General features: G+C 46.1%; 2 protein-coding genes across 2 annotated transcripts; one reads left to right on the top strand and one right to left on the bottom strand.

Annotated features, from left to right (window-relative positions):
• Window positions 1-25567: 25567 nt before the first annotated feature.
• LOC128303133 (Ig-like and fibronectin type-III domain-containing protein 1) lies at window positions 25568-56423 on the bottom strand. The gene is made up of 11 exons (XM_053039994.1): window positions 56303-56423; window positions 42015-42188; window positions 33561-33695; window positions 32030-32860; window positions 29480-30570; window positions 28951-29409; window positions 28637-28883; window positions 28398-28576; window positions 27828-28324; window positions 27303-27750; window positions 25568-27231 (listed from the first exon to the last, which is right to left on the bottom strand). Exons 1-11 carry the CDS (start codon window positions 56388-56390, stop codon window positions 27031-27033), a joined length of 4350 nt encoding a protein of 1449 aa, XP_052895954.1. The 5' UTR covers window positions 56391-56423; the 3' UTR covers window positions 25568-27030.
• A 6537-nt stretch (window positions 56424-62960) lies between these two features.
• Window positions 62961-64866, top strand: LOC128310772 (amyloid protein-binding protein 2-like). Its single transcript, XM_053047488.1, has one exon. The coding sequence runs from the start codon at window positions 63199-63201 to the stop codon at window positions 64615-64617; it is 1419 nt and encodes a 472-aa protein (XP_052903448.1). The 5' UTR covers window positions 62961-63198; the 3' UTR covers window positions 64618-64866.
• Window positions 64867-72089: the final 7223 nt, after the last annotated feature.

Below are 72089 nucleotides of genomic sequence, written 5' to 3'. Positions count from 1 at the left end.
CATCTTCGCCGCCATCTTGTCCGCCATCTTGGCCGCCATTTTGTCCGCCATCTTGTCCACCATCTTATCCGCCATGTTGTCCACCATCTTGTCCGCCATCTTGTCCGCCATCTTGTGTCCGCTATCTTGTCCGCCATCTTCGCCGCCATCTTGTCCGCCATCTTGTCCGCCATCTTGTCCGCCATCTTGTCCGCCATCTTGTGTCCGCCATCTTGTCCGCCATCTTGTCCGTCATCTTGTCCGCTATCTTGGCCGCCATCTTGTCCGCCATCTTGGCCGCCATGTTGTCCGCCATCTTGTCCGCCATCTTGTCCGCCATCTTGTCCGCCATCTTGTCCGCCATCTTGTGTCCGCCATCTTGTCCGCCATCTTCGCCGCCATCTTGTCTGCCATCTTGTCCGCCATCTTGTCCGCCATCTTGGTCCGCCATCTTGTCCGCCATCTTGTCCGCCATCTTGTCCGCCATCTTGTCCGCCATCTTGTCCGCCATCTTGGCCGCCATTTTGTCCGCCATCTTGTCCGCCATCTTGTCCACCATCTTATCCGCCATGTTGTCCACCATCTTGTCCGCCATCTTGTCCGCCATCTTGTGTCCGCTATCTTGTCCGCCATCTTCGCCGCCATCTTGTCCGCCATCTTGTCCGCCATCTTGTGTCCGCCATCTTGTCCGCCATCTTGGCAGCCATCTTGTCCGCCATCTTGTCCGCCATCTTGTCCGCCATCTTCGCCGCCATCTTGTCCGCCATCTTCGCCGCCATCTTGTCCGCCATCTTGTCCGCCATCTTGTCCGCCATCTTGTCCGCCATCTTGTCCGCCATCTTGTCCGCCATCTTGTCCGCCATCTTGTCCGCCATCTTGTGTCCACCATCTTGTCCGCCATCTTCGCCGCCATCTTGTCTGCCATCTTGTCCGCCATCTTGTGTCCGCCATCTTGTCCGCCATCTTGGCCGCCATCTTGTTCGCCATCTTGGCCGCCATCTTGTCCGCCATTTTGTCCGCCATCTTGGCCGCCATGTTGTCCGCCATCTTGTCCGCCATCTTGTGTCCGCCATCTTGTCCGCCATCTTGTCCGCCATCTTGTGTCCGCCATCATGTCCACCATCTTGTCCGCCATCTTGTCCGCCATCTTGTCCGCCATCTTGTGTCCGCCATCTTGTCCGCCATCTTGTCCGCCATCTTGTCCGCCATCTTATCCGCCATCTTGGCAGCCATCTTATCCGCCATCTTGTCCGCCATCTTGTCCGCCATCTTCGCCGCCATCTTGTCCGCCATCTTCGCCGCCATCTTGTCCGCCATCTTGTCCGCCATCTTGTCCGCCATCTTGTCCGCCATCTTGTCCGCCATCTTGTCCGCCATCTTGGCCGCCATCTTGGCCGCCATCTTGGCCACCATCTTGTCCGCCATCTTGTCCGCCATCTTGTCCGCCATCTTGGCCGCCATGTTGTCCGCCATGTTGTCCGCCATCTTGGCCGCCATCTTGTCCGCCATCTTGGTCCGCCATCATGTCCGCCATCTTGTCCGCCATCTTGCCCGCCATCTTGTCCGCCATCTTGTCCGCCATCTTGTCCACCATCTTGTGTCCGCCATCTTGTCCGCCATCTTGTGTCCGCCATCTTGTCCGCCATCTTGTCCGCCATCTTGTCCGCCATCTTGTCCACCATCTTGTCCGCCATGTTGTCCGCCATCTTGTCCGCCATGTTGTCCGCCATCTTGGCCGCCATCTTGTCCGCCATCTTGTCCGCCATCTTGTCCGCCATTTTGTCCACCATCTTGTCCGCCATCTTGTTCGCCTTCTTGTCCGCCATCTTGTCCGCCATCTTGTGTCCGCCATCTTGTCCACCATCTTGTGTTCGCCATCTTGTCCGCCATCTTGTCCGCCATCATGTCCGCCATCTTGTCCGCCTTCTTGTCCGCCATTTTGTCCGCCATCTAGTCCGCCATCTTGTGTCCGCCATCTTGTGTCCACCATCTTGTCCGCCATCTTGTCCGCCATCTTGTCCGCCATCTTGTCCGCCATCTTGTCCGCCATCTTGTCCGCCATCTTGTCCGCCATCTTGTCCGCCATCTTGTCCGCCATCTTGGTCCGCCATCTTGTCCGCCATCTTGTCCGCCATCTTGGCCGCCATCTTATCCGCCATCTTGTGTCCGCCATCTTGTCCGCCATCTTGTTCGCCATCTTGTTCGCCATCTTGGCCGCCATCTTGTCCGCCATCTTGTCCGTCATCATGGCTGCCATCTTGTCCGCCATCTTGTGTCCGCCATCATGTCCGCCATCTTGTCCGCCATTTTGTGTCCGCCATCTTGTCCGCCATCTTGTTCGCCATCTTGTCCGCCATCTTGTGTCCGCCATCATGTCCGCCATCTTGTCCGCCATTTTGTGTCCGCCATCTTGTCCGCCATCTTGTCCGCCATCTTGTCCGCCATCTTGTCCGCCATCTTGTTCGCCATCTTGTCCGCCATCTTGTCCGCCATCTTGTGTCCGCCATCTTGTCCGCCATCTTGTTCGCCATCTTGTCCGCCATCTTGTCCGCCATCTTGTCCGCCATCTTGTCCGCCATCTTGTCCGCCATCTTGTCCGCCATCTAGTCCACCATCTTGTCCGCCATCTAGTCCGCCATGTTGTCCGCCATCTTGTCCGCCATCTTGTCCGCCATCTTGTCCGCCATCTTGTCCGCCATCTTGGCCGCCATCTTGTCCGCCATCTTGTCCGCCATCTTCGCCGCCATCTTGTCTGCCATCTTGTCCACCATCTTGTCCGCCATCTTGTCCGCCATCTTGTCCGCCATCTTGTCCGCCCTCTTGTGTCCGCCATCTTGTGTCCGCCATCTTGTGTCCACCATCTTGTGCGCCATCTTGTCCGCCATCTTGTCCGCCATCTTGTCCGCCATCTTGTCCGCCATCTTGTCCGCCATCTTGGTCCGCCATCTTGTCCGCCATCTTGTCCGCCATCTTGGCCGCCATCTTATCCGCCATCTTGTGTCCGCCATCTTGTCCGCCATCTTGTCCTTCATCTTGTGTCCGCTATCTTGTCCACCATCTTCGCCGCCATCTTGTCCGCCATCTTGTCCGCCATCTTGTCCGCCATCTTGTGTCCGCCATCTTGTCCGCCATGTTGTCCGCCATCTTGTGTCCGCCATCTTCGCCGCCATCTTGTCTGCCATCTTGTCCGCCATCTTGTCCGCCATCTTGTCCGCCATCTTGTCCGCCATCTTGTCCGCCACCTTGTCCGCCATCTTGTCCGCCATCTTATCCGCCATCTTGGCAGCCATCTTGTCCGCCATCTTGTCCGCCATCTTGTCCGCCATCTTGTCCGCCATCTTGTCCGCCATCTTGTCCGCCATGTTGTCCGCCATCTTGGTCCGCCATCTTGTCCGCCATCTTGTCCGCCATCTTGGCCGCCATCTTATCCGCCATCTTGTGTCCGCCATCTTGTCCGCCATCTTGTTCGCCATCTTGTTCGCCATCTTGGCCGCCATCTTGTCCGCCATTTTGTCCGCCATCTTGTCCGCCATGTTGTCCGCCATCTTGGCCGCCATCTTGTCCGCCATCTTGTGTCCGCCATCTTGTCCGCCATCTTCGCCGCCATCTTGTCTGCCATCTTGTCCGCCATCTTGTCCGCCATCTTGTCCGCCATCTTGTCCGCCATCTTGTCCGCCATCTTGTCCGCCATCTTATCCGCCATCTTGGCAGCCATCTTGTCCGCCATCTTGTCCGCCATCTTGTCCGCCATCTTGTGTCCGCCATCTTGTCCGCCATCTTGTCCGCCATCTTGTCCGCCATCTTGTCCGCCATCTTCGCCGCCATCTTGTCCGCCATCTTGTCCGCCATCTTGTCCGCCATCTTGGCCGCCATGTTGTCCGCCATCTTGTCCGCCATCTTGTCCGCCATCTTGTCCGCCATTTTGTCCGCCATCTAGTCCGCCATCTTGTGTCCGCCATCTTGTGTCCACCATCTTGTCCGCCATCTTGTCCGCCATCTTGTCCGCCATCTTGTCCACCATCTTGTCCGCCATCTTATCCGCCATCTTGGCAGCCATCTTGTCCGCCATCTTCGCCGCCATCTTGTCCGCCATCTTGTCCGCCATCTTGGCCGCCATGTTGTCCGCCATCTTGTCCGCCATCTTGTCCGCCATCTTGTCCGCCATTTTGTCCGCCATCTAGTCCGCCATCTTGTGTCCGCCATCTTTTGTCCACCATCTTGTCCGCCATCTTGTCCGCCATCTTGTCCGCCATCTTATCCGCCATCTTGGCCGCTATCTTGGCCGCCATCTTGTCCGCCATCTTGTCCGCCATCTTGTCCGCCATCTTGGCCGCCATGTTGTCCGCCATCTTGTCCGCCATCTTGTCCGCCATCTTGTCCGCCATTTTGTCCGCCATCTAGTCCGCCATCTTGTGTCCGCCATCTTGTGTCCACCATCTTGTCCGCCATCTTGTCCGCCATCTTGTCCGCCATCTTATCCGCCATCTTGGCAGCCATCTTGTCCGCCATCTTCGCCGCCATCTTGTCCGCCATCTTGTCCGCCATCTTGGCCGCCATGTTGTCCGCCATCTTGTCCGCCATCTTGTCCGCCATCTTGTCCGCCATTTTGTCCGCCATCTAGTCCGCCATCTTGTGTCCGCCATCTTGTGTCCACCATCTTGTCCGCCATCTTGTCCACCATCTTGTCCGCCATCTTATCCGCCATCTTGGCCGCTATCTTGGCCGCCATCTTGTCCGCCATCTTGTCCGCCATCTTGTCCGCCATCTTGTGTCCGCCATCTTGTCCGCCATCTTGTGTCCGCCATCTTGTGTCCACCATCTTGTCCGCCATCTTGTCCGCCATCTTGTCCGCCTTCTTGTCCGCCATTTTGTCCGCCATCTAGTCCGCCATCTTGTGTCCGCCATCTTGTGTCCACCATCTTGTCCGCCATCTTGTCCACCATCTTGTCCGCCATCTTATCCGCCATCTTGGCCGCTATCTTGGCCGCCATCTTGTCCGCCATCTTGTCCGCCATCTTGTCCGCCATCTTGTCCGCCATCTTGTGTCCGCCATCTTGTCCGCCATCTTGTGTCCGCCATCTTGTGTCCACCATCTTGTCCGCCATCTTGTCCGCCATCTTGTCCGCCATTTTGTCCGCCATCTAGTCCGCCATCTTGTGTCCGCCATCTTGTGTCCACCATCTTGTCCGCCATCTTGTCCACCATCTTGTCCGCCATCTTATCCGCCATCTTGGCCGCTATCTTGGCCGCCATCTTGTCCGCCATCTTGTCCGCCATCTTGTCCGCCATCTTGTGTCCGCCATCTTGTCCGCCATCTTATCCGCCATCTTGGCCGCTATCTTGGCCGCCATCTTGTCCGCCATCTTGTCCGCCTTCTTGTCCGCCATTTTGTCCGCCATCTAGTCCGCCATCTTGTGTCCGCCATCTTGTGTCCACCATCTTGTCCGCCATCTTGTCCGCCATCTTGTCCGCCATCTTGTCCGCCATCTTGTCCGCCATCTTGTCCGCCATCTTGTCCGCCATCTTGTCCGCCATCTTGTCCGCCATCTTGGTCCGCCATCTTGTCCGCCATCTTGTCCGCCATCTTGGCCGCCATCTTATCCGCCATCTTGTGTCCGCCATCTTGTCCGCCATCTTGTTCGCCATCTTGTTCGCCATCTTGGCCGCCATCTTGTCCGCCATCTTGTCCGTCATCATGGCTGCCATCTTGTCCGCCATCTTGTGTCCGCCATCATGTCCGCCATCTTGTCCGCCATTTTGTGTCCGCCATCTTGTCCGCCATCTTGTTCGCCATCTTGTCCGCCATCTTGTGTCCGCCATCATGTCCGCCATCTTGTCCGCCATTTTGTGTCCGCCATCTTGTCCGCCATCTTGTCCGCCATCTTGTCCGCCATTTTGTCCGCCATCTTGTTCGCCATCTTGTCCGCCATCTTGTCCGCCATCTTGTGTCCGCCATCTTGTCCGCCATCTTGTTCGCCATCTTGTCCGCCATCTTGTCCGCCATCTTGTCCGCCATCTTGTCCGCCATCTTGTCCGCCATCTTGTCCGCCATCTAGTCCACCATCTTGTCCGCCATCTAGTCCGCCATGTTGTCCGCCATCTTGTCCGCCATCTTGTCCGCCATCTTGTCCGCCATCTTGTCCGCCATCTTGGCCGCCATCTTGTCCGCCATCTTGTCCGCCATCTTCGCCGCCATCTTGTCTGCCATCTTGTCCACCATCTTGTCCGCCATCTTGTCCGCCATCTTGTCCGCCATCTTGTCCGCCCTCTTGTGTCCGCCATCTTGGCAGCCATCTTGTCCGCCATGTTGTCCGCCATCTTGGTCCGCCATCTTGTCCGCCATCTTGTCCACCATCTTCGCCGCCATCTTGTCCGCCATCTTGGCCGCCATTTTGTCCGCCATCTTGTCCGCCATCTTGTCCACCATCTTATCTGCCATGTTGTCCACCATCTTGTCCGCCATCTTGTCCTTCATCTTGTGTCCGCTATCTTGTCCACCATCTTCGCCGCCATCTTGTCCGCCATCTTGTCCGCCATCTTGTCCGCCATCTTGTGTCCGCCATCTTGTCCGCCATGTTGTCCGCCATCTTGTGTCCGCCATCTTCGCCGCCATCTTGTCCGCCATCTTCGCCGCCATCTTGTCCGCCATCTTGTCCGCCATCTTGTCCGCCATCTTGTCCGCCACCTTGTCCGCCATCTTGTCCGCCATCTTATCCGCCATCTTGGCAGCCATCTTGTCCGCCATCTTGTCCGCCATCTTGTCCGCCATCTTGTCCGCCATCTTGTCCGCCATCTTGTCCGCCATGTTGTCCGCCATCTTGGTCCGCCATCTTGTCCGCCATCTTGTCCGCCATCTTGGCCGCCATCTTATCCGCCATCTTGTGTCCGCCATCTTGTCCGCCATCTTGTTCGCCATCTTGTTCGCCATCTTGGCCGCCATCTTGTCCGCCATTTTGTCCGCCATCTTGGCCGCCATGTTGTCCGCCATCTTGGCCGCCATCTTGTCCGCCATCTTGTGTCCGCCATCTTGTCCGCCATCTTCGCCGCCATCTTGTCTGCCATCTTGTCCGCCATCTTGTCCGCCATCTTGTCCGCCATCTTGTCCGCCATCTTGTCCGCCATCTTGTCCGCCATCTTATCCGCCATCTTGGCAGCCATCTTGTCCGCCATCTTGTCCGCCATCTTGTCCGCCATCTTGTGTCCGCCATCTTGTCCGCCATCTTGTCCGCCATCTTGTCCGCCATCTTGTCCGCCATCTTCGCCGCCATCTTGTCCGCCATCTTGGCCGCCATTTTGTCCGCCATCTTGTCCACCATCTTATCCGCCATGTTGTCCACCATCTTGTCCGCCATCTTGTCCGCCATCTTGTGTCCGCTATCTTGTCCGCCATCTTCGCCGCCATCTTGTCCGCCATCTTGTCCGCCATCTTGTCCGCCATCTTGTCCGCCATCTTGTCCGCCATCTTGTCCGCCATCTTGTCCGTCAACTTGTCCGCCATCTTGTCCGCCATCTTGTCCGCCATCTTGGCCGCCATGTTGTCCGCCATCTTGTCCGCCATCTTGTCCGCCATCTTGTCCGCCATCTTGTCCGCCATCTTGTGTCCGCCATCTTGTCCGCCAGCTTCGCCGCCATCTTGTCTGCCATCTTGTCCGCCATCTTGTCCGCCATCTTGTGTCCGCCATCTTGTCCGCCATCTTGTCCGCCATCTTGTGTCCGCCATCTTGGCAGCCATCTTGTCCGCCATCTTGTCCGCCATCTTGTGTCCGCCATCTTGTCCGCCATCTTGTCCGCCATCTTGTCCGCCATCTTGTCCGCCATCTTGTCCGCCATCTTGGCCGCCATTTTGTCCGCCATCTTGTCCGCCATCTTGTCCACCATCTTATCCGCCATGTTGTCCACCATCTTGTCCGCCATCTTGTCCGCCATCTTGTGTCCGCTATCTTGTCCGCCATCTTCGCCGCCATCTTGTCCGCCATCTTGTCCGCCATCTTGTGTCCGCCATCTTGTCCGCCATCTTGGCAGCCATCTTGTCCGCCATCTTGTCCGCCATCTTGTCCGCCATCTTGTCCGCCATCTTCGCCGCCATCTTGTCCGCCATCTTCGCCGCCATCTTGTCCGCCATCTTGTCCGCCATCTTGTCCGCCATCTTGTCCGCCATCTTGTCCGCCATCTTGTCCGCCATCTTGTCCGCCATCTTGTCCGCCATCTTGTCCGCCATCTTGTCCGCCATCTTGTCCGCCATCTTGTGTCCGCCATCTTGTCCGCCATCTTCGCCGCCATCTTGTCTGCCATCTTGTCCGCCATCTTGTGTCCGCCATCTTGTCCGCCATCTTGGCCGCCATCTTATCCGCCATCTTGTCCGCCATCTTGTGTCCGCCATCTTGTCCGCCATCTTGTTCGCCATCTTGTTCGCCATCTTGGCCGCCATCTTGTCCGCCATCTTGTCCGCCATCTTGTCCGCCATCTTGTGTCCGCCATCATGTCCACCATCTTGTCCGCCATCTTGTCCGCCATCTTGTCCGCCATCTTGTGTCCGCCATCTTGTCCGCCATCTTGTCCGCCATCTTGTCCGCCATCTTATCCGCCATCTTGGCAGCCATCTTGTCCGCCATCTTGTCCGCCATCTTCGCCGCCATCTTGTCCGCCATCTTCGCCGCCATCTTGTCCGCCATCTTGTCCGCCATCTTGTCCGCCATCTTGTCCGCCATCTTGTCCGCCATCTTGTCCGCCATCTTGTCCGCCATCTTGTCCGCCATCTTGGCCGCCATCTTGGCCGCTATCTTGGCCGCCATCTTGTCCGCCATCTTGTCCGCCATCTTGTCCGCCATCTTGGCCGCCATGTTGTCCGCCATCTTGTCCGCCATCTTGTCCGCCATCTTGTCCGCCATTTTGTCCGCCATCTAGTCCGCCATCTTGTGTCCGCCATCTTGTGTCCACCATCTTGTCCGCCATCTTGTCCGCCATCTTGTCCGCCATCTTGTCCACCATCTTGTCCGCCATCTTATCCGCCATCTTGGCAGCCATCTTGTCCGCCATCTTCGCCGCCATCTTGTCCGCCATCTTGTCCGCCATCTTGGCCGCCATGTTGTCCGCCATCTTGTCCGCCATCTTGTCCGCCATCTTGTCCGCCATTTTGTCCGCCATCTAGTCCGCCATCTTGTGTCCGCCATCTTGTGTCCACCATCTTGTCCGCCATCTTGTCCGCCATCTTATCCGCCATCTTGGCCGCTATCTTGGCCGCCATCTTGTCCGCCATCTTGTCCGCCATCTTGTCCGCCATCTTGGCCGCCATGTTGTCCGCCATCTTGTCCGCCATCTTGTCCGCCATCTTGTCCGCCATTTTGTCCGCCATCTAGTCCGCCATCTTGTGTCCGCCATCTTGTGTCCACCATCTTGTCCGCCATCTTGTCCGCCATCTTGTCCGCCATCTTATCCGCCATCTTGGCAGCCATCTTGTCCGCCATCTTCGCCGCCATCTTGTCCGCCATCTTGTCCGCCATCTTGGCCGCCATGTTGTCCGCCATCTTGTCCGCCATCTTGTCCGCCATCTTGTCCGCCATTTTGTCCGCCATCTAGTCCGCCATCTTGTGTCCGCCATCTTGTGTCCACCATCTTGTCCGCCATCTTGTCCACCATCTTGTCCGCCATCTTATCCGCCATCTTGGCCGCTATCTTGGCCGCCATCTTGTCCGCCATCTTGTCCGCCATCTTGTCCGCCATCTTGGCCGCCATGTTGTCCGCCATCTTGTCCGCCATCTTGTCCGCCATCTTGTCCGCCATTTTGTCCGCCATCTAGTCCGCCATCTTGTGTCCGCCATCTTGTGTCCACCATCTTGTCCGCCATCTTGTCCGCCATCTTGTCCGCCATCTTATCCGCAATCTTGGCAGCCATCTTGTCCGCCATCTTCGCCGCCATCTTGTCCGCCATCTTGTCCGCCATCTTGTGTCCGCCATCTTGTCCGCCATCTTGTCCGCCATCTTGGCCGCCATCTTGGCCACCATCTTGGCCACCATCTTGTCCGCCATCTTGTCCGCCATCTTGTCCGCCATCTTGTCCGCCATCTTGGCCGCCATCTTTTCCGCCATCTTGGCCGCCATCTTGTCCGCCATCTTGGTCGCCATCTTGTCCGCCATCTTGTCCGCCATCTTGTCCGCCATCTTGTCCGCCATCTTGTCCGCCATCTTGTCCGCCATCTTGTCCGCCATCTTGTCCGCCATCTTGTCCGCCATCTTGTCCGCCATCTTGTGTTCGCCATCTTGGCCGCCATCTTGTCCGCCATCTTGGCCGCTATCTTGGCCGCCATCTTGATCACCATTTTTTAATGGGAAGGGGGGGAGGGGGATGGAAGATGTTACCTCTTGAACAACATGCTCTCCTGGTATCGGAAATCTGAAAACAGCTGGTTTGTATGAAAAGTTAGTGTATAAACATTGCATACCTTTCGGCGCATTGCTTTGCAAGTCGATTGCATACCTTCCGGCGCAGTACCAGGAGCTACCTCTTCCGTGCATGCTCTCCTGGTACTTTAAATTCGGAAACTGGTAGTTTTCGTAGAAATTTTTCACAACCAATGGGAAAGTTAGTGTTTAAACATTGCATACCTTTCGGCGGTTTTCGACCAAAATTGCTGTACAAGGTGCTACCTCTTCCGTGGATGCTTTCCTGGTATCGGAAATCGGAAAACAGCTGGTTTTGTATGGAATTTCGTACCAACCGACGGAAAGTTTGAGCGAGATGAAGGATGCTTTTCGTTTTATTGATATTACTTATTAGCGATCGTTCTCACGTGTTTGATATTATGCAATAGCAATTGTGATAGGCAAATTTGTCCCAAGCTGCAGATGTCACCTCTGGGAAACCATGCTCTCCTGGTATCGGAAATCTGAAAACAATTGTGTGCATTGATTTCTTCAAGTATCTTTTTTCGTGTTCTTTTTTTAATTTAGATCAACGATTTCGCAGTGATGATCTTCAATCGTATGGATTTAGAATTGGAAATTTTAAAACAATTTCAGTCTAACAACGATGCAAATGTTACCGAGATTACAACAATGTAGTTTGAACAGTATTCTACACGGGGATATGATGAAGTGTTTGGACAGTTTGGGATGGGTGGACATAAGCTGGACCTACAATCCAGCTTCGAATAAGTAATAATCAAGAATGACAGAAATGGTATTCCAAGAACCATGAAGTATCAAATATCGAACGGAAAAGAAAAGTCTAATGATTGCAATATGATTTTATTCATTATCCATGACAATGCTAGCTATATCGTATTACATTGACAGATTGTGTCGGTTATAACATCATTACCGGCTTGCAAACTTGCAGAAATTGTGACAATCGAAATACTAAACACAATACTCCACCACAATACTGTTTCGAAACACGTAGGCTGGACATTTTCACGGTTCAATCGGTGAGAGAAAACAATACCACACCACGAGTATCACAATGGCTTGCACATATTTCGGAAGTGAAAATAAGCATGGTTTCTATTCTAACATCTAACGGTAGGATCATTTACGAACAGATGAAAAAATCCCGTTCAAGAAATAGAATACATGAAAAGGTTAAAGTAATAGGGCATATAAGGGTTTACGGGGCGGCTAGATGGTGTATTGGTAGCGCAGTCGGTCTGTACGAGACAGGACCACGGAAAAATTTTATTTGGACCACCAAACCTCCGTACGCAGTACTGACTATCCTACGGGTAAATAAAGTAAAAAAAAATGGAAATGGTAGGCGTCAACATCCTAAAGATGTCGTGCCGATAAATAAGAAGGAGTTTGAATACACTGCATATTTCTCTTGCGTAGCCGTGTAACCGGGCCGATATAGCTAATCCAATAAAAAAAATTATCTAATCAAGGATAACCAATTTTCTACCTTTTTAATTAGATTTTGTGCTAAAAAATTAACTCTGCTGCTAAATTTCCAAAAATCGCAAAATCGGCACAAGTTGTTTGGGGCCCCCAACACGGCGAGGCGCTAGGCGACCGCCTACTCCGCCTACCGTTTGATCCGCCGCTGGCTCTCCTGGTATCAGAGCATGACAAACTGGTCATTTTTGGCGAGTTTTCTGCCTCGAAAAACACGGAAAAAGCAGCAAAAAGCGTTGGATTGCATACTTTTCGGCGGTTTTTGAGCAAAATAGCTGTACTAGGTGCTATCTCTTCTGTGGATGCTCTCCTGGTACTATACATTCGGAAATCCTGGTGCAATTTCGTTTATTCTTTCAAGTCACAGAGTCACAGAGATATTCTTCTCTGCATTTAATTTATGCAGAGTATGCATGGTTTATGCATGGTAGCTCGATATGAACTATGATTGCTAGATCATATGTAAAATTGCGCAATGGATTTACCCTTCACAACACCTTCCCACTCCCCTTCTCACTCTCCCAATGGAACATTTCTCTTAAGTGAGCATGGGTGTGCGATTTTTCTTTTCGTACCATTAAACGAAGGAGGGTTAATGACCGAAGTATGCCGAACCAATCGCGAACGATGCACGAACGTTACGCGTTATGGTGTTTCTTACGAAAATTTGTATATAGAGATACAAATTTAATGTGATTGTCTCCCATACTAGACATTACATTCCCTATTCATTTTAAAATAGTGGAATAAAATTTCATAACACAAAATATGATAATTATTCACTGAAAATGTGTGCATTTCGTCAGGAATTGAAGAAAAGCATAGCAAAACATTTGAACTTTGAGGATCAGCCACGAAAATCAATGTGCTAAGAACAGCAATAACCCCGTTTCTCTTTGTTGACCTGATAAATACCAACCGTACCAGCTACCAGCCGTGTGTTTCGGTGCCATTTGTACGTTCCAATACTCCCCGAGGAGAAATGTCGTACGTACGTACGTACGGGAGACCAACTTTACAGCAGCAGTGCTGCAGCATTTGTGTATTTCTTTTTTTTGTGTTGTGTTGGTGCAATTTCAAGCTGCGTGGTCCTGCACCAACATCCATGAATTCCTTGCACCGGCGACACTTTCCACCAGCCAGTTAAGTGTAAAAAAGCATCATTCTCCTCTTTTTTCCCCCATCCGTGTCGGGCTTTGCTTTGTTGCCGCTGTTCCAAGAAGCGAGCGGAGCTCAGAGGGAAAATGAGTGTCGGGGAGCACGGGAAAGCGTTATCGAAAACAATATTCCCTTGAGGAACGCCATTGAAGCAAAGGAAGAAAACAAATAGTGCTCTAGTCTGAAGTGACACGTGTTTTGTTTCTTTTTTGTTGCAACGAAAGCTAGAAGACGAATTACACGTTGAGTGTGTCGTGTACGTGGCACGTTCTACACCAGCCAAGGTGAATTGTGGTGTAAGCGCCGGCGACTATTTCCATCCATACAATGAGCAGCAGCTCAATACAGCCCGGAAATGGTATTCGAGTGGACGAACTGCATCTGTCTTCCGATAGCTTTTTCACTTTCACCAAACGATGCGCCACCACGCGTTCATCCGGGAGCTCGGGGTATTATTACCATTCGCATTACTAATCGCTAATTTATGAATGCGAGCGAGCTCTGATCTTTATCCAACCAGATGCAGAAAAGAGGGCTTCCGATGTGCGGATAATGGCGCTGCAAGCGAATGGAACACACAGCGTCTATTAATCAACCGCACAAAGTACCGGGCGTCTCCATGAGGCGAGGAGCTTAATTGGTGGGCTAGCAGGCCATGATTTTGCAGGCTGGCTCAGTGTACGCGATTCCCTGGTTCGAGAATGGAAATTTTCAATTGTGAGATTGCAAGTTGCACGTGTAAGGTGTAGAGCCATTGATCACTTAACAGAGCACCTTAATTTCATTTTCAGAAGCTTAATTACTGGGTAGAAGGTTTTGGATTTAATCAAGTTAAAGCTCGATACGAGTATGTCTGTAGAAGTTACTAGAGTACCTCTTTCAACGAGCGTAATCACGCCTTTTGGTGTGTAGAACTCTTTTGTTTTGCTGCTTGTTGTCGGAAAATTGGAAATTTTCTGGTCTAAAAGGGAATGTTGCTCATCTCATAGCTATCTGAGACATGTGACGTTGGTCACTAGGCCAGTACGAGGGCTTAAAACCAATAATATCAAAGAACTTCTAGCTGAGCACTTTTGAATTCCACGTGGCTCCACGAACAAATGGCTATTTATCATTTTTTGTCAAAAATAATTAATGGACCATCGACAATTTCTAATTAATTACAATGACCTATAATAAATTTCGACAGCATATTTCCTCGCCGTTATGTTATTAAAATTGAATTATACAAACTCGCTATAAGAGGGTTGACTGTAACTATTTGAAAACATTTTTATTTGACAGCTTTTTTCCATCCCGGCCTTTTTTCGACTGTATCCCATACAGTTTTGAATTCGTTCCGAGATACTTGCACAGGAACACCACCACGAACGCCATCAACATGGTCAGTACAAATGTGGGGTCGATCCGTAAGATCCATACTAAGGATAAAACTTTAACTATTAGTCCTTGAATCCTTGATCCACCTTCGAGATCATGGTCTACGTATTGCTTTTTTTCGCTTTTCAAACTAACGGCTACTTCGATTGTAATTCATTTTGAAATGATAATTATTTTTAGACAATTTTAAAATAATATTTATACATTCAACACCTATAATTTTGGTTTTTCTACATAATATTTATATACCTAGCTAGAAGCACTCTGTGGGTTGGAGTTTTCTCAGTAGGAAGTTCGTTCCATAAAGTATCACTAAAAATGTATGGGAAATGGTCAAAAACCGCAGGACGGTTTCAAAAATAGCTGGAAAGCTGTCAAAAAATTGTGGAATACCCTGCAAGCAATCAGGATAAATCTGAAGCAAGGCCCAATCGGTCAACCAATATGGTAACTTAGCTAACGTTACTTTAGATAAAGTTTTTAGCTTTTGCTTCGCAGATTTCGCAAGATTTGCTATCTAACTTCACTCCGTGTTTTGGCATCAACATTATTGAATCAGCTTCTATTAGTTTAGTCCAGCTTATATTTAGTTTAGTTTAGGTAGTTCAACCTCTTTTTAACTAAAATTATTTTGAAAGCCATTTTTTGTTTTGTTTTTAAGATTACATTTAATTTATTTTAACCATTTTTCAAGCAGAAAGATTTTTCATTGAGAGAGCAGTATGAGCGGAGCACAACCCTCAAGTAACCGAGTTAACCAACGGATAGAAAGATCCCAAGGTCTTTCAAGGAGAATTTTTGGTTGTAGAAAAATCCATAATTCTCTAGATTTGAATGTAAAATTTAATAAAAAGGCTGGATTTTTTTCGAATACTCTCATGAACCACCAGTAAAGTTTAATCACTTCAAGTGGCTCGCTAGCTGTACTTTGCCGACCGCTGGTCCTAGTGGGTTGGTCACGTCATTACAAAAACACCGAACGACCCAATTCAGATATTGGTTTTTATACTATTTACGTGAACAGAGAAGACGTGGAGATGGTCTAAATTGAGATGGAGTGATGGCGTGGATTAAAGTGCATTATACTAATGCCATTCCATCTAGGTATGATCTCATGTGCAGTGTAAAAATCGTCTCTTTAATCCACGACAAAAACGGTAATTGCAATTAATGGTGGCTCCGTTACACCATATGATAGATGGCAAAACCCGAACCGATTACCGGGCGGGGCAAGTGCATTCGATTGCACCAGCAGATTAGCGGTTTGAAAACGGAGAAATGATTTACAGTTCGTCCACGATAAGCCCAAACACAACAGTCTCAGCTCAAGCGAAGGATTAGCCAGTGAATAATGTTTGTTTTACAGCAGCCGTGTAAAGCGAAAAAAAAGGAAATAGCGAATGCCCTACTCGATACGCATGATTGAAAGCTAACAAATTAAATTGCAACACGTGAGTGGAATGGAAAAGTGAAAGATACGCGAATGAAAACAAAGAAGGTAAACAATGGTTCACCCGGTTACCAGGCTGGTCGTCTGTTTGCTTGCGGGAACGATTCGAACTCGCCCCGGAGCTGTGTGCGTGCTGTGGTCTCTTCTCTACTCGCTTTTTTTTCCACTGCAACTTGTTTCATTTCATTATCGGCGTACGTGATGGAAGGTGGATTAATTGAATTTATTATTTACTGCAGTGATTGTGTCTTCCCGGGAAACCCGGTCTCGATCAATCGTGCTAAGTGTGAGTAAGCTTTTATTTCGATCGAAACAGATGGAAATAAGGCTCGTTGGCGATAAAGCAGCTCTGAACGTTCTAAGGACTCTATCCATTTTTAGTCATAAAAGTTAATAATTTATATTTAACACATCTTTGTCGGGACATTGTTTCGACCTGGAGGAAGATTTTGTTTGTTGTTCTTTGGACCTCATGTTACATTGGAACCCTTGCCACAGGCTCGACTGCAATGACCAGACTAGGACTTTGGAGACCCCTGATTTAGATGTTCTCTCTCTTCATGGCGTAACGACCTACTGATCAGGCCTGCAATTCCTGGCTTATTATACTTATTTTATCAAGTAACCGGATAGTCAGTCCATGCTACAGGGGATTGGTCCGAATGGGATGTCAAACGAATCCTTTATTAGAGCGCTATCGGACTTCAATCACCTGTTCCACTGCAATGTCCTGGCGGACCTGAGGCAACTCGCCGGGATGTGTAAGTAAGGTCTGAAGAGTAGCGACAGCGAGTTGTTTCGATAGTCAAGAATTCGAGTGGCAAATAATCTCTGAGCATTGCAGTTCCATTGTTTGAACATCTCCCTTGGACACTCCATGAACGTAGAGCAAACAGGATAAAAAAGCGCTGGATAGACTCTAGACGCGCCAGGTGACGTGTAGCCTCCAGCTGATCATGGAAGCGCCAATTTTTCATCGAGGAACACTCCAAGGTCTCTGACACAGCATTTACGCTCAAGCACAGTACCGTTAATGGTGTGTGCTTACAGGATGGAGAACGTTATGTCAACGTACTTGTAGACCTCAAAGCCTCTAAGCCATTTCAGGCGCACCCGGACTGGAACGTACTCAAAGCTGCCGAAAGAAACAATTGATCTGCTTGGAAGTTAGTGACTTCCAGGTGGAAGCAGTCGCATTACGTCGTTGAGGTAGATCAGGTATAGTAGTGGACCTTATGCCACTCCGAAAGGGCGCGAAGTCATCGGTCACTATTGGGTTCAAGAAAATCCGAGGATTTGAACATCATGACATCGATGGATCCGTGGCAGAGGCAAACAAATTCCACCAGGTTGGTGCAGCGGCGGATCAAACGGTAGGCGGAGTAGGCGGTCGCCTAGGGCCTCGCCGTGTTGGGGGACCCAATAAATTTGTGCCTACTGTTTGATTTTTGAAAATTTTAAAACAAAGTTAAATTATAGCAAAAAAAAAATTAATTTACAAGGTAGAAAATTGATCAAAAATATCTTCCTTGGTTATATAAAACATTTTTTTCTATGTGATAAATTAAATGCAGAGAAGAATATCGACATTGTGACTTTAAAGTATAAACGAAATTACACCAGGACCGGTGCACTAATTTTCCCGTTGGTAGAGAAAAGTTTCTTTGAAAACTACCTGTTTCCGAATGTATAATACCAGGAGAGCATCCACGGAAGAGGTAGCACATAGTACAGAAATTTTGATCGAAAACCGACGAAAGGTATGCAATGTTTAAACACTAACTTTCCCGTTGGTCGTGAAAAATTTCTTCGAAAACTACCAGTTTCCGAATTTAAAGTACCAGGAGAGCATGCACGGAAGAGGTAGCTCCTGGTATTGCGCCGAAAGGTATGCAATGTTTATACACATACTTTGCAACCAACTTGCAACGCAATGCGCCGTAAGGTATGCAATGTTTATACACTAACCTTGCAACCAACTTGCAATGCAAGTTTGGTGCATGCAAGAAACTTACAGCAAGATGGCGCCCAACTTCGTACTTGCATGCAAGCTTGCATGCAAACTTGCATGCAAGTTCTTGCAAGCGAATTCTTGCATGCAAGTTTGCATGCAAGTTTGTATACAAGTTTGCATGCGAGTTTGTATGCAAGTTCTTGTATGCAAGTTTGCATGCAAGTTCTTGTATGCAAGTTTGCATGCAAGTTCTTGCATGCAAGTTTGTATGCAAGTTCTTGCATGCAAGTTTGTATGCAAGTTTGCATGCGAGTTTGTATGCAAGTTCTTGTATGCAAGTTTGCATGCAAGTTCTTGTATGCAAGTTTGCATGCAAGTTCTTGCATGCAAGTTTGTATGCAAGTTCTTGCATGCAAGTTTGTATGCAAGTTTGCATGCGAGTTTGTATGCAAGTTTGCATGCAAGAACTTGCATGCAAACTTGCATACAAGAACTTGCATGCAAACTAGCATACAAGAACTTGCATGCAAACTTGCATACAAACTTGCATACAAACTTGCATGCAAGTTTGCATGCAAGAATTTGCTTGCAAGAACTTGCATGCAAGTTTGCATGCAAGCTTGCATGCAAGTACGAAGTTGGGCGCCATCTTGCTGCAAGTTTCTTGCATGCACCAAACTTGCATTGCAAGTTGGTTGCAAGGTTAGTGTATAAACATTGCATACCTTACGGCGCATTGCGTTGCAAGTTGGTTGCAAAGTTAGTGTATAAACATTGCATACCTTACGGCGCAGTACCAGGAGCTACCTCTTCCGTGCATGCTCTCCTGGTACTTTAAATTCGGAAACTGGTAGTTTTCGAAGAAATTTTTCACGACCAACGGGAAAGTTGGAGTTTAAACATTGCATACCTTTCGGCGGTTTTCGACCAAAATTGCTGTACAAGGTGCTACCTCTTCCGTGGATGCTCTCCTGGTATCGGAAATCTGAAAACAGCTGGTTTTGTATGGAATTTCGTACCAGCTAATGGCGATCCAAGTTGTGGCGTTATCGTTCTCCTTAGCGCATACAAACGTTTATATATAGAGACTAGCTTACTAGGCCCGTTTACAGGGCTACGCAACAGAACTCTGAGATGTACGCAAGGAAGCTTTCTTTCCGAGACTTTGCTGGTGTTGTTACATCATGTTTGAAGTACATCTCCCTAACACCGATAATGCCGTAGCAAAATTATGGGCCCCCCTTGAAAAATTCCGCCCTGGGCCTCCAAGGGGATTGATCCTCCACTGCACATGACCTATCTCACCTGCAGTCGGTGCAGAAGTATAACTGCGTGTTGGCGAAGAAGTATAACTGAGTGTTGCATGGCGAATATCCCGGAAGAACAGCGAGCGAACCAATTGGATGGCAAAGTGCTCCTTGGATGCTGTAGTTGTAAATTCCACCACGTGCAGCTTATCGAAGTTGGCGCACGTATGGTTGTAGCTCCATTTAGAAGAGTACAGGTACAGTGGTAACTGTTGTTGGTGGTGATATAGCCGGTTCCGTTATTGTATTCGAAGATGGTGATTTGGGGTGGCCCAGCGGCGGATCAAACGGTAGGCGGAGTAGGCCCCTTCTTACTGCGCTTTTCGACTTGTCTCATTTCAAGTCCCCTCAATGTTCCCCTTCTCTCCCTCCATCGTTTTTGAAATTAGAGGCCCCAACTATAATTCCGCCCTGGGCCTCCAAGGGGATTGATCCTCCACTGGGTTGGTGGTAGTTGAACGCTTGGGGACAAATCCGTGTTGAGTAGGACCGACGAAGTTTGATTGTCTTTTCTTTTTTATTGCCAGAGGAGAGAGTCTTCATAAAGAACCCACATCCTTGCCAAGGGAAGGTTGCTCAAGCAGGAAGGAACTGCCCTCAGCCCTCAGCGAAACTTAAGCCGAAAGGCTCGTTAGAACATTTACGTCAGCAAAGTCACTCATTAACTTGAGATATCTCCTCTAACAATGTGGACGACCACAAAGGACTTTACGGGGTTGGGTTGTACGGTGTTCTTCTAATGACATGATCGGAAAGCTCCCAGATCCTTCGTCGGATCATTCCGGATCCTCAATCCAGGATCCTCTGGGTTGGAATCCCAAACAATCCTTCTGGATCCGTACCTGTCATGACCAGAACTCGGGACCAAAATTCTAAACAAGAGTCCGGATTCGGATCGTTCAGGATATATGGAAAGTCTCTGCTGTATGAAATGAAAAGGTTGGCAGGATCTCAACAATCATTCCTCTAAAGATGTATCTCCATATCAATCCTAATGGATAGGTGCTGACCATTGAAAGACTGCCAGTTCAAACTGTGCCAGTAGTTTTAAATTTAAATTTGAATAAAACAGCGACTCAAGTGGTATATCTATTAAGTGTCTTAAGCAGCCCTCAAATTAACTCTATTCATCCGTCCATATTCCAGGGGCGTTACTTTACTTTCACCGTTCGACTTCCAACAATCATATTGAGGGACTCTACAAGATTCCACTTACGATTTGTTGGGTTTTAAGAAATGCTCTACTTTATGATCAACGTTACCAGTTCCATTCGACATGTTACAGACCGAAAACCGAACCAGTGTAATAATATTTTCACATTCTTTTTCCCCTTTTGGTAGTTTTGGCTGTGGCTCACCACCCAAAACCATTCAAATAACAAGCAATTGCATAGCGTAGCTCACGTACGTTCGACCGATTTGATGGTTCCGGCCACACAAATTGGCGTATCGATTCGACGGTGAGTTTTCCGCTCGTGGTGCGCTGAAAAAAAAAAGGTGTACCACCACAAAAGTGTACGTGAAACGTGCCGAAATGTTTGTTCGAAAAGCAATGCAAAACGCGCACCACGCGTCTTATTCATATTCCGTAAGTAGTTCCGGAGCATTTCTCACGTTCTCACCTGTTGTGTGGCGGGATAGCGTACACAGATGTTCATCCGTTTGTTTCGTTTCCGGTGGAAAGTTTTCGCTGCTTGGTAACGGCCAACTTCGTTGAAGATTGTTGCGCGTTGGTTATGTTTCCTGTTCGACAACTGTTCTGGGGCGCACAGGGTTAGCACACAGCTGTGCACAAACCATTCGCATACGGTGGATGAAATATTCGTGGATTCATGTGGACACGTGTTACATTAGAATAGTTCAACAAAATATTTCTACTTCTTATTGTGGTTTTTAAATTGTTTTTTTCAGTTTCTGATGAGTTTTTCTCTAAATTGCAACAGATGCTAGGTGCTTTCAATGTTTTTTCCTGCCATTTTTTCACGTGACAGTTCGTTTTTCGGTGTATTTTGACAGGTTTACCAACAGTAGGCCTAGGCTACAACTTTTCTCCAGGTTAATATTTTTTTACTCTAAAAATTCCCCTTAGAGACAGTTGAAACAGTTTTCTTTGCGGTTTGTAACTGTTTTTCCTAAAGATTTTCACGTTTTGTTGGTGAGTTCGTGAATACGTGTTGCTGGATTCATGTGGTTTGTATGGAGTTTTTCACAAATCTCGGACAATTGTCAGTAATTTCATAAAAATTGTTTTAACGATTTCCAAAAGATTTCGATATAATTTACGACGGCAAAGTAATCAAACAGTTTTCCACGGGATTTCCAATAGTTTTTTCCCAACGGCATTTTCCTATATTAAATCAGTAATTTATTCTAGGGTTTTAAAACATTGTCCACGTTTTTTTTCTGTTCGTTAGAAGGACCTTGACGTATCGACTTATTTTACCACGTAGCTGGATAGTCAGTACTTGCTACGGGGGATTGGTCCGGATGGGATTTTGGTTCGGTCCGTTCGTGTGCAGACCGGCGCTGCTACCATTTTTCCTCAAACAGATTTCTCAGATTTTACGGTGAGACATTTCAGGGAAAAATATTACAACAATTTTCCACGGGGCTTTTAGGGACCTTTCGAAAATTAAGTATATTGGATCTGGAATTTTAAGCTTAAGTTTTCCAATGATTTTTCAAGAATTAAACGTTGAGATTTTTACAAAATACTAGAAAGATATGCTTAGGGTTTTCACTACATTTCTATCACCGAAGTTTAATAAAAGGTTTTCAGGAAATTTTAACGTCCTTTTCTGCATTATGCCAGGTGTTTTCTAGAAATTTCCTTTGTTGTTCATAGCCAAAAGTTTTCTCACTAGTAATAAAGTAGTTTTCCTAGGATTTTATAACAAACATGTGAGGAAATACCTCTTTATTTTTATCAACCAATGTTCCAATGTCACAAAGCGTAACGCTCAACGCTGTAACCGGGTCGATATGTTAGTAGGAAAAAAGAAAATAGTATTGAATCGAGCGTAACTGTGCTCTTCGCTCTGATTGTTCGCAGCAAGTGGAAGTAAGATATTTCCAACCCAGCACAACAGCCGTACAAGAGTGTGAATGGAAACCGCAGAACTACCAACGGCGAATCATCCCATTCAACACGTTCTACCTGTCGGTGAAGGGAGTGATTTTCCACCCTCGTGGCCAGAAGGTGCGGTTTTGCAACATTTCTTTCAAGGAAAAATGGAAATAGTTCGGTGGAAATTCGGTGGCTAAAAGAAGTATCCCAGAAGGGGAAGAGTTGGGTCACGTTGGGCGATGCAATGCACAGGAAAGTTTTCTTCCGAGATGAAAATCGCTTAACAATCCACCGAATAGTTGGCTTTTGTTTGAGCAAGATTAAAATTACAGGGTAGTTCCTGTGGGTAGTTTTATGTATTGGAAGTTATGATTTTAGATTAAAAAAATGCAAAACCTCAATCTAATTGCAAATTAGGATCAATGATCAGCTGCTTGAAATGTAAAACAAAGTGTTCACCCTTAACACAGCATAGTCAAACAACTTTTTTCCCATTCTTGAAAACAGTGATCCCCAAAGCTCCATCATTCTTCCAACGGACATCGGGTGAAATGCATCATCTCGCTGCATATTAATATTGTTGTTTGCCCAAACCGCCGGAAACCGTTCACTAGCCAAGTTACGCATAAATATGTATACGGTTGGCTAAGGAAAGGGAGTTTTATCACAGGAGAAGGAGTGGTACAGAGGAGCCTAACTGCAGGATGCACTCAAATCTAGCAGAATATCCGGCTAAATCTCTTGGCAGAAAAGTTTTTGTTTCTTTCCCTTCCCTCCCCGGGTTGACATACGTTACGGCACTGCGGGCTACTGGAAGCGGTATAAACAACACAACAAGGAGTTGGAAGACAAAAACAACCAAAAAAAAACAAGCATGTCCTCAACTTTCACATTTTACTAAAACGAAAAGTTTTGCCACCGAAAGCATTCTTATTGCGTACGAGTGTGCACCAGGTTGTTTTATTTCTATTTCTCCACACATTCCCATCCCCCCATGGCTGGAATATGCCACGAATGAGAACGGGGACAAAAGGACCAGGAAGATGCAATCCTTCGGTGTCCCAGAAAGCTCTTTCCTTTCCGGAACTCGATCGAATAGAAATACCAAACAAACAGACACACTGGGCTGTGCTTCATTGCGAGTTGCATCTTAGCATCAAGAGTACGGCGGAGTACGGCGAAAGGGGCGAAAATGGGGAACCGGATCAGGCATTTTGTTTCCTTCCACGGCAAAAGGAAAATGTGCACCAGGGGGGGGGGGTTTGTCTTTTTTCCAAGTAGGAAAAGTTTGTGTTCCCCTTGTCGTGTGCTGCTTGCACTCTCATCAACGAAGCTTTTTATCGGTTGGATTGTTTCGTACACGATGCGATTTGTATTTCCAATCCACAAAACCATCCTGCACCCTACAGTGCCATCACCATTGTGGTGCCAGATTGATAACCAACCCTTGTGAGCGGGGAAAAGTTTGTAAGGAATAACCATAAACTTACAGGTGTGCTTGTGTTTGTGTGTTACATCATGTAGTAAGGTGTAGGGGATCGATGTACGATTTAAAACATTTGACGATAGAGTACGGGAAGGCACTCGAGGTGTTCCTCATACAGTTTGATATTGGGAATATTACAATTGGATGCTCCAGTGCGCTTGGAAGATAGTTTGCTACGGCAAGGATAATCTAGCATCAAGAGGTAGATAAGAGCTTGCAAGACTTTCTTGAAGAGGTTAACAAGATATGGAAGAAGTAACTGACCTTTTCTCCCTTTCCATTTACGGTCACGGGGAGCAACCTTTCCAGCTCTTGGAGGATGAGTGCTCTGTAATGGGGTAGAATCCGATACCGATACCAATCGAAGGTTCCCCAGGTTCTCCTACTCAACACATATCTCATTACGTCCTCGTCGTGCAGAGTTTTAATATGTGTCACCGCATATCCAAGGGTAGACGAACTAGTTCCAATCCCTTGGGCTTGGGATGGTGGCTCATGGCAAAACAGAAGAGTGGATGGTTAGTCCAGGTTTCTGGACTATCTGAACGACGGGGGGACAACAAGGTGCTAAACAAATATGTTACGAGGCCCTCCAGAGGTACTTGGGGGCTTGAGCACAGGACTAGTCACCCTGCCTCAAATATCTAGACAGACTACGAAAAGCTCCAGGATTATGAATCGAAATGGACATAACGGTATTCGACCCAGGCCTTGAAGCACCTTGATGACGCGTCAAGCCACACTGAACAGGGACCTCGTAGTTCTACAAGAAATCCGGTGGCTAGGGAATGGTGTGCAGAACAGGCATGGCAGCAACTGCTACGACATCTACTATAGCTGCCACGACCGCCACCACTTGCTCGGAATGGGTTTCGACGTAGGACCTCAGCTGAAATGCACCCTGCGCATGCGTGGCAGATTCTTCATCATCGGTTCTTTTAGTCCCAATCCCATGTAGACAAGTGACTAAACGTAGGGACTGCGTTGAAGCGCCTGCTAAGTAATGTGAAAATCGCGTGGTAGTTGAAGCGTTTAGTTGCCTTGGCAACTTTTGTGGAGAACTATATGATCAAGTAGCACTTGGAATTGTTGGAGATTGTATGCAGCTTTCGACTGCATTCGGACTCGAGTGCTTCCTTGATCTAAGGTTGTTCCTTGAAGCGGATTGATGTGCTCGCCAGTAATCAGTGAGAGTTACTAATGTACTCCATGTTTTTAATTCAGATCGTTTGTCCTTCATGGATGTACCACAACATTTGTTACATTGTTTATGACGATGTTCATACAATGGAGCTTCTGAAGATCGACTACCATTTGGCATCCTGTGTCTACTAGACCAAACCAAGCCCTGGTTACCAAAAAGTAAGTAAACTCAGGGGAGGGAGTTCTCGACTCAGTAAATTACTAGATGCCCTACGCAGGACTGACTATCAAGCTACGGGTAAATAAAGTCTAAGAATTCCAGAAACGGGTTGCAAAGATCTCTTGAGGTTATATTGCAGACGTGTCAGGAGATCTTCCTATTTTGAAGCGATCAACTTCACACGTTTGAAGATGACGAACAACAGTCTCTAACTCTAACGAACTGAGTCTCTAACATCTGCAGAGCGACTACAGATTTTGAAGGATAGCCGTCCTTCTGAGTTATTGAGGAGTAACCACAGGACTTGACGAACAGTGGAACAGTGGACATGAACTTAGATCCGGAAACTTACAAAGAATTTCACAAGAATGACTTAGTGGCGTTTTGTTGTACAACACGTACACGTCTCTCCCGCCGATTTGATCGAGGCTCTAAAACATGCGCACATCAATGGAGCAGAATGGAAGCAGAATGGAGTGATATTTTCACTATTACTTTACCGCATTGCTCTGATTTAGATCTATATGTAATGTTTTTTTTGTTTATTATAAAAACTATCCTCAAATTTATTGCTTCCTGCCCCCCACTTCTGACACTGCGATCCGATCCGATCCTCTGCACTTATCGTCGTTCACTTTTTTTTCTACTGCACACTTTTTCACACACACACACACGCACGCACACGCGCCATCCCGTTTTACAAACTACACACATACAGACACACGTACACACTCACACACACGCACGCGCGCTCGCTCGCTCGCACATCATTCACTAAAATGGCTCAAACAACCGTTCCTTTCTATTTAAAATGTGTTTCTGTCTCTTTTTTTTTCTTTACCTTCTGCCGTTATAACTACGGTGTGCACTGACTGGGGTTACTAATAATGTTCACGTGAACGGAAAGGGAACACTGAAACACTCATGCGAACGTTTCACCCGCGTGCGCAAATAACATTGTGTGATGGGATATACGTTGGTCTTTGTCACGTTTTGTTAACATTCTAAACATTTGCATAGAGCCTAATTAAAATCACACCTCTCGGGTATACTATTTCCTGTGTGCCGGTGTCCATTTTGAGGATAATGTTTTTGTAGTTGGATTGGTGAGAAAAAGGTAAAACCAAAGCTCGTATCGATGTGTGTGTAAGAGAGAGAGAGAAGTCTAAAATTACTTGTGCACGACGCGACAACGACAGCTTACGCGTATTAGTGATACCACAGCTACTGAGATTACACATGTTCGACATGTTGTCATGTTGTTTAAGTATTTTGGACAGATGGTGGGAAGGTGAGAAATGTAAGAAGAAAAAAAACCCTAACGGACTGGTAACTAATCAGTGTAGACGTGGAGGAATGCCTGCGGATATTCCGCCCCAAAACGATGTACTACATACATAATGCCCCCAAAAAAAAACACGAACGGATGTTCTGTTCCATATGTTGTCAATATCAATTTCCGTTTCCTTAGTTGACTAGAGCGGTACTTGTGCTTTGCGCCTTGGTTTACTGCGGATGGGGATTGGTGGCCGCATGCAGACCCCTCCTCTTCAGGGCCATCATCCACGTCGTGCATGGTGCAATGAAGAAGCATCACTGTCGTTGTGTTTGGTTGGTTTTCTGTCATTTCGTGACACCAGAACTCTATCACACCGGTGAAACGTAACAACAGCGATGAGTGACTGCTGGTCGAAGATCGGTGATCTACCGTGTGTCGGCCCTAGTGGTTGCGTCCTTATTACTCTAGTATACGGTGTTTGTCCGTGTGTTGCACTTGCTTGTCCCATGGTTTTCCCCCCCTTCCCCTCCATATCGTTTGGGTTTTCCCTTTTTTTTTCGCGTGTCACAGAGTTTATGAGTACAAAATACAAATCGGCCTTCACAAACTACGTATCGAAACTCGCGTTAGTCGATGATCACATCTAAAACTGTCCACTGGTATGTACAAGTACCGTGCCACCTCCGACCAGCGGTTTATCCGGGTCGGCCATCATCGTATCCTAGGAGACGAGCCGCTTGAACCCGGCACGATCATGGCCAAGCTTGAGCTCCTCGTACAGCGACGGGTTCACCTCGGTGGCCATCGGGACGACGGAATTGTCATGCGTGAGCCCGGTCGTAGCCGTACCGTTCGCTGTGTGCAGCGTTTCCTGCCGCCAGTCCGCACCATTGCCAACTCCCGGTCCAGAAACGGCTGGAATCTGTGCGACAAGAGAACGGTTGGATGCAAATTGTTTAGTGACGCTCAATCCAAAATGTTCGCCTTACTTACCTGCACATGTTCGACGTTCATCTCGCGCAGATAGCTCGGATTTTCGAACGCAACGCCCCCGTTTGCTTGCTTCGGTCCAAACCTTCCACGCTTTACGACAAAAATGGCCGCGATCGCAAGTATGATCGCGAGCAACCCGGCAATGATGCCGCTGACCACACCGGCGTTAGTGCCGTGCGATGCGCTGGTGATGTGCTGATCACCGAGCGTGAATCGTAGCGGTTCCGAAAGTACCGAAGCACCCAAATGGTTGCCCGCCTTGATCACGAGCTCGTACATGACGTTCGGTTTGAGGCCTTCCAGCTTGATGCTCGTTTCCTTCGCATCCAACCGGCTCGTCGCGAGCCCGTTGATGACGTTCGAAAGGTTATCAGTGACCGGTTCGAGATCGTGCCAGAACACCCGATATCCTTCCACCGTGCTTGGGTTCTTTGCCGGGGGATCCCATCTGAAGGTAGAAAAAGAACAAATAGGAAACAGTTAGTAAAGTGATCCATGACCACCTTGGGTTTTGTGTACTCTTACCGGATCAGCACCTCCTCGTCGCTCAGTACCTGCACCTTCAGATTTTGTGGTGGTCCAGGCAGCCGATCACGGTTCTCCTGGAAGCAACCCACGATCGTGCGGGTGTGCTGCAGCGCACAGATACCGGGCGGTGTGATCGGTTCACCGCGACACCAGTTAAGACACCGTCTCGGTACATCCTTCGAGGCACAGCAGCCACGATGGTCCGAACCATCGGCAGCACAACGCATCAGCTTGTCAAAGTCCACGATGCACTCTGGCCGATCGATCACGCTTTCGATGTCGATGTAGAACGAGCAAGCGCTCATACACGCTGCCGATACGTTTTGTGCCGCGCAGCACTCGGAAATGTTGGACGATGCGGCCGTATTGCGGATGCGCACCGATACGGCTCTCGTCGACGAACCCAACGCATTCTCCGCATGGCAGAAGTAATCGCCAACATCCTGCGAGCCAAGCTTAGCGATCGTCAGTGTCATCACGTACAGCGAGTTGTCCTGTGTGAGAACGTAAAGGGGACGTGTAAGAAGTAGTGGATAGTAACGGAACACATCTCCCAGGAACACTTACATCAACATCGTTCTTCATGGACATATCGTAATTGCCACCCTGTATCACTGGAACGCGTCCGTCGTGATCCCGCCAGAACATGGTTTTTGGAATGGGACGGGCACGGATGGTACACTTCAGATCAACCGACTCCCCCACCGATGCCACCGTTATACCCGAGGCCTGTATACGAGGAGCAACTGCAGGACGAAAACGAGGTTAGGAGGTTCTTCTTGAGACGCAAAGCTAGCACTACTTACAGCTAATGTTGACCTTCTTGGCAGCCTGCATTGGGATGCCGTAACCGTTGTCGGCATAACAGGAAATGTGTTCCATATCCGTCGTGACATTGTGGATCACGGTAATCATGTGCCGTGAAGTATCCTGCCTCACCAGATGTCCTCCGACGTAGAGTGAGATCGTTGGAGCTGGATTTCCCATTGCTAGGCAGAGGATCGTCATGGATCCACCTTCGGAGATGATGTCCGAAGGGTGTACGGTGGGAGGCTGTTAAGAAGAGCGAACATTGCAGAGATTATTTGCTCGCTTGGTAACAAACCAACGCATGACTTACATCAACGTAAGCGGGTAAGGCGGGATCCGTCCACGCTACGAGCGTTTCGGACGGTAGGCTGGTTCCCTTGGACCCAATCGCCACCACGTACACGATGTGCTGTGTGTTTGGGAGCAGATTGTTCACCCGCACCCACAGAAGCCGCGTGTCGATCACGGTGTAGTTATTAGCCACCTTGTGTATCACCCGGTAGGTGATGCTCTCGTGTGGATGGGAAAACTCTGGCGGCTGCCAGGACACCGTGATCCAGGTCGCACTGTGGGCCGAAACTGCCAGCGAGTGGGGCGGAGATGGTGCACCGTAAACCGTGCTGGCTGAATCCGTCCGGGAGGTGTTGATCAGAAGCATAGACGAGGGTAGAGACGTGCCATGGTCGCCGCGGGATACGACTGTAATGCGATAGAGCGCCTTCGGTTCGAGATCTTTCAGCTCTATATCCGTTTCGGTAGTGTTGAGTTCCTGATTGAGATTGAATAAAGCAACTTAGAAGAGAGTTGTCCACAATGCAGATAGAATCTCGATTACTTACATGTTCCAACTTTATCACCGTCTCGTACATAGTCATGTTGTTCACCTTACCGTACTGGACCAGATAATCGGATGGTTTATTGGCCGTATTGTTTGCATCCATTTCCGACGGTACCCAGGCAAGCGAAATGGAAGTGTTCGTCACGGATGTAACGTGCAGATCCTCAACCGGTGCCGGAATGTGTCCAATGCCCTCCTCAAAGCACTGTATAATGTTACCCGCAAATGGCAAACAATCGGCAGGCGAGCTCGTAATAACACCGCGACAAAGCGATTGACATTTGGGTGGAACTGCCCGACGATTGCAGCAGGATGTGTGGTCTCGTCCACCAGCACTACAGCGCACAATAGTTCCAATCTGCCCGCGGCATGTGTTGCCCAACTTCTGAATGTCGGACATTTTGGCATCGTAGCTGCAGAGTGGAGCACACTGCGGTAACAAACCAGAGGCGTGACAACAAGCCGATATGTTGTAGTGTGTGTGGGCCGGTTCCATCAGCATATCGCGCTTCGTTTGGAACACCAAGCGAGGTGAGGGACCACCCTTGCCGTGCGCATTCACCGCCACAACAAACGCTTCGTAGTAGGTGAACGCTTCCAGATCCTCCACAATCACCGGGGCTTGATCTTTCTCCAGCACGGTGTACTCCTCGCCACTGCCCAGTTTGCGGAGGTGCAGATGGTACGCGGTGACCGTATCTGGCAGAATCTTGGGTGGTTTCCATTCCAACACCACAAAATGGCTGGCTATCAGTGGGGCTTTCAGCTTTGAGGGAGGACCCGAAAGCACACCGTACCCCTGCAGCAGACAGCTACTGTACTCGGACATGTACTGGAGACATTTGAAGTAGTTGAAGTTGATCGCTTTGACGGTGCCGGAACAGAACGAAAGACATCCTTCGGGTATTCCACGGCTCTTACAGCACGGCGTATGGTCGATGTTGTTCGCCAGGCAGGCAAAGGTGATGTTAGCCCACGGTGCGCAAACCATCAGATCCGGTACCTCGGTAAAGTCGGCCTTTACTGGATCGCACATCTTCTCCAGACAGGTGCGATGTGTGATACCTTTCTTCATGCAACAACCACGTACATCTGGAACATTCGAATAAAAAATCATTAATACAACGGTTGCTATTGCAATAAAACATGAAAATGATAAAAAAAACAAGAAGCACTTCGCATGTCTATCGATTGTTTTATCGAGTCCGCTTTCTACCGAGTCATTAATCCTCTGAACTCATATACACTCGGTTCGATCGGTTTCACCGCGCGAGGTGGCGCCCTCTACAGTCAAACGCTCGAAGCCGACAATCGCAATCGAAGCGACCGTTGAATAATATTTAACAGTAACTTTGTCAAGAATGTTGTTTTAATAATGGAACACTTTTTTGGTGACGTTTCTGCGCATGAAAATACACAAAGGAATTTGGGACGAATTTGTCAAAATAAAAAGTTTTCTGTTAGCTCCCATTTTCCATCAATCAATATCGCGATAAAGCTGATTATTTATTGATTTTTCTCATCCCTTGCTCCACCCACCATATTCGTTTCATGGCATACTGAAATTTTAAATGTTGTTTAGAAGTAGGACGAGTCGTTAATGTAAGCCTCCCTCTCTCAAAAGGATAAATGTCTATTAGGATCAGTAGCGAAAGAAAAACCCTCACAGTTCTCCCAAAAGGGAATGAAATTCATACAAAAATTATTAAAGCATAAATTGTGTACCAACTACGTAACGGGTGTGGGGCCGAAGGCAAGCGAGAGGGAAAATATATTTTCCTTCGGAATCTAGCTTATCGATTGGCTAATCATCGGTAGCTCGGTATGAGCCCACTAACGATAGCAGGGCAGCAGGGGTTCCTACACCGCTACAGCAACAAGAATAAAGCGGACGGAGCGAACGCTTAAAAATGGATAAATAATCGATCGACCCTTTGCCGCTGCATTCGGCCCGGTGCCCTATGTTTCGCATGTTTATCTTCCGGTTTCGCACCCGACTTGTGCCACAGTACGGTAGAATGCAAAAGTCATGTCGTCCATCCCATCCCGTCAATACGTGCCTTCGATGGAGAGGTTCGAGGGGAGTTTTTTTTGTGAAATAAAATGTTTAACAGTTTATGTAGCGAAGTAAGACAGTGGGGGGAATGGGTTTCTTTTTGCTGTGATTTGATGGTTTCGTCCGTTGGTGTTCGGAGACATGGCGTCGTTTCGTTCACTACTTCACATGATGGAGTTACCGGAGCAGTGACCAGTAATATTGATGGTGATTTGTCGTTTGCCTCCTTCTTTTTGTACCATTTGTAACATCGTCACTTCTCACGTACACGCCCGGAACATGACTCTACCATTAGTGCCAAATTGTTCCAAGTACTTGAAGCAGAGCGGTTAGTGAGACATTGAACCTTCGTTCCTACAACTTCATTATGGAATTGAGTAACACCCTGCTACGAACGCGTGGATGACGTTCCGAAATAGATCAGATTAGGCACAACCTGAATCGCCTTGAATTGAGTTCGAACAATCGCAACGTTAAAAATGTTTATCATCTTACCTGGAAGTACCGGTACGACGGCGACACTGGTCTGCTTGCTGACGACACCACCCTCCAGTGTAAGGGCACGAATGCGCATACTGGGCAAGCTGGAACCGTGATCGTTATGCGCACTCACAGTGACGGTGTACATCGTGAAGGGCGACAGGTTCGACAGAACGGCCGTCGTCTGATCGGCTGAAACTTGCAGCGTGACCAATCCATCCTTCGTGTCCGTAGCGTTCGCCAGAAAGTCCTGATCGAACGCATGCAGCCGGGTTGCATTGATCTGGTAGTACTTTACGCTGGCGGTCAACTTTTCCGGTGCTTGCCAGCTAACCTGCAGCGAACGCTCCGTCAGTGGTTCCACCGAGACGGATTGTGGCTCGGACGGTAGCCGCTGGATGTTGTCCAGGATGCACTGCAGCCCCGGCAGCGTGTGCTGTACGCAGGACACGCGCGACTTCAGCAGATCGGTAAAGGGCGTATACTCTCCGCGGCACATATCCTGACAGAGGTCCGGTATGCCCTTCTCCACGCAGCACGGCACATGATTCCGCCCGTCCGCCATACAGCGCACAATGTTCGGGAAGTCGCGCTCGCACTGCTCCGGTTCCGCACCGGCCGAGCCGTCCAGTATGTTGTGCAGCACGCAGAACCCCATGCACGCTTCGGACACGTTGTTCGCGTGACAGCAGTCGGTGAAATCGTGCGTCACCAGCGGCACACCGTCCTGGCTCACTTCCTCCTCCGAGTCGGTGTACATGTCGGACGATTCGTCCTCTTCCGAGGTTACGGTTTCCGGTGACGTTGACTGGCCGGGAGAGGCGGACGATGAGGCGGTGGTGGTGAACGGAGAATCGGTTGTGTTCCGACTGGAGGTCGCCTTCTTCTTCGGCTGCCGAACTGCGAACAGAGGGAAAGTGTACAAGGATTAGTGAGTGTTCCAGCAAGCAATCTCGCGATAGTTCCGCGAAGAAAATAAAAGCATGTTTTAATGGAAAAAGTTGCCGGCGCTTTGGGGGTCCGTCTGAGAGCCGCGGTGTGTTGCGGTGGGTCGTGACATCGGATGATGGAGAGAGCAGATCATATCCGCGGGTGCAAAACTTTATCGTTGTATGTTACGAGGCAATTTTCAACTAGACAACTACGGCGATGGGGCAGATGGGCTGGTGGGGCTAAGATGTACTTAGGTGCCCAGTAATGGTATTCCTCTCTATCATTGTTTGCGCTTGCTGGCGCTGCTCTCGATGCATAGATTAACAAGCTTTCTATCGCGTAAAAGCGGCTTGTTTAAACACTATCTGAATCTTTCACTTAGGGGGTTGCTTTTTGCCGGAGCACACGTCCTTTCCTTTAGTTTAAATTGCGTCCTGTTGCAGGAATAATGTTCCACTCCCGCCACTAGCGCAAACAAGCTCAGTGTAATAAGCTTCTAATAAGGCAACAACAATAATAGCACCGACGACCTTGTGTTTTCTTTTGCTCATGGCAAAATGGCACCGACCGCCATTGTGTGTGTGTTGGCAACGGTTGGGCGTTGTATAATTACCTGTTAGCGGATGGAAGCTCCTTACAATCGGGTCACTGTTCACCTCGCACACGTACACGTCGGAATCGTTCAAACGTGTTTCCTTGATGAGCAGCACCCACACATCGCCGCCGAGTGGAGTTCTGCCTTTGGGCGCTGGAACAAATAAAAAAAACAGCAAACAATAATGAGAATCTAGCTGCAGGATGCAAATGCGTATTGTAATTGTGCACTGTTCCATTGTTTTGTTTTCGTTTTTTTTTACCAACCCACTCGTAATTAAAAATATCTCTTCATTTATGTATACAGCGTATTGGTGGAATGCAGGATTCTTTTCTTGCTTTATATATTGTAGCATGGAATTATTTTAAAAATGGTATTTCAAATGAAAAAATGAGGCAATGTTTCATAATGTCTATTGAGAGCTTTCACTCATTTGTTACATGTTTATCAGGGTTCGGAACGATTCATTTGAAAAAACGCCTGTAGGTATGCAATATGCAAAGGTATGCAATGCCATCAACAGCAAGGAAACCTTGGAGGCTGTGAACACTTCTTTAAGTATAGAATTGAATACATTCAGGAGTTTGAGAAATTAGTATTATTATGTCATATTCACTCATTATTTTTCGCATCTATTCAACGCTTTACTAGTACAACAATCCTTGTGTAAATGTGTAAATAAATAATTAAACGCCTGTTGGTATGCAATTCACTGTACAACATAGTTACAACAAGGAAACCTTGGAGGCTACCAACGCTTCTTTGATTTGCCGAATTGCATATTTTCAGGGTTTGTCAAGTTAGTAACATAGTGAGTCATGTTAATTCATTTTTTGTCGCATTTATTCAATGCTTTACTGGCACGTATAAATAATTATTTGTTTAGCTTTCGTTTTAATTAAGTTGTAAGTAATCACTTGACAACTACTGTATCTCTTATTTCTTTTTGTATTTTAATTTTGCAGAACTTTAAAAATTTGCATAATCGTGATCGTGATGATCTTGTTGTTGAAAAGCTGTGTGAAACTAAGATGTCTGCCAAGCGTTTTAAGCGTTTTATTCATTAAAGGTTTTGTTAAAAATAATTAACAAATCTTAACTCATGTTTACATTTACTTTAGGGAGTTCGTACTAGACGAAAAAACTCACGAGATAATTCATACTAGACGTCATGACGTGCTGAAAACGAAGCGTTTCCCTCCATATGACTCGTCCGGTAGTTCTACTGTTAAAAGACCCTTGGCGAATGACGAAAGTTTAAAAATCCGCCCGCCATTGAAGGAAATAAATAAGTAAAAAGTTCACATTTAGCTACACTTTTATGTCAATTCCCAAGAAAACGAAAAAAAAAAGTGGAAATAACTAAAGTACCCCAGATAAAAGCTCCCCCCAAAAACCACAGCTTCAAAGGAAGAAAATTTTAACTTTAACTGCTGCCACGCAAACGTTTCGCCGGGGCTCGAACATAAAACGGTGAACGATTTTCAACCGGGAAATTAAAGTGTGGAAAATGTTTCGCGGTTTCTGACAGAAAAGAAACTCGAGTGCTGCATCTCGACGGTAATGGCAGGTGGCAGTGCAGTGTGTTGCGCTGCTCTGTTCTCTAGGGGGCCAAACCACTGGTAGCAGGGTAGCCGTGAAGTGCTGCGTCCTCAGCGCTAGTAGCTGATGCGAAATGGGAAGAAAGCGGACGCATGGTGCTTCACTAAACTCTGACTCTCGGGCTCTGGAGCGCTTTCCCGATGTGCCGAACCAGTTGTGGGAAATGAAAGTATCACTTCACCGGAGGTGCTTGTTATGGCGCTGTTGCTGCTTGAGAGAGCCCGACCAACCGTCAACCCTCGCACGAATGGGACCGCGTACAGGACCGGTAGAAGGGGTAGTCCGCTTATGGTTTCCGTCACACCGTGCAGGGCGCAACTTACCGAAACGGAGGAAAATAATTAGCGAACCCAGACAAGGCGGCGTCGGCGAAGGTTGCGCACCTAAGATCCTTTGCCGAAAGGTAGACAACGTGCTTTGAAGGCAAAGTAAGAAAGGAAACGAAGCATGGCGGTTTTCCTTGGTCCGACTGTTCTCCATGTTTGCTCCGTTGTTGCTGTTGTTGATGTTGTTATGATTTTTAATCACCGTCTTGTAACTTTTCGCCGGTCGGTGGCTTACGGCTGGCTCGCTGGTGACCTCCACCAGCAGGGCAGGTTTCACGTGGAAGATTTACAACGATCGAATGAAACGTGCAGAAAACGCGTGGCAAATCGCATAATGTGCGATGGGAATGTAGTTTAATTTTATCCGTCTCTCCGAAGTTGTTCCCTATCCAGTGCGAAACAGTGCGTAAAATGGGAATGATTTGGATGTTGTCCATTCATTATTATCCGCTATGCACCTTTGTTTTGTATGTACCATGATTTACGTAATTCTCAAATCTTCTTGGCCTAATGATCTATTTTATAATGTGTTCTGTGTAATGGGCCTCCTAGACCTAGCAGAGTAATCAATTCTTACTATGAAGGTAATTCCAGATAAGGATCGATTCTCGATGTTCGGTGTATCGAATCACGAAGATCGACATCATGGAAACTGATGTCTGAGGTTTAAAGTGACTTAAATTTCAGAAAACCCTCTCTTCTTTTAACTAAAAAAAATATAAAAGATAACAGAACTAATGGCGGAATAGCTTTCTGACTTTGACTTTCATGGTACTTGGACGATATTGATGAGGGACACTAGTGCTCCGGTAATTTTTGATAGAACTGCGGAATAGATCCCCTAACGAAGTTCTGATATCCTGAAGTGGTTGGAAGACGGGATGAGGATGGACTGGACTCATTGCCCTACTAGGAAGATGCGACCAAATACCGAACGAGAGCTAAGAGAAGCACAGTGAGCTAGTTGGCTAGATCATTGTAGAGCACAGGCCCCAGATCGTATCCGAGTCTTGGCCGAATAACTTGGTAACTTGGCAATGGTAACACGACGTGCTCAGCTCAGAAATAAAAACTCGACTATTAGACAACAAGACGAACAGTCATCCAGTGGCAAAGATGGGAACTACACATTATGAGGCATATGAAGGAATCAGAACATGAAACAATGGTCTTCAGGCGTTCAACAACGTTCATTCCAACACTGTTGAGCATTCTGTGTGACGACCTGCTGCAGCTAACGTTGTGAGGAAACAGGACAATATAAAGTGTGAAGATGTCTTAACTTTCATCAATAAGGAGATAAGAGGAACTCCCAAGCAGTAGTACGCGGTAAAGTAGAATCTAATGCAGTTTGGGAATTGGACGTCGAGATCTAATTTGGACTCCTTAACGAAATGGTCATATAATGTCTTGTCGTCGCCTGCAAACCGATGTGCTGAAACCTGTTTGGAGCAAGCTCCAGTAAGTCCTGATGATCATGTCACTGAAATTGTGATGATCATATTACTGAATCATGTTCTTAACGATCAGTAAAGTTTGTTTAGAGCAACAAACAGAGGTGACGTCTCGCTTTCTTCTTGGCGTAACGATTTAGTATTTACATTTACCAGCGGGGGTTTTAAAACTGAGAGTTTGTTAAAATTAAATTTTTTAATTTATTTAATTTAAAAGCCGTTCGTTGCCTAATGCAATGAAGCTTCTATTTTATCTATGAGCTATCTAATTATTTATTGTCGTGATCTGCAACTACATTAAGCTGATTAAATTTTTTTACCATATCTAATTCAAGCTGGTTCTATTCATTTTGTAATATTGTCATTAGCTAATGCAAAGTAATAAAAACTCGTCAATTAAAATCACATATTCTAGTTTATGAAAGGATTTTTTACAGCTCGAATGAAAATTCTATTTAACGATATTGATAGTGTTGAATCGAATGGTAGTTACAGTTTTCAATGGAACAGATTGTTTTGTCACATAGTTTTTTTTTTTCGAATCAATGCAAAAAAAACCCCCACACCAGGTAATAGCTTACAAAGCTCGCAGCAGTACTGTGAATAACCAATGCAGATTTTTCTACACATAACAGATTTTTGTTTTTTCATTCTGCTCACCTACAGTATCAATGCACAAAAAGAAGGCAACACACAGTAGCGCGTTGCGATTGCGAGAATTGTGCAATCGGTTATGTTCATTCATTTCCATCGAAAGCAAAACTGTAACTACGCAAAACGCAGCTGGGGGGAAAATCCGAACAACAATGCAACCACGGTGGTACCCAGCAAGGATTGGAAACGAACCCTTGCATGGGCAACAATGGCAGGGCGGAGCGGGCGAAATGAAAAGCTTCGTTTGAACTCGCTACGTCCGCAAGACACAAAAGAGGACTGGCTTAGAGGAGCGACCGATACTGGTGGAAAACTTTCTGTACCTTCACGTGCATGTTGCGACCGTTGCTGCGGAAGCAAAAGATAAACAAACCCGGGGCAGATGCGTAGCGTTCTCTGACAGTTGCTAACGTGTACAACTGGAGGCTGGTGGACATGCTCGGACAGAAAGCTACCAACGCCGTTCTGTTTGTCCGTCTGTCTTACGTGTTGATTTACCGAGCGCTACCACCGGACAGTGTTGCAAAACGGGTCTTCCCATCCTGTAAAACCCCACCGACCATCAGCCGAGCCCCCCACCAGCGCTGGGTTCGGGAAATCGTTTTCCCACCGTAACGGTGGCCAGAAGCCGTGCAAATGACACAAAGCGTAACCAACCGAGAAGCAACCAGGGTGTAACAGTGCAAAAGGAACTTTGTCCGAGGGATTTTTTTTTGTTCGCTCTTGTTTGTTGCACCATTTCTCCGCCCATTGCCGGGGACTAGACGGACTAGACTGCCTTTGATCTGTTTGGGTGTGGAGTTGTCGCTCGCAGCGGACGGTGGACAAACTTTCAAGTGAGTGATGAGTGATTTCCAGTGAGTAAGTGAAGTACGGCGAACTGAACAAAAAAAAAGCACGCACACGAAGCATCTCATCCGTACATCTTTACCATCCCGGATGGACAAAAAGGGGTGAAACGTAAAATGGTCGTTACGCTTGCTCAAAGTGACACTAAATTATGCGTTTCGGTACAAGGGAACGGAATGCTGCGTAAATGTGTGCATTGCAGATGTAACATTAATTGAAACACTTGAGCGATTTCAGATACGGTCGCCTCTCGGTTACCATTTTCAGGCCGCAATGCTTACCATGGCGTTTAACGAATAAGTATGGCCGCGTTACGTTATTTCAAATAAGGCAAGAACATAGAAATACCTCTGAGATCGTTTCTAGAAATGAACGGTACATTTCTTTTAATTTTAAACCTAACTATTTACAAATTTAAAAAATGTTAAAATAAATAAAATCATCCTTTCTTTTACTTCACACTTCTTAACTTGCTGATAGGCATTAGCCTTTGCTGCAAAACGCCTGAAGGTATGCAATCACAGTTACATAACAACATATCGAGATGTTCCGGCGATTAAGATACTTTTTGATGGTGTTTAGCCTGCAAGAGTTTATGCTACTTTCAGTAACCTTCATTCGTCTATTAAACAAGTTAATTTAAACCTTTAAAAAAACATTTAAAATATTAATCCTCACGGAAGCACTTGAATCCACGTCAACACTTGAATCAAAGCGCCTAAATGTTTGCAATGACACTTTTACAAACTCTCAATGGCCGGAATTATACTGTAAGCCAGTTTTTTTGCCTGCGTTTTGACATTTCCAGGCTTATCCGCTTACAAATGGCAAGCCATGTTGAGTCTAGGAAAAAAGGATTAGATTGTTTTCCTAATGAAAGCTCGGGTCAGATGCTCAACGAATGTCAAAACAAAGTATTTTGTTAGCAGATTTGAACCGAGTTTCTAAGTGAGTCAAATTTCGTTAAATTACTCTCAAATCTCCCCTAATTTACCGGATAATTTAAGCAGTCCTTATTTCACCGTTTCGTGCATTTTTGTCATGTTTACATTGTGTCTTTGAGCAATGCTGATTTTCCCTATATTTACCGCTTAAATATACGGTAAATTATGCGAAAATCTCTCACTGAGCATGAGTCACGGATAAAATAAATGTTGTTAAACATTTTAAAACCATTTTAAACCAAAGTATGAAAAATACTGTTTTATTCGAAGCATTCTGGGACGGCTTGCCCGAAGAAATTCTAGGGGCTAACAACATTGTTGCACTGTAAAGAGTGAGTAGTAGATTGCGATAACTGATTAATCGTACTGGTTTCAAGCAGTACTCCTTTTTATGATTACGATTTACGTTAAATTTATAGCATTATGTACAGATTTTGATTATCTAGTTGTTTTCCGGACAAGTTCAATAAACGGGAGACAACATTAGAAGCGACTACTAAGGCTATGTTAAGTTTTCTAACTCATGGTATGATCTGTCCAAAAATCAGTTTCAAAAATAAATTGCATACATTTAGGCGACATAGTAGTTTATGTCGCCTAAATGTATGCAATGCGTATCGTTTCGCAGTGTTGCCATTACAATTCATCTGTAGTGTAACAAATGTTGTTTTAAAGTTCTTTAAAGTAACAGATACGCAACGCCCAATTAGGAACAGCTCCCATGCAATATTTATGATCGAAACAAATACGCTCGTGCCCGTGCCTCATTGGTACGTTACAGACGTTATAGCGCAGGAAAACTTTCGAAACCCCCTTTTACTGCTGCTGCAATTATTACACCGAAACAAAACTATTTCCGAAGCCCGCTCCTACGGCCCCCTTCTAATGAAGCGTAATGAATTTGGTTCTATTTTCAAGAGCAACTCCAACCGGTCGGTCGTACCCCGAAATCGATCGCAGCTGGGGATCGGCAGCTGGGTTCGTTGTGGTACCGTGCGTGTATCCAACGAAACTCCAGATTCTCCCCCGGCATGGCGCGCACACGCAACCAGAAGCAAGGCAAGTTGAACATAAATTTTACCTTCGCAACCGTATACGCAAAAGCTTACGGGAGCGCAACACTGGGTTGCGTTTACAAACCAGCCAGGGGAAGACTTCAAATCTAGCACATTCACGAAATTGGTACCGATGGCCGGAAGGAATCTGCCTGCCGTTTTGGCATTTTGGTTAGTCTTTGTTTTTGTGAGCTTGCGTGTTTTTTTGTTACTTTGTTTTGTTGGGCCCAACTGACTGACTGTGTGCGCAATAGTGTGTGCTGTTTCTTACGGCGAAACACACGCCTCACGGGGAAGTATCTTTAACTTTTCGTGCTTACGAGTTTCGTACGCCCTAATAAGTGAGCGTAGCATAAATTACTCGAAACTTTCTAATTAAAATTAGGAACGATGCTACCCGGCGACACACACAGCATACACTCGCCTACACATCGACGAGTATGTGACCGGGTTCCGTCCACCAACCCATCCGGCAAAGGGAAACAAACCACCGTTCCTTTTTGGGCGCCTCACAGGCAGGACACACCAGCCGGATAGTGAGCGGTCGGATTCATCCGTCCAACACACACACACACACACCAACGTGGTGGTGGTGGTGGAGGTGGTGCCGGGGTTTGGGAAACAATTTTAAATTCAATTGTTTTCACTTTATTTACTCTTTCGGGGGTAAGTTGTTTGCAGGTGGAAAGATGATCTTCGCTCGTTTCGTGTCAATGGCCGTGGGTGGTGTGACTGCACGCACGCGGTCTGTCCTGGCGCACCAACAACAACAAACCCCCCAAGGACACACACTGGGACTGCCAGCATAATGAAGGAAAAGTTGTGTCCTGCGTGTGTGTGTGTGTGTGTGTGTGTGTGTGGGCACCACGCCATCCGTACCATCCACAACACCAAGGAACGAAGCGTTCCGCCGTGAAAACCCCTTTTTTTGTCGAGTGAGTGTGGAATGTGGCCAAATTCCCCAAATTCACCCGGCAACAACACTTGAGCGTTCAATGTGTCCTGCAGTAAAAGTAAAAAAAAAAACACACAATGACAGTGAGAAAGAGAACCGGTGTTGGTAGAAAGGTAAAAGGTAAAAGAAAATATTTTTCCATTCATTGTGAAAAACGGGTTCCATCGTTGACGTTGATTGCCCTGCCAACGCTCCACGTCCCGCCTGCCACACCGAGCACATTCCAGCTGTTTGGAATGTCTTTGAATCCGGCTGCCAAGACGTCTCCGACAGTGGAGACAGGCGCCAGTTTTTCCTCGGTCTCCTCCACGGTCAGGTATTCTACTGTTTCTTAATTAAATTGCTGAATTATTGAGAATGGGCGAAGGCGAAGTGTTGCCAATGTCGGGAAGCGTCGGGATAGAATTCGACGGGGTGGGGAGTGGGAGCTTAGTAGCACACTCGTTAACCTGCTTTATCGACAGTGTCGTTCGGTGGAATCCTGCTGGAACCCAAAAGAGGTGACTGATAATGAGAAGCGATTATTACCGAAATAATCACTCCCGTAAATGAGCGACAAAAATGTTTTCAATGTTTTCACACCCAGGGGGGGGGGGGGGGGGGGGGGGTGGGGGGTTGGTTTTCCGTACTTACAGTCATCGTGCAGCACGCTGATCCGCTTGTCGCCGGTGACCCGGTTCATGCCGGCCGACAGTATCTCGTGTGGTCCTTTGCGCCACAGGACGGTGTCGTTGTTGAACGGTGTCATCACCACGCACGTTAGCAGTGCGTCCTCACCGACGTGCACCATCGCGGGTCCTCCTGTGCCTGTAGAGAGAGAGATAGAGAGCGAGAGAAGGAATGAGTGAAACTGGTTGACGAGGTGGGGGGTGGGGGGAATGGTCCAAAAACAGGACATCAATGTCAACGATCGGAAGGGGTACCATAATTAGACATTTTACGCCACACGAACGGACATAGAAAAATGGGGTTCAAAGCGAGGCCGAAATGGAATGGCTCAAAAATGTCGGCAATCACTATAAAGCTAAATGTTTATTGTGCGCACAGAACAACACCCCCCAGTGCTCCCTCCTCCGTAGGGTTCACCACCCCGTGCCCCGCTGGGGAATGTTTTCACCTTCTGGGGAAGGGTCACATTTTCTTTGCGGATGAGGTGGATGTTGGATCTATGCACAGTTTGGTGTAAATTTCTGCCTAACATTGGCTCATCTAAATTTCTCCCCACTGGGACCGCTGCTCGCTGGACCGATTAAATGGTTGCGAGATTGCGTAAGCAGCGGGCCACTGAGTGGACCCGGGCGTCCGATTTTTAATGTGCGCTAATATTGCGTTTCCCGGACAGAAATCTTTCCTTTGGGGGGTTTCTTATTAATGTTTCACTGTTTATTGTGCTAAGAAAGTGAAAGGGGGTTACAGAAAATTCAAAATTTATATAATTAAAGTAAACCTTTTCTTTCAGGTCTCTTCAAGATTCATTTGATATGACAAAATAATTCATACACAAAACAAGTGTGGCAGATAAGAAAACAATCGTTGGATTACACCACAGCTCAGACACTATTTAATATAAACAAAGTATTAGTGTTCGTTCTTCGAGTGAGCGCCCAACTTGTGAGATGCAGATATATTTGACAGTTTAGATTAGTGTTGAGTTCGAAATGTCATCCATCTTGGGTAATCTTGAGACGAACGTAGCTGGGAGTATACAGAAATTATACAGTTCAAGTACTCACATACGCCTCTGGGACATGGCCTCAGTCCAAAACTGGCAAAAGTCTCTTAGCTTAGAAGGATTTTTGGCCCCGTTTGTGTGGAAGGATCATGGAGGAGCCACTACAATGACGAAATCTACGAGTTGAATAGCGAATTGGAATCGCCAAGCTCCGGTGGGCTGGTTACGTCAGGAGAATGACACCGGACGACCCAACCCGTAAAGTCCTTTATGATCGTCCACATGGACAGAAGAGGCCTGATAGGCCTAAGTTGAGATGGAGTGATGGATATTAAATTGGTATACTAAGGATTTACTAAATCTATTCTGTTATAATACTCTGTTATATTGACACGACTGTACTTGTACTGTCGTTTATTATGACTGATCTATCTCTCTCTTCTATACTATTCTTAATCTAACATTAATACTAATACTAACTTAATATTAAAATTCTTACATACTATGCCAAGGAATTTGTTCTTTCGTGAAATTTCCTGTAGCTTCACCTTCAATTCAGCATTCACGTTAATGAATCGCGGCTATAAACCGTTTCTTCAGTAGTGTTTGGAACCTCTTCTAGCTGTTGCTGAATTCGCTCAAAGTCTTTACTCAATTTCTGGACTTTCGAGCAAGTCGAACCTCCACCACATTTGCGTCTCGCTCGGGAAGAAAATCACGCAAAAATTCCTCGTGTCGCACCAAGGTGGCGAGCAAAATTGATCTTCTCGACGCTAACATCGTAACTTGCACGGGCATTTTTGGTGAAACGGCGAATTGTGTGCACTCGAGTGTAGGGATATCGTTGCAGGATAGTGCTGAACTGCACGCGCGAAAAAGGACACTAAATTTATCGAAAATCGCGAGTATGCAGGCTAATAATCCTGGTCACGGCACCAATGATCTTTCGCGAGTGATTTTTCGTATTGGCGCTGTATATTTACTGAGGCGTTGGTGAAGTTTTCGTTGGAAGAGAGAGAGAGCAAAAAGCCTTTTGCGCCCCATATGTTGTTCAATTTGAGAATTAGTGGTTCGCGCAACATCTCTAATTCGAAACTAATTTGCTCCTCCGGCAGTCACGGCAGTTGAGGCTCAACAGTAAAAGGAGGCTCGCCGACTTTCAAGGGGTGTCCGTTTTCTCTCTCACCTCACAAGAACAGAGGCGAATACAAACACTTTTTACACACTCTTCGGAGTCGACGACGGAGCCTTAAGCGACCCCACATCGTATGCCGTACGATCCGCTAATGGTTGTTGGTAACTTTACCTCTTGAAGTTTGGGCCCCGAAATGATCGCTTAGTGTGCTTTTCGGAAGATCCACCTCTGCGTAGCAACACTTTTGTATGGACGATAAACGTAAACAATTTTCTGTCAAACTGTCAATTAAATGTCAAAAAAGACCCCACGACTATTTGTCATTTTACTGTACATGCATCGATCTTTATTCTGTACTGACTCTGCTGTGATCCAAAAGGGGTTTTATACCTCAGTTGCCATTTAAGTCACTCCCAGTGATTTAAATCATATCTGGGTTACAAAACTAATGAGTGGCTCTACGCATTCCATTTGATCTGCAATCATCATGTTCATCACTGTGTTCATCATCATGTGTTTATGTGAGCAAGTTGAAGTTTTGTCTAACGTTGTGCGATATATTGAAGATTTTCAGACTGCTTGGACCTAAATGACAATTGCAACAGTTTGTCGTACGTTCTATGTAACTCCTCTGTACAATTGCTTAAAGGTGCAGTTGCAGGTTACCGAACTATGAATGAAAATGTTCCTCTACTATTTAACGGAAACGAAAGCATTCCTTTGGCCTGATATTAACCAGAACCGCATGTTCCACCTAAAATCTTCACCAAACCAAATGATTAAGCATGGGCCGATCATCGCTCTCGACCCATTTGGAAACGGATATGAATTGGTGCAGACACCACCAATTTCACCAAAACTTACGGCCCAGATTTATCATACCGGGCGCCCCACAAAACCCGGCCACGACACCGATTCCCCTGGCGGCAACGGCAGCAACAACTCGGTGTGGCATTTGAAATTGATTCCAAAATTAATGTTTACCGTGAAATTGGCAAAGTTTCCTCGTTACCACCGGGGCCTAGGGAGGGCAGCCCGGAAGGCTAAAACGGTTCGCATCCGTCGGCAGTAGTGTCCTTAATATCGGTTCTGTCTTGGCGGCGTTCTTGGCGGTGGCTTCGGTGGTGCACCAAAATACTGTCTGTGATGGAAGTATTGAAGTCCAGACATAGCCTCACCGCGGCGGGTGCCTATTTTTGTGGCAGTTTTGTTGGGGAATTCCACGCCACGGAACAGTGGACTTGGGCAGGGTTCTGTTTGTTTGTTTGTAATCTTCCTTTTTTTTTACTCGTCTTCGAACCTGGCGATCCCTCCGTCTCTCTCTCCTTCGGGACCGCGTTCGTCAAGGTGTGGAAATTGATAAAATGATTTCCAGAACTACTATCCAGGACCCTGGTGGACAAACCGAAGGCTAAAGAAAATTGGGAACAACTAACGTCTGTTATAAAAATAACGACCAAAGGAAGCAGGTCCGAGCTGAAGGTAGACCGGGAACCGAGCAGCACAAAAAGCCCTCCCTAGCAAACAACTGCCTGAGCGTCGGACAGCTTTAAGAACGTTCATTCTAAAGCTTCTGGCTGACAGGTCCGGTGTCCGATGTCGATGTCGATCGTCGAAAGATTTGAAACCCGTGCGTTGAAAGCGGGGGCGGGCGGCGGGCTACAAAAATGTTCACATTTTTTATGTTCCGTGTGCAACCATCCGGCAATCATCGGCATTCGGTGCTGTATCGCTTCATTCGTTTCACAGTTCCAGAACCGTTGCGCATCATCATGCCCTTCCCTCCCAATTTTTTTTTGGGTTTCCATTCCCGTTTTTTTTTTTTTGCTCTGTCTGCTGACTCCCAGAACGGAAAATGTCTTCCTCTCGAAGGAAGGTGTGTGTGCCCGGGGGGAAAGAGTGGTATCGTTTGATAGGATTATTATTTTCCCGGTTGCGTGAAAAGCAGAGGAGAGCCGAGCAGTCCCGAGTGCGGTACAGAAAGAATGACGTTTAGAAGGCTGTAATTCTTTCGCCACAAGCGCAAAAAGCCCACCGTCGAAATATGTGATCGTCTTTTTTCCCTCCCCCACGCTTGTGGGCCCTGTTTGGGTTAAAGGAATGTGAAGTGCCAAAGGAATGCCATCGGAACGAAACGATTGGAGCCTTCGGCACCTTTCACTCTCGGTGGGCATGTGCTCGTATGTGGATGTTGGATGTAAAAATCTGTTTTAGGTGGTAGCTCGCTTTCAAAGCTGTCGAAATATTTCACTCAATGTCGAACGAACGATAAAGGCTTTACCATTTCGACTTGCGTGTTTGTGGGTGTGTAGTGTGTATGCGCAATTGCTTTCCTTCGCCCATTCGCGTACGATAAAGTTTAGCAGATGTAAGCGGTCGCAAGTACATCGGCACTGTTTACGGTTGTTGTTGTATGAGGCAAAAGCAAAACCCACGTACACCCGAACAGAACAGAAGTAAGTTGATTTGGCCAAAAACCGTCTCAACCTAACTTTTGCCAAAACTCGACAAAACGAGTTGATGCGTAAAAGTACTTTCGGTTGATTTCCGCTGCTACATTGGGGACGACGCGCGTTCGACTCCTCCACGAGTTCATAAATCACTTGCAAGCGTTTGCACGCGTACACGCGCATCCTCCGTGCTAATGTTGGGCAAAAAAATTTCCTTTTTTGCTTCACTCTTGTCGATAAATAATGTTCTTGACTCACGCACTAGTCATCACGGTGCTGGCGATGAAAGCAATATGATTCGAACAGTGTTCTATTTTTGAGTGGCTGACATTTTGATACCGCAGCATTAAGCAATGAATTGGTGTAATGAAGAAATCATGGCTCAATACATACACACCTTGGTGCAGGACCGTGCAATGAGCGGTAGGAAATAAATTTCGTGATTGCGAAGATTTTGCGATGTAATAAAGCAAATTGCGATGATGACACTTTAGCGACTTTACTGCGAGCACTTTAGACACTAAAGTGTCGTGTCTAGTTGCTGAGAGTCATGATTGAACGTTTGTGGTGAAAGTAATACCTAGATAATTGTTAGGTTAAAATCAAAGGAACATTTGAGTCGCGCTTCCATTTTCTTTGTCGGAATCAAATCCTTCGATGATGCGCCTAAATGTATGCAAATGTTGTAAGCATGCTATTTGGGAGGATATTACGATTAGTACTCGCTATTTGCGATGACCACATTTCGCGGAAAGGGTATGTATTGCTAACTCAGCTAAAATGTATTTAGTTATGGTTTAGTAAAAATAAAGTGCAAATGCATTACTATGATTTCATAAGAGTCCTGTTACTAGTAGCGATTGTGTGACACCATAAGGCGCTTCTCGGTGTAATCGGTTCATTTGCCAGGTTTTGGTTCCTCTTCTTCCTCCTGTTCCTTGGCTCATGAGTAGCTCGGCATAGTCCAACTCTCATGACCAAATCCTCCATCCACCTATCAGACCCGATTGCACCACCAGGCCAATCCATAAATCCCTTTTCCTGCGTCGACATAGTACAGTCGTTCTGTTCGTGCCTTATTTCCCTCCTTTCCAATTAAAATACAATATCGAGAGAGAGAGCAGAAAGCTTCGCTGCTCGCGCCTATAACCTTCAACATCAAGATCTATCTTCTACGTTATGTAATGTCTGGATGTAATGTCTGATGATGATTTTAGAATACTTTAGAATGATCCTTTCGATCCTTTAGAATGATCTTTAGGAAGAATTTAAAGATTTAATCTGTTTTTTTTTCTTAACTTCTTAAATAAAACATGTATAAATCCGTAGTTAGCCCTTTTTTTGTCGGGTTACTCGGATACTCTCGAAGCTACGCTGGACTTCAGGCAAAACGTATATTGCATACATTTAGGCGTATATTTTTAAAATACATGCCGCAACGATGCAACAAGCAGGGTAAACCACCGGAGATAAAATTATCATATAACTCTGATCATTTTTCGAGCAGATCTAATGTAGAAAATAAATTTCATTGCGATCGCTTCTCTGTATTAGAATTTACACCTGTAGCTTTCAGACGACATGTTGCACAAGCTACATTTATTGTTTTAATTCTCAAAAATGAGACTAATGCACACGATTTGTTAGAAAATGTAAATTTATATGCCCCATAAAGAGTACTTCCGACAAGAGAGGTATTTAAGGCTATCAAACATGAGCAACTCTTTCGAACAGGCTTCTTTTAAGGCGGACCTAAGGCGTATGACGAACTATTTTATGAATCATATATACAGAATATATATGTTCAATAAGACATTAAATCCAGATCGTATAACTCTAATATCCATGTATCTACCCGTGTGGATGTATCACTGAGAGAAAGAAATACTCAAGATACTTTGCAGAAAATATGAGAACTCCTTTGTCATAGAAATTGATGTTGCCCCACTCAAGTACAACAAGAAGAATAAAAATATTAAAAAGAATGCATTACCAAAATTGGATTGGATAATGTGAACATGAAATAATAATAGAAGTATTTGAGATAAATAAAAAAAATAATTATTAAACAAATCCCTCTAAAATTTATAGTGAGTAGATGCCACGAAGTCGCTCATCCGATTTCATTTGAATGCTCCATATGGAAATAATTGAGGTTTTCTAAGGAGTTAGCGTAATAAACCATAATATTTGCAATGGAGACATTTCAGTATTTTTGTGAAGTATTTCGGTTATTCGCATTGAAAATTGTATATTTTCTAAGGTAAGCAACCAAGAAATTTAACCAAACAAGTCAAGATTGGCTTTAAACAGACCCAAGAGCTGTTTAGAATGTTCGTCCGTACAGCATACACACCACAGCGGTACAATAATATTAATCTCTTTAAAGCCATACTCATCGCACGATTGATCACCCGCCATTAGTTTGATGAGACATCATAAGTGAACAATATTTTCCTCATAATGTTTGCTGTCATACAGTCACGAAAAGCGCGGGAGTGGGTTTTGGTGTTTGTTTTTGCCATACAAATCACTTGCAATAAAAGCCAAACGATTGCTGTGTTGTTTGCTGTGAGAAAATTAAAGCGATTAGTAAGTCGAAACAGTTGTGTTGTAATATCCGTTCCACACTCAAACACCGTCGGTTTGCCGTACCGTTGATAAGACGCCGTTTCGGTGGAAACTGTAAAGGCACCCTTCGCATAATCAGTTGTTTCTGGCAAGATTGACGTGCGCTCTCTGTGGACGTGGAGACGAAAGGAAAGCGCGTACTGTGCTAACTTTTCCATTTGATGTACATTGTTTTTCTTCCACGTCTCTCTCTCTCTCTTTGTCCCTCGTGTCACAGTACGCCTTCCGAATCAAATGTTTCGGATGTTTTATTTTCATTTTCTACAAACAAACACCCTGTGCCACCGGAATATGCGCAGCTTGAAACCGTACAGTGGAGCAGTGTTTTTGGTTAAAAATTTACACCACCGTGTCCCTGTCACTTCATCGCCTGATCGCTTGACTTTCCCCTCAACGGGGAAATGGAACGGACGGGCACGGGGAAATTGTCATTCCTGCCAACCGAAGCGAACCAAGTGAAAAAGGATCGCCGGTTTTGCGCAGCAACAAGAAAAAAAAACAACAGCCGCCCTGACATTGCCGAACCGATTTTGATTCTGTCGTTGCTGTTGCGGTGTCGGAGTGGCATAACAAATTAAATCTTATCTCACCGAACAGACTGAAAAATGAGTGAACATAAATAATATCCAACCGAATGGAACGCTTGGTGTTCCGGTGGTGATGAAGAAGATCCACTTTGGGTGCGAAAAAACCGGAAACATGGAGGGCAGAGGGCGGATGTGATACACCAAAGCCGGTGCCCCGCCCCGCCTAGCCCAGGAAGTCCAGGAAATGAAGTGAAAATACAGCTAATTTCCTTCATCTGGCGGACCCAAAAAGCGGACACGCCACCGTGCCGGAACAGGATAAAGCGGGGCACGGGCGCAAAAACGAGAGAAAATTGTTATTTTCAATCATTCTAATTACGGAAACGAATCAAACGATCCAATCAATGGGCGTCAATGATTCGTTGTGGGCCCAGTGAAAGGCCCCCTTTGCTAAAGATTTTCACTTGGGCCATCCAGACGCTTTCGTTGCGCGATAAACCGGAAAACGATTTTTCTTCAGCCTGAATTTCCCGCCAATCCACGGGATTCGCTTGATGATGTAATGGGTTTTGCTATTCTCGCCTCTTCCCGGGAAGTGTTGCGGATAGCCGCGATAACAGATAAGATCATTTGCGAGCGATTAGTCAGAATATTGGGTCGGTGTGGGGTTTTGCCGAACCGTGACCAATAAAACGTTTTATTGTTGTATCGCTCAAGATGTTGAACGCCATCAACGCTTCGAACGCTTAATTAGCCTGGAGGAGGCTTTCTATTCGCAGTTGAAGAAGGCAAGACAACTGAAGGATTTTCATCAGCCGGCTCTGCTACATTGGCTTTTATCAATCAAAAATACACAAACCAGTATTGGAACATTGAAGTTTAAGCTTTACTGTTTCCTGCATTATTCTGTAGATGTTTTGGTTTATTAAATTACTCCGGTGTATTCGTAACGGTGTCAATCTTAATACGATAGGACCGCTACAAAATCCCATCCGGACCTCCCCATGTACGCAGGACTGATTAACTTCTTTTTTTTATCTTTATCGGCACAACAACCTCAAGAGGTCAATGCCTGTCATTTCTCGTAGCTGGATAGTCAGTCTTTTGAAGGTAGTAGGGATTGGTCCAGGTAGGATTTTGGAACGGTCCTGTCGTGTGAAGATCGGCGCCACTATCAATATACCACCGGCCCAACCCCAACTGACTAACGCCACTGACTGACTATCTATCTGCATTTAAATAAAGTCCAAGAAAATGACAAATGGTTGACCTACTAACTATTGATGCTGTTGTGCCGATAAAGAAGAAACCCGATACATTAACCGTGCCGATACATTAACCGTTAATGTGCCGATACATTAACCGTGCAATTAAACGGTGATAATTGCCTCGGAGACTTTTACTCCGAGACTTTTAAAAGTAGCTCAATCCTGCAAAAAAAAGGCTGCGTTTCTCCGAGACATTTCTGCGCTCATTGTGGCTTTATATTTGTTTGATTACAAGATGGGTTGTGGGCGTTTTTTTTATTTAAAACATAGTGAGTAGTCAAATTAATAAAAGCAACTTTGTTATATTATTATTAACCAACCAACCAACCTACCATGATGGTCATTGCCATCATCATCTACATCATCATCCTCACAGCGATTATCATTATCACGAATGATAATCATTATCATTCCGCAGGATGGTATCCTGCCATCGAAAAAATAATATAATAAATAAGAAAATACATAATAATAATAAATAAAATAAATAAATAAATAATAAAAATAAATAATAATTTCACGAAACATCTTGATGTATTTTTTTTGTTTATGAACAATTGACGGCAGATCGGTTGCCAAAATTGAACTACTTCATACACACTATGAAAACGGGAAGCCGTTTTTTTATATATTGACTTTTTATCGCATTATTCGAAATCTCAGGAAAAAAGTCCCGGAGAAAAAGTCTCCGAGACAATTGTCACCGTCTAATAGCACGGTAAAATATAACAACAAACTGAAAGCTTTAAACCTGCAAACCTAGTAGAATTCATTTGTTTAGAGAATTAGTAGTATCAGCGTTGAGAATAATTCAAGAACTAATTCAAGAATCACAAAATCACAGCTTTAACATCAACATATCCCAAGTTTGGTATCTTTAGTTGTTATTGTTGTATGGCTTAGAGGGACTTTGATTCCACTTTGAGGGATTTCTTCGTCTCTTTCCTTTAATATTGCAGGTTAGTTTTAGTGGAACAGATTGGCAATTTTTTAGGAACTTGATAATTTTCATGTAATTGTATGGCGATAATATTGCTTCATTGTTTGCAGGAGCAGCGAATATTAGCGTAGCCGAGATAGTCTACTACAAGATGTTGCACTGTGATAAATACTCCGCAAAATTGACAAAGTGGTGGCGAAGAATTGGTGATCAAGTGGATGTGGTTAAGGTTTGTGTGGCCAATATGAAGGCGTGTGAGTACACGCTGTTCCTTGTTCCTCCAAGCCGCTATATTATGTTAAATGTGCCTTAGGAAAGTAGACTTGTTACGATTCCACGTTTGTGTTCCCATTTGTTATGTATTGTGAGAGAAATAAGTGTTAGTGCGTCGTTTTTAGTGAGAAGATTTTCGCTTCATGGAGCTTTTTTTCTTCCAACGTTTGCCAATTCGTCGGCTTCAGTTGTTGTAGAAGATGAAGTTTATGCTATTTCCAACTACAAGTCAGAGTACACGAAGTAAGCTTTTGATAATACCAGAGAGAGGATCCTCTCTTTCTCTCTCTCGCTCTCTCTCTTTCTCTCTCTCTCTCTCTCTCACACACTCTGGGAAATTTCCATTTGTCTTCATCAGTGATGCCGATTTGACCTTTTTAATTCGTACTTAGGATCACCACAAACTTAAATGTCAGAATTCCCTCAGATTTCAGAATTCCCCAAATGTGCTCTGTAGGAACTGTAGGAGCACTCTTATCAAATCTCTTTCGATCTACCGCATGATAAAAACTTCCATGAATTATAAAATTTATTTGATGATTATAATCCTATTAATAAGATGTCATGACCATCAAGTACATCGAGGTCGTTCTGAATATTTATCCGATTCCACGTACCTCCTTTTAAGTTGACTTAACTTCTAGCCGGGGATATTCCCATCCATATGCTAGACTTCCAGGTATTCGGTTCGCTTTTCGCATACCTTAGCAACTGTTTATAAAATCATAATGTTTTTAACGAAATTACAATTGCTAAACCCATCCCCTACGAAAAGGAGAACTAAAACAAACGACACCTGCAAGCTAACACGGGCTAAATGTCACAACACAAGAAAACGCCCCCGAAATCACCTCAACGGGGATTTATTTCGAAAAGTCAATATTGACGTACCTGTGCAATAAGTAATGGAAAAATTTACGTACTTTTCCACTGATCCAAAAACGGGCGTAAAAATGGCATGAGCGCATTAAACTATTTCGATACCTTTCTTTGCCGTTCCTCTTATGTGCATGTTCAATTTACCTCTGCTGTTACCTACTCTTCTTCGCACCTACCTCCGCTGCAGTTTTTCTGGTTCTTATTTTCTTCTCTTTCTTGCTTACTTTAATTTTTCCATTTGTCACCTCTGTTGCATACGATTCCCTTTACACTTATTCCACTTTTCTATACCATTTGCCTACAATAGCCAGCAGTTCGATAAGTTTAAATCGTTTACCCAAGTGCATACAGTTGGCCCCCGAAAAAAAAACCGACTGGAAACCGAATTTACATAAACAAAATTATGTAAAACATATTTAAAAGTATCCAAAACCTAATCTGCATAACGCCACACTATGCATCTGGCTCCCTTAAGGCGTGATAATTTTATCTCACACTTTAATAGTTTACATGCGCCCTTAACATGTGAGCCCAACACTTGTAAATCGACCACCACCGGGCTTTGTATCCCACCGGGAGGCTGCCAGTCAAATGCTGAGATTCAAGTAGTAACGAGTACAAATTACTATTTCATAAACCTTCTCACATACGCAAACGAAAAAAGAAAACCAACTAACATATGACCGAAGGGATCTTTTACACCACCACATAACGAAGGATCCGAGTGCCGTAAGTGTGACTATCCTGAGGGTGTTCGACCCAGGAACAATCCAATTTGCATAAATAGCTTCACCCGCTTGTGCCGGGTGCCCTCCAGCCTCCCTTCCCACGTTTAGGGACGAATTATTCCACACCGGAAGAGGATTCCGGTGGCACTCCCCGAAGGGACCTTTCCATGGGGGGAGGGGATCTCGGGACGTGTGTGTCTACCGGATAATCTGTTTTCCCTTCATAATAAACCGGGCAAACGCGTATAAGGCGTGTATATTAAGGAAAGCGACCACTGGGGATTGTTTTCCAACGGCGCAGGATTTATTCGATCAACTTTTCTGTTGCGTTGTGCAACTACAAAGACGAACGTTTGATAGGACGCGCCGATAGCCAGGTTAGTCGCTTGGATGACACGGTATGAAATGCCGGCAACAAAAAAACGCCTTTCAAAACATCTTTCTAAGGTTGCGGCATATCGAAAGATCTGTACTTTTAGACTTTCAATTAAGACTATCGTTAGTCCCACAGCGTCGGACATGTGTCGACAACAGTGCGACCCAGTGTTGGGTTGGGTTGGGATTTCGCTTCTGACGAGGGTCAATTTATCCAAACAGTTCCGAGGAAATTAGGGTGTACGTTCAAAGTCAACATGCTTTTATGCCACGTATCACTGATGGCTGTGGAGGGGAAGCAACAACAAAAAAAAAGCGGCAAAGCTTAACATGTCTACAGGAGACACCTAAAGTGGGATTATAGTTGTTAACTAAAAATACCCACAGAAACGAATCACATGTGCATTGGAAAGCGCCCGCTATTTCTCAGGTTGCTTTGATATGACATGACACCCACATACGGATCGTGGTATCTATGTTGGGAGCATTATAATCTCGTCTGAGCTAAACTTGCTGCTCCGCAAAATACAAGCTCTGGATCAATTCGATTGCGTGCCACACTGGTGTTGCTTAAACTTCCGGTTACATTGCAACATCAGATCGCTACAAGTCACACGTCCTTCCTGATGCTGTCTGGCCACTCTTGTTTCGCCGAATCTGAACCAACCGAGCGCGTCCAGGTGAACCACAGCTAGCCCGGTGTTCGATTAGGGAGGAAAGTTTTTTAATTTCCTACACGCAATTCCCGCACAGTTCCGGACGATCGTAAAGCACCGTTAGCGATCCTGCCGACCCGGTTCACCTGAGGGTCCTGAGGGTCGCCTAATGATTGCGTTGTAAAACTGGGAAACTTTTCCAACGCGCGTGCATCACTTACCCAAGGTTCGAACGATGGAGCGCATAACGAGTGACTTTTTGATTGGCCGATTGGCTACCAGGTTCCCGGGGTTTGAAGGGATGATATCCCGTTTTAATGGCGCGGAAAGGAAACTTGTTTGCACGATGATATGCTGGCCGTTTTGTCCGCAAAAAAAGGACAACTTCGAAGGTGGGAGGAATGGTTCTAAACACAAATGAACATTTGGTAATTGAGAAAGTTTAAACGGGACGCGGGAAGATTCCCATTCCCAAGACTTCCCAGTGTAGTGCGGTAATTGGAGAGTTCCTCCAGAGGCGTTTGACTGTGCAGTTATCTACCTGTGAAAGGTATTTATGCCTTTCTGTTTGATAGAATTTACCCTAAACATGAGCCAAGGTCTACAAAGCTGAAAACATTTCATCACCGCACGGTCTTTCCACAAAGGACGAATCATTCCACCACCAGGAATTCTTGGAACAGTGGTCTAAGTGTGCTCCAGCAATCTAACCCTACTACAAAGACCTTCGGCTGTATGGAAAATTTCAAGCGCGTAATGTAATTATGATTAAAGTGAATTTTCGCGAACCAATCACGCCGGTCCGAAGGTGATTATAATTAGGCAGTTTCAAACAGGCCTCCACGTCCTTCGTCTAACACGTCCCTAATGGTTGAGGACTTTCACCAGTGGCGAAGTAGATCCGCGATTCACCATCGAACATTAACTCACGCAGTGTTTGATGCTTTTCCCACGATGCTTAACTTTCACGTGAGCCGTTTGTTATGGCGCTCTTCACGGAACAGCACGCCCCCCCCCCCCCCCCCCCCCCCCCCGCACCGCGGCCAAGTCATCGCGATTTCATCAAACTTTTGCCCAACTGTGTGCAAGTATGTCAAAGAACCTCGCAACCACCGAAAAGTGTCACCGGTAACGATCTGGCCCAGTTGCCTTCCAGCCTTGTTCGAGAACCGTTGCCCGAGTGAAATGGCCGGAAATTGCTAATTTTAGATTGATTCACCATCACCGTGGCGTGGCGTGGATTTTCCCGGGATAGGGGGATGTAGCACACACGCGCAGGAAGTAGAAAATTGCGGAGTTACGGCTCCAGCCAGCCTCCACGCAACTTCCATCCGCAGAGACTTGGATGGATGGGATAAATATTTAACGAAGTAAGCAATTGACTTACCCACGGGATCGGCCGCTTGGCCAGCATCGCCGAGCAGGACAACCAACAGCAGCATCAGATACCGCACATGGTCGGATGCCATCGCCATCGCGCGTTCCAACGTGTCCTGCCGCCCGAGGACCTTCGCTTGGCGGGTGGGATTGGTCGTGTCCGCTGTCTTGGTCCGGCTGTACTAAATGGGCTGACCGTGTCCTGTACCGGTTCGGGGGCCGCTTTATTAAATCACGCTGGGCGTCGGTGTTCCAAAACTGTCGTCGGTTCGTGGAGCGCTGGGCCGTGGTTCTATCCCGTGGTCATTCATTCAATGCTGCAGTGCCTGTCAAACAAACAAACAAACAAACAAACAAACATGAAAATCAAGAAAAAAAAACGTTGTAAGGTCGGAAAAAACTGTAGAATTCATAATGGGACCATACGCGAGTCCCATGTGCGTGTATGTAAAATTCAAACTCTGCACCACCTATTAACGGTGGCAACGAGTTTTGTCCACCCGGTTCGCGGCTGATTAGATTAGCGAAATTGGACGATCCACGAAATGTTGGTACGCATCCTTTATCACGTATGCCAATGGTGTGTAGCTAATTGATTTGCAATGGTCGTCATTTGGCGTTCGCTGTTTCTGCCCCCAAACCCAATACGGCCAAACAAACAGCAGGAAGAGGGATGTGCGAGCCGGAACTGGTTTGCCAAAAACCCGAACCTACCTGGCACACATCAATTACGTGACTGAGGGCTCGTGCTCAAAGTGCTTTGGGACGTGCAGTGGGCCACATATGCCTGATGGCACGTAGACCTATTTTTCGCATTACGCTTTTATCTACTCTCTCGGATCCCGCCGAAAAGGTCAATGATTTGCCATTTCGGCCAAAAACTGGATCAGATCAGATAGAATTAGACGCGTCCCGCCGCCGTTCAGTGTTTGCTTTGTGTCGTCTGGCTCGTGGCAAAATTGCAAAATTGCAAAATAACACGGAAAAGCAACCAGGAAGCCCCGGGTCTCGCGGCAATCCCGGAAATTTTATTTTGTTGTCATTAATGGATGCGCAATTACCTTCAGATTGGTACAATATTGCAATTGCACAAGGCCACGGGTATAGTTGGGCGACAAAAAAGTATACGCACACAGAACAAATTGGTACATTATTACAGGAGTCTTTTAGTATTTTGAACATTCGGAATATTTTCATTTGATCGTACAGGTTCCATTTTCCTGTAGAAGCTTTTTTGATCAGCTCAACTAGTGTTGGGTGAATCTGATTCAAATTAATTAATTAATTAATCTTAATGAATTTTTGAACAAAATAATTTGGACCTCAATTTGGACCTCGATGAACCCTCTATGGTTTATAAATTATCTAAGATTTAATCTGTGATCTTGTACGTTTATCCACCGCATGATCTGCTCTGAGTATTCCTGATTCTTTCGCGTTTGGAGGAGGAGGAGGACTTTCACTGTTTGAAGGAAACGCTTTCTAAAGCCTCTAGTTATAAGCTTCCACTAGTATGAAGCAATACGACCTGGCCGTCTCTTCAGAATAATAAATAAAGATTTGAAGGACTCTTCACTAAAGATCCATATAAATAACACTTCTCGAAAGAATTATTAAGCACAACACCGTTCCTTCCGGGATTTGAACTCTGATCACAACTGTCGTTCATTCGGGTCGCTAAATATAGTTCCATAACAATGGAGAATTTAATGCTAAAAGAAAAACATCTTACTAGGAGAGAATTAAAAGATCTTAAGATGACATTAACTAATAGACTCATTAACATTGTCAATGACGGTATAGTGATACAACCTGTTTCAGTGATAATTACCTTGTTACCGATGCAAATTAACACTCTCGCACTGGAGAACGCATTGATTAGCTACATCCTAAACGTCACAATCAAGCGGCAATATTTACTATCACCTCGCCAAAGAAACAATAATCTATACAACATCACACACACAGACACATACTGGCCGTAGTTAGCTGTCAACAATTTGTAATGCATGTCACAATCGTTGCGGTTCGTTTAGAAGTTAAACTAACCTTTTAATCTACCGTCACCCTTTTTTTTCTTCTCCCCGTTGATCTACAATGCAAATCATCCACTCTCTCATGACCTATCCCTGGTACGGGGGTTTGATTGGATCGTGGGTTTTACCGTACCAAACCTAACCTTGCTTAATGTAAAGCTAACCGAACCGAAACTTACATTGCCGGCCGAACCGGTTAAATCCTGGATTGGCTGATGTAATTTTATTTATCAATTGCTAGCTGTTTTGCTGCTGGCGCCCAGAACCAGTTTCCTTGCTGGGTGGCCACGTGGAATTGGACACGCTAACGATTACAGATTAGTTGTCTAAAATAAAACCATGTACACTAAGGCTTTCCATTTGGAGGTAGTGTTCTGAAGATGCCACAAAATAGGATCAATTCGAGGACTTTCATGTTGAGAAGCCTTTTTCTCCTGCATCAGCACAACAACCTCAAGAGGTCTAGGTCTGCCATTTATGACGTTCTTTGATTTTATTTACGGAGGATTTTGGACCGGTCCTGCATCCGCGGTTGAGAAGCCTAGTCTAGCCTGTTAAGACCCTTCGATCAGATGATCTTTCACAGATCTTCAATTTACATCTCTTGCATAAAATAAACTCCATTACATACCTACAGCCACCCAGGCGGAGACACCCTGTGAGTAACAGTCAGCTACTCAGAGCTCTACGATCATCGGCCAAAAAAAAAAAGAAAACCAACCACTAGAAACAAACGATCGTGTGTAAAAGAGGCCGATCAACGTCTATAAATTTGTTAAACCACCGTGGTATCTCCGTGGTAAAGAACAACCGTTGTTAATATTCCACTCACGAACTGAACACTGACAGCATCGGCTTTTAATTCCTGGTTGTCTGCCCGAGCCAGAGCCATGGCGAAGGCCATCAGCGATAATCCGCGCGGAATCTATCGCCGCTACCCCACTAAGTACGTCATTGTTTGATCCCCTGCAAGTTGCGAACTCGTGTAGCGGAGCACCTTTTGACCTTCGTTGTCGCGACTTCCAGTCCGCAGTCTCGAGCGCGGTTCTTAGACGCCGGTGTCGTCTATTGTCATTTCGATTGCTCGCCGCAGTGCGTCATCGTTAACGAGTTGGCGGAGTTGCTTGTAAGATGGTTGATCTTATGGGGGGGCCGGAGTAGATCTGATCGGAGTCGGCGATCACCAATAGCTGTGCCCATAAATGGTCCTATGACGTATGGCCGATTAAAGTCGCTCTTCGTAATGAAACTTCTGATCGTTGTTAGCGTTTGAGCGTTAAGCATCTCGTTTTGATGTAATAAGGTTTTTTTTTATGTTTTGCCTTCTGTCAACAAAGCCTTACGTCTGGATGACCAAAACAGGGCTCGTCTGGCTATTCTGCAATATAATTCTCATTCTGGCGGCCCGGTGGTGTATTGCTAGCGGCGTCGGTCTTCACAGGACCAGTTCTACAGGACTAGACCGGTACAAAAATCTCATCTGGACCTATCTTCTGTAAGTAGAACTGACTGAGTAGGTGAAAAAAGTCAGAGAAAGCCAGAAATGGCAGCCCTAGTCCTCTTAGTTGCTAGTTGTGGTAGGTAGGTAGAGGTAGTAGTGCCGATAAAGAAGATTTTCTCGCTGTCGAAGATCATTTGCATTTACTTTAAAGTTTCCAAAGATTAATTTGATTGCAGCAGTACGCATACAAAATCAGAATGATCAGGAAAAGTTCATAAAAACTACTACAACAGTTGAAAATTGATAAAAAGTTTCGAAGACTCTGAAAGATGTTGCCATATATTATTTACAGTATCATTTCGTAGAAAGGTTTAAGTAAATTGTTAAGATGCATTTTATTAATTTTAAAATTTAGCCCCTCTTTGAGTTATTAATGGATTTCCTCTCCATCCATAAATTATCTCATGGAACACATTTTATGCAACCATCGTATACGCTTAATTGGCGGAAGACGTTACAAACGGGCTCTGCTGGAAGTACCTCTTGAGTCTCGACAAACTGCAAAGCGAACCACTTCACCACCTCATTTACCGTTACCGCGTGTGGATCAATGCCTGCAATAGAAAAAAAAAACACGCTTCAATGCGTTTGCCTTCTAAGCTAGAAAGATGTCAGAATGTGCAGCTTCATGACGTCACCGATGCGAGTCTCCAATTGCTGCTGATCGTTTTATAGGATCGTTTCATTCTCGCACTCGTGTGTGTGTGTGTGCACAAATCGTGATGTCTAATCTTGCCCCCCGGTCCCCATCACCCCCGCCCTTGTCCGTGATAAATGGTGCAGGCTCTGTTGAAACCGGTCAGTTACATAGAGACCTAGACCAGGTCGGTTGACAGCTGAGCCTCCCGTCGTTCCGCGTACCGCGCACAGCATGCCATCGAGTAGTATTCCGTGCTTGAAACCGGGTTAGAAATGCACCTCAGTCGCCTGTCACAGTGGGAAGCACTTGCCCCTTGGCGTTGCAACATCCATGTTTGAACTACATCTTCCGTTATCACGTGGCGAGCAGCGGCTTAGAAGTGGGTTTTTGTTTTCACGCTGATGCCACAGCCAGGCAATGTGTCGTCATGCATTCTATCATGATCTTGACCACTTTATCGGAAGGGAAAACCCACGCTCCATGGCCATAAATCAAAAGAACCGGATAGCAGGGGCGCGAGATTAAAGGCAAATGATCAACGACACACTAGCGCCACCAGTGAGGAAGCACCGAACCCGACCACCTGTGTCTGGCGCTCGTGCGGATCGCGACGATAATTGTAGGTCTCTTTGTTTATATTTTTTCCATCTCCCCCCCCCCCCCCATTCAGTTCTTTTTCCCAAGACGCCACACTAGCACGATTTCCGATCAATTAATCACACGAATCCACGTGGCGCCAAACAGTTCAAACAGGGCAAGCTGGAAGGTGGAATTGGACAACAAAACTACCAACCGGCTCAAACTGGTTCGCTTTTTGCGTGTTCGCTCGCCACTATTCGCGTTTGTTTGTTTACCTTTTTTTTTGCCCTTCCTTTTGTTTGGCGAGACATTTTGGACGTGACGCAGCATTACGCTGCCACGGAGTAAATAATGTGCGCGGGTGTTTCTCGCGACCGGAACAGGCATGGAAGCGTACAAGCGAGTAGCAGTAAAAGCGACCCAACCGTTGTTTGGCACACAATTTGAGTTTCGAGCGATCGTTTTTGCTGCTCCTTCTCCCTGGGAACTTCAAAAAACAACCAATGATTCAGTAAAAATACACGTAAACAAAGTTTGTTGTTTCGTTGTTGCTGTTCGAAAAACAAAAATCAGTTCCGTTTTTGCTCATTAGTTTTACTTTCGGAATGAACTTACAGGGTAATAAATAATCCCAGGCATATAATCAACAGGCATAATAATGCGCACATGGCAAAGCTTCTTCCTGCCTTATTTTAAATTATCAACTTCAACGTAACGAACGTAGGAAAGCTGCACAAGCAGATCCGATTGTGGTACGCTGTTTTCAATGTCGCTTTTTTGAGGTTACGTGAAAGTGACCCCAAAAACGGTGGTCCGCAATGGAATCCTGCGACATTTTATTGCGCTCTTTTGTGGCCTGCTGAAACTCAATATTGATTTTACCACGTTTTACAGTGCCTTTGACCTCGGTCAAAATGTCATAACCTGGTGCTGGGTCGTGGAAAGTTCGAAAAAGATTTTTACTTTAACTGTAAGCAAAATTAGCGTTACTTGGATGGATTAAAAAGGTGGAAATTTTGCGTTATCCATGAAGGAAAAAGAGCCATCAGAGCTAAGGCGCACCAGTCAACTAAACACGCAAATATAAATCGATTTCGCTTTCACTGGAATGTCTTTTGAAAAGGAAAGTTAGACCTACTGTTTACACAGTGCCAGTGGTCCACGCATTGCATTTCATAACGAATGATTAAATACATCTTCCCGAGCAACTCCGACGCCATCCGTGACTTTTGCCACTAAGTCATGGCCACGGTTCTGGGCGACGGTGCGCTGACCCTCCCGGCATGTGGTATTATTTTGTTTACCGATTGGCATGGTCCGAAAAATTCCACATTGAGCCTTTTCTACCACGCAGCAACAATAAACAAACACCTCACGCACACACCCACACGCGCTGCAAGCGAACAGTGCGTAAGCGCGAACGATCGATAGGAGGGCGAACAAAAAAAAAGAGAACGGAAAACAAAGCGGCAAGCAAGAGCAGAAACGAGTTTGTCCATCCATGTGGGCTCTCACCTACACTGGACATCCGCTGCCGGAGGTTGATCGAGATCGTTGCCGCAGCGAAAATGTGCGTGTCGCAGCGCAACGCTACGGTACGTTGGTATGTGTGAGCTGCAGTTGTTTACACGATCGCGCAGGTAGAAGGCAACAGGATCGAGCCTACGAGCGAGAGAGAGATGGAAAGAGCGGAGGCGCGTCACCGGCAAACAAATGGACACACGCACAGAGCGAGAGCACGACGGCGATCGCGGACCTGCTGGACCGCCGTTTCGTGTAAACAACTTCGCTCCTGGGACGGTGTGTGTGTGTGGGTATGATCGCGTCGCGGGTGAGCGTGATCCCTCGCCAGACGACGCGTCAGTATAAAGCGTTGTACCAGCGTCGCACAAAAGGTTAGTTGTACGCTGAATTCCCAGAGCTGAAGATCGCACGCGATCGCAACGTACGTTTTGTAAAAGTTAAATCACGCATCATTCGATGCATTGTGCCCGGTGGAAAGAAAGAGACACAGCATCCCACTAATAGATCGATCCGATATTGAGTTCAAGCGTCAAAAGGAAGTTGGACGTCACGTGATAAAGTGCGTGAGTTCTGTGTGTGTGTGTGTGTATACATGATAAACGTAAACGAAAAGTGAAGCACAAATCATGATTTCGGAACTGTTTCAAACGATGCACAAGGCCCGCTTCAGTGGCATCCGGATCGTGCCGGAAAACTCGCCCTCGCTGCAGCAATCGTGCGTACGTGCGTTTGTGGAGGGTGTGCTGCGGAAGACGAACAACGGTGACAGTGCGGAACGGTTGATGCAGCTGCAGTTTCTACCGGCACCGTTGCTAACACCGATCCTCGATCGTATGTGCCGCTATCCGGAGTTGCGCGACATGCTGCGTGATGAGCTCACCGATCCGGTGGTGTTTATGAAGCTGTTCAACGGTTACGTGCCGGACTACGATACGCTGGAGAAGTGTCTGCGGGAGGCTGCCCATTCCCGTGGCCGACCGGCGGTCCTGCGGGACCTTGCCAACAACTACTGTGATACGTTGCGCACCGAGCTGCGGCTGGTGTTGCACAAAGCTGAACCTCAGAACCAGTCGAAGATCAGGGCGCGGGTGCTGGAATCGCTGCGCTTCGGTGACTACCTGTACGAGGCGGGCTGGTGCCGTTGTGGCGCAGAGGTGCTAACGCTCACCAACGAGTTGCTCGCGCTACTACCCCCACCGGGACGGGCACTGCAGATGGAGTGTCTGGCGAGGCTGCTGCGTGCCCAGATCGGTGCCTGTCTGACCTCGCGGGCAGCACACACCGTACAGCGGCTGCTCGCGTTCGTCGAGATGCCGGCCGGCGAGTCCGGTGCGGCGCTCCTCCCTCTAGTCAAGGCTTACCTGCAGCTCGGCAGCTACTACTACCATGTGCAGGATTACGACCGCTGCCATCAGTGGGCACTGCGTGCGCTCGCCTCCGCTGCGGACGGTGACGCACCGGCACAGGGTGACGTCATCGATGTGCTGCAGCTGATTGCGCTGTTCTGCATCGCGAAGGAGCGCCACGACCTTGGCAACATGCTGATCAGCCAGGCGGTGCAACGGGCGCGCACCGTGTACGGAAGTCTCCATCGCAAGTACGCGGACGTCCTTCAGCAGTACGGGTTCGTGCTGCTGCGCATGAATGCCATCCTGCCCGCCATCACCGCGTTCACCGAGTGTCTCGACGTAACTGGGCGCGTATACGGACTGCTCAGCCCGCACGCCGTCGTCCTCGAGGGCTATCTGGCGCACTGCCTGTATCTGCGCTCGCACACGACCGGTCGATTCGATATGGCGCTACGGCATGCTGAAACCGCGCTGGATTTGGCCCACCAACTGATGCCGACAAGCCGGCGCGTTCACCAGCAGCTGAAACATACGCGCGATGTTATCCTGCGCGGTCCGGATCATCGGCGGGACACCAAAGAGAGTCAACCGTCGCGCGAACGCGACTTCCATCCCTTTTCCCTGCGCGAGATCAAAGAGAAGTTCTTCGAGCTGGACTCGTCCTTCGAGCGTGATGGGCTCGCGTGCAGTGGATAGATTACACACCTGGCTGTCGAATTTTGCAACCCTCCCCGCCCTCCCTTTTCTTCAAGACTATAGGCTAAAGTTGGTTTAAGTGTCCCACGTGTCGAAGAGTAAGCATGTAAGAGATTTTGTGCCGCGTCACTAGTAGCACACCCTCCAGCAGCGTGCAGTGACCGCAAAAGGTCATGCGCGCGAGGCTACAAAAGATTCGTCGATTTTAAGATGAAAATAAAAGCTTTTTTTTGTTTCTCTTTCAATATTAAACAACTGTGTTTTGGGGGGTTTTTGTGTTGTTTCGTTTGATTCTTGTAAGTGGCAAGTGGCGACCATAAATCATCAAGACGTCATTCGTGAGAGAGGTGAAGCAGCGCGTTGTGGTTCGTGGCCATCGGTAGGTGGGATATTGTGTTGTTTTTTTTTCGCAAAAAACCTTTTGCCCGTCCTTCTTACGCTTCACACACGGCCAAGGTTGGTTTGAAAGAGGTGAAGATTACGATTCACCACTTGAGTGTCGATGGGTAGTAGGTAGGACACACGTTGATAACCTTCAGTTTCTTGGTTTTACTCTTAGTTCAATGCCTTGGTGGCAAGCAAAACCACTCCGCAACCAGTATCGGTTGTATCGGAGAGTTGGAACAACTTTTGAACGTCCCTCATGTTGCATTGGAGTAGGTTTGAAGTTGACTTTGGAGGACACGGGAAGTTTTCGCTTCGGAATAGATATTGATGGAGAAATATCTACAGAATTAATTGTGAGAGCTGTTTTGTTGAGAGTGTTTTTAACGAGAACTTCAAATTCGTCCTGATAGCTGACTTCATTCCTAGGTGTCCAAGAGTCTCTTAAATTGCAATTAATTAGCTCTCTATTGGACGACGCTCGAATACATTCTTCAGAGATTTCTCAAAGAACCAAGGGTTCAAAGTTAGGCTTTTTTATCGAGAAAACGCCGAATATACCCTAGGAATACTAGGTCAACAGGCCAAAGTTGTATCTATTTTGTTGATCACTACCACTGACAAACGTTTAGGAATTATCCACTTGACTGGTTCAAACATTGTGTCTAACAACTCTAGTTCATTACTGTGCTGCCTCTGTAGAACATAACGTAGGTACTTTGTATGCTGTCACCCAATGTACCCCAAAAAACTATTCCATTTACTCTTCCCGAGCTCCATTCCATTGACTTTTCCAACCCCCCGTCTAATGTCCAAGAAAAAGTTCTCCAAATTCCAAAACTCTCAACCCCTTGGGCACCAAGTTGCATTGCGTCACCTGCTATCTATACCTCGTTACCATTTAGCCCTGTGCCTTTTGGGGGGACCATATCTCTGTTTCTGGTCGAAACGAACACACACCAAAACAAAAGGTCACCAGAGCTAGTAGTAGTGCGCACCACCGTAAGCGGGACCAAACTTTTCCGGGAGTGCGTTAACTTTTTCCGTGCCGATGGTATCGTTTTAATTACCGAACACGACCTGACTGACTGGGGGAGCTGAACTGAACTGTAGTTAATAATTCAATTTCGACGCAAAATAGAGCAACAGCCCTCCAGGCACCTTCTTCTCGTGCTCCATAGGGTTTGTTGTGTTCCAGTGAGTTCAGTTCGCTAAATTGCGTTAAAATTATGTTCTCCAACTGGCATCCCGACTGTTTGTGATGTTGATGATGATGATGATGATGATCATAAGTCCGGTTTGAGTACAAGGTGCAACACATGTGAACATTCAGTCTGTCTACCAGTTCCTCAGACATGTGTTTATTACAAAAAAAAGGTCACTTCCGTCCATCTATTATCATGGCGCTTATCGACTCATGCTCATGCAGAGCGTTCTCGTTTCGGTCGTTAAATGCACACCGTCGTGCAGCAGTGCAACTCCCGTTTTGTGTCCTCCCTTTGTGGCAGTTTAATGGTGGCCACCAATCGGTTTTGCGTGGTTTATGCAAATTAAAGCCACACTGTTCTCCACTCGATCAATCAAATCAATCATGAAATATCATGTATGTGTGTGTGTGTGTGTGTGTGTGTGTGAAACGAGAAAATTCCGCTACGTTTTAGACATTCAATTTCGACGAAAAACCATCTAATCGAGGACATGAGGCAGGACTCACAACCCGTAAATCCTCACCTCGGTATAGTGGTTTGACTCACGATAAGCGTGTTATCGCTTCGCCATTCTGTCCCTCGCACTCGGGCCATTTATCATCGGGGTGATTAAATTGAATAACAATTAGGCTAATCGAAAGCGGAGGTGGTCACCGCCGCCGATGCAGCTGCAATTGGTACGGTTGGGAGTTGGTCGGTTTGACGGCGGCAGAATAGCCCTGGAGTGCCGCCCGGAGTGACGGGAAATTTAAACGGTTCGACCGCTACCGTTGCCAACTTTTCCGGGGACACGGCGCCCGCGCGCGCGGTGGATGAACTTTTGAAAGTTTTAATAGAATGAGGGAACAGTAGCCCGTGGGGCCCTCGGCTATCGGTAGGCTAATTTGCGCAAGAATATTTAGCAGCTCGTTTGCTTGTGGCTCAAATGCTCAGCTTAAATAGCATAATCGGATGGGCGTTTAAATTGGTTTCATGGCACAGTTTATTGCATTAGAGCGGGAGAGGTGGTTAGAACTTTAACTTTATAATATTACGGACGGTACGGGGTTCGCAAGCATTCCACGGAGTATTCCTGCTCCGGTTCGGAGATATATTCCAAAACCAATGCCCCCTTGGGCTATTACGCTTCACGCTCGCGTCGCAATAATTCGCACTCCGCCGAGTGCCACGTGTCCACCTGTGTATATCTTTCGCGCCTGGAATGCGTCGCAGTTCGTTCGCAGTTTTCCAAACAAAACCCAACACAAATTGTGCCAATAATCGTCGAAAGTTGCATCAGATGAAGCGATGCAAGCGTCGTCGTATCCTACGTGTGGGAAACGAAACGTTCCCGATGCACAACTCCTCGCCACCAACATTCCCATTCCCCCCAAACATTCATTCTGTGCCCTCCCCCGACGTACGGATGTAGTTCACCATTCCCGTAGCTACCCGTTGAATAATTTAATTCCCTCCATGCGCACTATCCGATCCTAAACGGTGTTTGCGGTGTGGATGGGCTCGAGTAGGTACGATTGCTCGGTTGCGCAATCATCACGGTTTGCGCTCAACCCCGCAGAATAAGAACCGGTGCACGTTTGTATGTGATGAGTTCCGTTTTCTCAGCGATGTTCCCCGCAGACGATGGTACCCTTCGTACCCTTCTATAGTCGAGAGCTAACTAGACACGTTGACCACCAGGTGAGGACCATTGGAACAGGGAAGCAACGATGCATATATTGTGTTCCGATTCTTGCAAACATTGGATCGATTCCAAGCCACAACCGTAGGGCGGGATAGAACAACTCCACTTTGCGTCAATCGAACATGGATTAGGGTCAATCAAGGTGCTTCCAGCTGCAGTAAGGGAAGCGGTGTTTTAAATACCGGGAAAGTCATTTCGAAAGCACAACCATGTTATGATGTTATTTTAGGAAAACCTCAAACGAACCAACAATTTCCTTTCGCAATACTGTTGCACGAAATGAATTCTGTGATACAATGTTGTACGGAAACATTTGTTTTAAAAAATAGTTAACATTTATATTAAATTACGAAGCATTATTCGTGATTGTGCGGTTTTGCATCAACTGTAGTTCAACGTTTTCATAAACGTCAAACCGCTGTACTCTAACGCTGACGCCGTAAAGTATGCAATCTGCGTTACGCTTTTCGCCGCACAGCGAAATCACTCTGCGAACAAAATGCGTTGCAATGAAGTATTATATTATTATTCAATAATACATTACTCAGACAGTATTTATTATTCGTTTTCGATGAAATTAACTTTATACGAATGAGAGTCATATTTCGTACTGATTGTCAGAAACGTAGAAGAAATCAATTCGCAAATTTAACTAAAACCTTGCCTTTTCTTATAATTCGAGTTTTTTTAAAGAAGAGCAGGATGAATATGACAAATGTGAGTATTTATATGAAAAATACAAAATAAATATCAATTGAAATTCAAAGTTCGCGAACAAAAGAAAACAATACGACAATTTGCATGGTAGAGCGCAAATAATAGATTCAAAATATTTTTCGCATTTTCCTTTATATAGGATGCACCTTTTGATCGAAAAAAGTCCCTTTTCAAAACAAGAATGCTGTTGTGCACGTGTTTAGTTATTTTTTAGTAAACAATCAAAGTGATTCATCAAGCATTTTGGAAGTGCTTGATTTTTATGATGATATTGAATGAGTTTTATGGTTAGTATTATAACCAAATTTAATTATTTGTGTGATTTTACAACGCACATTGTTAAACATTTGACACCCAAAATAATATTTTAAATAGTATTTCTTAAAACGAGAATGTTGTTATTTAAAACGAATTTAAAATTTAACAAAAAAAATCCGTGAATAATGTTGAACCCATACTCACATAGATAGGAACCAACTTGTAGGTTGTTGATCTGTAAAATAAAAGCGAAAGGAAACGATTAGTATTTATCTACTAATGCTTAAGCATATATTAATCAAATTAGCATTTAAATGAGAAAATAATGCACTTTTCCTACTTCAGATATTGCTTCTATCGTTAAAATGGCGTGCATAAGTTTCGTTTTTTCTCGCATTCAAGTGCAATGAACTTCGATCAAACATTTTCCCATCCCCAACTCCGACGCCCTTAGATCGAGATTTAAATGAAACAATAACCTTTCCTTCGTAACATATCGGCACCTGTCCTAGCCAGAGCTTGAGAGCTTTTTTACACGCACCGATTACATTGATGGCGCACTCATAAACATACTATAAATCGCACCTTTTTTTCATGTCGTTCTGCATGGTTAGTCTTATTCACACTTTCACTGGCCGGTAGTCATCGTCGGTGGTCAGTGTATACTCTTCGCGTGGAGCTTAACGGAACACTTATGGAAAGTACCTGGTGTGTAACGCATTGCACCAAGTGGACCATAAGAGACCAGAGTTTTCTGAGGTGAAGTATTGCACCTGCGGGCTTCAGCTGAGAGAGCTTTATGCGTGTTTCGATTGAGACTTTTCTGCTTCCGACGTTTCACACCGTCGTAACGATAAGCACGAAGTTGTTTTATCAACTCTGCGGATCATTGTTTGGTTCATTATCGTACTTATGGACGCATTTTATTCCCGCAAATGCTGCAACCACTTTAGCATAAAATGCACTAAACGGTTTTAGCACACGCCGAAGGTCTTTAACAACCGCCGAATGGGAAGGTAGGTGTGCGAATGTTAATGTGCGCCACACGCTGAGTACACACAAATGATGGACACACCCGCACAAGAAAGATTGCCAGAGTGCAGGAAGTACGTGCTGTGTTTGGCACACGTCCTAGCAGCTGTGCGGTGCGGTCGGGACACATGAAAGGCACGTGTGTGTGTGTGTGTTAGGAAAATGCAACCGGCACTAAACATTCTCACAGGTAAGCATCGAACACCTCCATCCACGCTCGGTACCGTTCAGAAATAGGTACGTGATCTTACGAGTGGCGGTAAGATTTCCTGGTTTTTAGCAGGAACCATCGGCACAATGCTGTCACGCTGTACGTCTCCCGCGCACAACCGTTGGGCCATCACATTGGAGGCCATGTGTACGGTGGTAGCATCAAAAATGACAATGATGAGGTTTTGTGTGAGTGCTCCCAAGGGAAGACAGCAAATGTCGACTAGATGATTTGAATTGATAAGTTACAGTGCTGCGGATGAAACGAAATGATAAAACATATTTAATTCTTATTATATATCAGTGGTTGTTCACATCAAACCATACAGACGACGTGAGATCGGAAGGCAGAGGGTGTTGTCTGTCGCATACAGTTTAGGTCCAATGGGCATAATTACGTTACACATTTCGAAAACCGAATCACAATGCAGAGAAGGTATTGAACAACAAGATATTTCAACTTATAAACATTTGGAAATTATTTTTTAAAGTAATCAATAAACGGTTTGTTGGTTATCAGTGTAAACGTCACTATTCCAATTTCGCCTGTTCTACGGAAAGCATAACTCCAGGCGCAAACACATGGCTTGTAGCTACCGCATTAAGATTCTTGTGAGTAAAGATTCTTTTGAGAAGAGTTAATCATCTGAATCTAGTAAGGGAACATTCTGATCTGGAATCGTCTCAGCAAAGCTTCATGAATTTTAACCTTGGTGGTGATGGGATGGGGTATACATGACTAACAACCTTATAGGTGAAGGCATAACTGTTGGATGATTCATTAATATTTGATCTTCTAAATTTAGATTCATGAATCGGAATCAGATCCCAACACTAAAACTGACCACTTATCGTGGAATTACTGATCTTACACAGATAAATCTTTCAAGCTTTTTCTTCCTGTAAGGAGTTCTCATGTCTTGCCTAGCAAATCTCGATTGATGTCTTCTTCGACTGGTGGCCATTGTAACGACCTGCAAATTTCAGTTTATAAGTATTTGAACTATCCCATTGTTTTCAACTACAATACATACAGGCATAAAGTTGCAGTACTGAGGCAATGCGATTAAGGTCCTAGGAGCTACACTTGACCGTAAAATTCACGACTTCCATCTGCACCACAACGAAATCATTCATAAAAGTTAGATAAAATAGATAATATAATACGATAAAATGTTAGATTTTCTCGGTATACATATCGGTATCATATCTTTGTATACATTAGTAGTAAGATCTTGACTTGAATTCTATTTAGTAGTTTGGTGCCCGTCGGTTTTTTCGTGATAAAATAAGATCGAACCGGTTCAGAAAAAAATTAACGCGTCTCATCTTATACTATACACCTTGGGATAGTGTTGCCAATCATCCTTTGATCTGATCATCTTTGCTATCAAACTCGGTACTTGATTTTTGGTCACTCGTCGTGAAACTGCGTAATATACTTTCATAAGAAAATTTATCGTAGAAGAGATCGATTCTCTAGAACTATAAGAGTCAATATTAATGTACCTGTTCGTACTCTAAGATGCCATCGTGAGAATTCTAATGTTTAATTAAATAATTTATGTTGCGATATACGTATCTCTTTTCTGTTTCTCCATGTTAATTCTATACAGTTTTTAAAAATAATATACAATTAAAAATAATATCTTTCCACATACGATAAGGAACAGCCTTCCTCAAAGAACCTATCGATTCGATTGTTTTTCTTCTTCCGCGTCACTCAGAGCCACATCGAAGGTATTCCAAACCGAACATTCCACACCTTGCCTGGGAAGGTATTTGGAGCGTCATTATTCGACAGCAAGCAAGCGCGGCGGTCTGCCAGCATAAACGCAGTCCCGCAGGGCATGCATGCAAAGCATTCGCACGGGAAGCAAACGAAGCGTTCCGTAAATGCGCGAATGTGATCGCAAACCCTCGGTTGGAGGCAATTGGCCAGATTCGCGCGAACGGGGAACAAACCCATCTTGCAGCAG

This window comes from Anopheles moucheti, chromosome 2, assembly GCF_943734755.1.
Source record: "Anopheles moucheti chromosome 2, idAnoMoucSN_F20_07, whole genome shotgun sequence".
NCBI lineage: Eukaryota > Metazoa > Arthropoda > Insecta > Diptera > Culicidae > Anopheles > Anopheles moucheti.
Note: the sequence above shows the minus strand (reverse complement) of the source record. Positions and strands in the feature narration are given on the sequence as shown.

Excerpts from the sequence above, each read along its gene's own strand:
- LOC128303133 (XM_053039994.1), bottom strand. The coding sequence starts at position 56,390 with ATGGCGATGGCATCCGACCATGTGCGGTATCTGATGCTGCTGTTGGTT. Across the intron at positions 28,577-28,636 it reads CAAGAAGGTCAACATTAGCT|TTGCTCCTCGTATACAGGCC; the intron begins GTAAGTAGTGCT and ends TTCGTCCTGCAG. Across the intron at positions 28,325-28,397 it reads CCATGAAGAACGATGTTGAT|GACAACTCGCTGTACGTGAT; the intron begins GTAAGTGTTCCT and ends GTTCTCACACAG.
- LOC128310772 (XM_053047488.1), top strand. The coding sequence starts at position 63,199 with ATGATTTCGGAACTGTTTCAAACGATGCACAAGGCCCGCTTCAGTGGC.